At 34.9% G+C, this 56,964-nt stretch overlaps 2 protein-coding genes across 5 annotated transcripts; both read left to right on the top strand.

Annotated features, from left to right (window-relative positions):
• The first annotated feature begins 5,614 nt into the window (after positions 1 to 5,614).
• LOC145609196 (uncharacterized) lies at positions 5,615 to 10,127 on the top strand. The gene is made up of 5 exons (XM_081664742.1): positions 5,615 to 6,179; positions 7,024 to 7,089; positions 9,358 to 9,511; positions 9,608 to 9,782; positions 9,897 to 10,127. The coding sequence occupies exons 1-5, from the start codon at positions 5,698 to 5,700 to the stop codon at positions 10,013 to 10,015; spliced, it is 996 nt and encodes a 331-aa protein (XP_081520868.1). The 5' UTR covers positions 5,615 to 5,697; the 3' UTR covers positions 10,016 to 10,127.
• A 9,072-nt stretch (positions 10,128 to 19,199) lies between these two features.
• Positions 19,200 to 38,776, top strand: LOC145608245 (protein ALWAYS EARLY 3-like). 4 transcript variants are annotated; one of them, XM_081663855.1, is made up of 21 exons: positions 19,200 to 19,511; positions 19,833 to 20,060; positions 20,169 to 20,300; positions 20,580 to 20,678; positions 20,830 to 20,892; positions 22,246 to 22,323; positions 23,162 to 23,342; positions 23,692 to 23,957; positions 24,047 to 24,416; positions 25,068 to 25,145; positions 25,420 to 25,664; positions 25,794 to 25,850; positions 28,701 to 29,009; positions 29,097 to 29,275; positions 31,092 to 31,374; positions 32,687 to 32,908; positions 33,077 to 33,235; positions 34,196 to 34,324; positions 34,523 to 34,741; positions 36,206 to 36,490; positions 38,454 to 38,776. In XM_081663855.1, exons 3-21 carry the CDS (start codon positions 20,196 to 20,198, stop codon positions 38,616 to 38,618), a joined length of 3,492 nt encoding a protein of 1,163 aa, XP_081519981.1. In that variant the 5' UTR covers positions 19,200 to 19,511; positions 19,833 to 20,060; positions 20,169 to 20,195; the 3' UTR covers positions 38,619 to 38,776. The 4 variants fall into 4 exon arrangements, with proteins under 4 accessions (XP_081519981.1, XP_081519982.1, XP_081519983.1 ...); XM_081663856.1 differs by lacking the exon at positions 19,833 to 20,060 and having other exon boundaries at positions 20,185 to 20,300; XM_081663857.1 differs by lacking the exon at positions 19,833 to 20,060 and having other exon boundaries at positions 25,797 to 25,850.
• The last annotated feature ends 18,188 nt before the right edge of the window (positions 38,777 to 56,964 follow it).

Raw genomic sequence — 56,964 nt, 5'->3', positions numbered from 1 at the left:
AGGATAAGTTGAATGAGACTAGGGATTGGGTTGCTAAGATGAAGGCAAGGGGAATTGCAGAACAGGTAGTTGCTGGTACTGGTCAGAAGGTTGAGACCACTCCAACTGTTCAGACTACTGTTTCTGCTGCCGCTGGATAGACATCTAGTGCTACTACAGGTCAAGGTTCTACTGTTAAGGGATCAGTTGCAAAGCAGTCTGAGGAAGATGAAGAGATTGACCTCAAGGAATCCACCAATTCTTCTGTAGATGGGAGTCACGATGAGGATGGAGGTGATGGTGATGAACCTGAAGATGATGATGCAGAAGACAAAGAATCTGACCCAGATGCTTCAGAGGACGAGATGGAGGATGAAGAGGATGATGATGAGTGATGATCTGTTCTAGCTTCTGTTCTCCTCCCCCTTTCTATTGAACTGCTTTTGGTTATCTGTTTTCCATGCCATTTTACAAGACATTAATTGTTGATGTAATTTGGTTCTTGTTTAACTCTGCTGAACTATTGCTCTGCCTGTTTATTTTGTTTTGGGATTGTGAAATGTGAAACTAATAGGCTTATGTAGATTATGGTATGAATTGGTAGTTGATGCTACCTTTTGGTTGAAAACGATATCTTGTGCATGTTCTTAATTCTTTGAATGCTTTTTAATGATGCCAAAAGGGGGAAAACACTTAGAAGTTTTAGAAGCCTTTGTCTAGCTTAGTTTGAGTCAGTTTAGTATAATTGTAGTTGAGTCACATCTAGATGATTCTCTTAAAGAATAAGATTCTAGATCGTTTGTTTTATTGTTTTCATAAGAAATAACCAAGTTAGTTGGTTGTTTCACTTAGAGTCGAATAAATCAAAAAATTTGAAAATTTGAAAAAGACAAAAAATAGTCCCATTGAGATAGAGTTGTTTTTGCATATAACTTGTTGTTTGCAGGAACTTCTCACAGGGTTTGTCATCATCAAAAAGGGGGAATTTTTTGAGTCCCTTGGTGTTTTGAGTGATGACAAACAATTGCAAGAACAGGTACACTGGTCTGATGAATACAGCTGGTCTGAACAGCTGAGATACTGTTCTTGGTTACTTGAAAGATAGTGACATGTATTCTAACAAGTTATATTGTGCAAATTGCTATATGTGTTTGGCATACAGAAGTTCCAACTATTGAAGCTGAAAGTCTTTCGAGGAAGACTCGAGAAGATGAAGCTCATAATGAAGATCAAGGAAGCTTCGAGAAGTTGAAGAACAATGAAGATTAGTTCTAGGATTAGAATAAGTCTTCTTGTTGTAAAGTGCATAAATGTGTTTGATGAGTTCTTGTATTATTGGTTGAAGGCATTGGGCTTTAAACTTTCTCTCTTAGAGTTGAAAGCAACTAAACCAGTTGGTTGGTTGACTTTGACCCTACCAGTTGGGAGAACAGTTGTACTGTTCTCACAACGCGGATCATCTTTCGAGCAAGAAAAGATTTTTGGAAAGTTTTCTTAAAACGATTTTATGGAAACTTCAAGATGATCTGGTGAGAATATATGTTTGGATATATGGTAATTACTTGAGATGCAATTAAAGTAACAAAAGATATTATATCATCTTGTATGGAATAATATCTTATGAGACTTTCCTAAAATATAGGGAATATATATATCTTTATTTATCTCCTATATTCTAAGGTTGCAACATAAGTAATTACTAGGCCTTTGGCTATAAATATCCATGCATATAGACTCACGAAAAATACTTCTCTCCACGTTCTTAAAAGGTTTATTTTTGAGAGAAAGAAAGAAAGAGAAAAGCCTCAAGCCTAAGATCAAGCAAGCATAATTCATACACACGAGTGCACAAAGAAATTGAGCGATCAAATACTCTTGTAAACTCATAAAGTGAGTAATTGAGAGAAAAGTGAGTTGTGTTGAATCATCAACGAAGGGTTTGGTGATTGGGTAGCTTTTGATAGTTCATTAGCGAGTACTTGTGAGTTCAAGTGCAAAATTAGCACACTTGGGTTGAGTGTGGGGTGACATTGTGTGTATGAGTTCACATACTTTGTGAGTGAGGGTTGCTTTGATTATTTCAGAGTAGATTTGATAAACTTAACTAGGGTAGGATCGAGGACGTAGCCCAGAGTTGGGTGAACCTCGTTAAATTTGGTGTGCCTTTATTATTCTTGCTCGATATTGTTCTACGTACTGTTCATCACTTATTCCGCTGCGAGACCAGTCTAACTGTTTATCACGATTTAAGCAAAACTAATTAATGGGCCATCAAACAAAACTGATTAACAAAAGAAGAAATCACTAAAATTTTGTTCAAATTGTGCCAAAAGTTGGTTATTTTGAAATAGGATTTGGATCAATAACAAAAACTAACCTGATACACATTCTCATTGAGAGGTTGTCCGTTGCGTCTCCGCTTCCTCTGAGTAACCTTATCGCATTTCGGATTTCTGGTATTTGAGGACCCTTCACCATGATCAAAAGTAACATCAGGGATTGCAGCGCAGAAGGATTAACATCCACCATCAACCGCAAACTAAACAATGCACCGAAGATAAGCCACCTTTAAAACAAGGCGAATACATCATTTCCACACCGATGGCCCCAAAAAACCAAGGTCACAGGAGACTAAATCATACGTAGATTAAAAACAAATACAATACTTCAATGTGAGATAGGAAAACAGTTTGTCCAACAACCTCAGTGTAAGTACAAATCAATCAAAAAATGATAAAGGGGATTAATTCCAAAAGAGGGGGGGAAACCCTAATTTTGAAGATTTCAAAAATGGTTAATTCAGAAATTAAGCATCTACTATGAGGATAACAATGAGAGTGCAACAAGGAACGAATTCGATTACCAGGAAACAATTACTAGATGACCGCACATCAAAGCCCGCCTGCCGAAATACGCCTGAACGACGAACTTAACTACCAAGCAATCTTCCGAAGGAAAAATAGTTTGAGCGGTCGAAATAGGATATAGAAATTCAAACCTCATTTTTAGACCACGGTTAACCGTACTACAGTCACAAAACTAAACCAAACATAAAAATAACGCGGTTAAACTATTGATAAAATGGGGTCAACAATCACACAGATGTCATTTTACGAAAATAGCCCGGGATAACCCCACTTTGGTTCCTCTCTGATATGAACCAACAATTTCCCAAGGAAACGAAGGCAGGAAAAAAAAAGTGACTCCCTTGCTTTCCCATCTGACCTCTGTCTGCCCTCTCTCTGACTCTCTCTATCTATCTGCTATTCTGCTGCTCTGCTCGAGTGCTCCCGTGCTTCGACGTCGGACCTGAACCACCTCGTTGTGTCGAGGCCTCTCTCCCAGGAGTCCCAGCCGACTGTCGACGTGTCCCTCGCTGCGAGCTTGCGACGCTGCTAGAAACCGACTACGATTTGTGAGTTTTTTTTGTTTTTTTTATCAAATTAAATCCTAAATCAAGTTAAATATATAATTGTTGTATACTTGTATTTTTTAATTGTATATGTTAATTTGTGTAATTGTACTATATTATTTAACTTCTTTTTTTTTACGAGAAAATAAATATTATTACGAAGTATCGTTAATTACGTCAGTAAGTGCTACCTCGGGCACTTCTTCAATCCAAACTCTAAAGCTATCAGTACTACGACTACTATTGGCTATCCTGTGGGCAGCTTTGTTTCCATTTTCGCCTTACAAAAGAGAAAGAAAAATAAGAACAAATGGATCCCAGGTGCTTAATATCCCTAACTAAAGTGCCAAACTTGCTTTGATCATTGCAACCCTTTTTCAATGCATTGTAAAGACTAATGCAATCTGTCTCGGCAATCAATCTTCTAATACCAGCCTCCCACGAAACAGAGATTAACTCTCTCATTGCTACAACTTCAGCCACTTCAACCTCCATTCTTGCCTCGACACATTTACTCATTGCAAGTAGGACGTAACCATTGTTGTCCCGTACAATACCACCTAACCAGTTCTCCCATCTTCGAATACAACCGCATCGCTATTGGCCTTGAAAACACCTAAATCAGGAGGCAACCACCTTGAAACATCAGAGCTTTCTTGCTGAAATGAAGTTTGAGATATGTCATTTGCGTTGCGGCATTCTTCAGTTATTCTCAACGATTTCACTAGATTAAAGACAATTGAGGTTTCTGTTTGTTAAAATACCAGTTGTTCCTTTTGATCCATATTTGCCATGCCAAGTTCCAGAAGATGTTCCACCAATCTTGTTGAGTGTAGCGTTTGGCTAAAATCTCCAAACAATCTTGCATTTTGAGCTGATTAAACTCCTTGATATCGACCCGCCCGCAAAGGAGATGTCTTCCATAATAACTCAGGCTCTCCGCATTGAAACATAAGATGCTCAATATTTTCTTGATTTACGCCACAAATAGAGCATATGTTATCGATCTGCATTCCCTTATTTTCTAATGCTATCCCTGTTGGCAGAGCCTTATGTATCATTTTCCAGCCAAACAGTTTGATTTTTGGTGGAAGCGGATGGCCTGTTGCTGTGAATTTGATGTTGTTAATGCATCCTTGTTTCTTTCTCCCAGTGCAATGTAATATGCACTTCTGATAGAGAAAATTCCATTCTTGCTAGGGGGACCAAGTCCACGAGTCTGGGCAGGGAAATTGAGGAATAATTTCTTCCTTGATTGCTTGGACTTCCATTGGATTAAAGAGCTCATTTAGTAATTCTGAATTCCAATTTTGGTCCTGAAATAAATCTCGAACAAGAGTTGGTTTATGTCCCAGATTATCCTCTGAATTATACCTTGAGAAAACTTATTTAACTTCAATTGAATAAACCCTAAATCCCTAATATTTCCTTTGGTTTGAATTGATTTAAATTGTTGAATTGTTGATCTATTTCTTGATGAATTGTTGATTTATAATTTGTGTAATTGAATTGTTTAAATATATCTTGTTTATCATGAATCATGATATAGGTAATGCACTATCATATTTATTAGGGGTGAGCAAAAATTCCGGGTACCCGTAATTGGAATTGGAACCGGTTAGGAATTATCGGGTCCGGAACTGAAATTGGACCCGGTGGTTCCAATTCCGGGTAGTAAATTAAGGACCCGGTTATAACCAATTTCAATTCCAATTCTCAAGTTTTTGGAACCGGAACCGGTTGGGTACCCGGTTACCCAATATATTATAAACTAAATAAATTTTAAATAATTAAAATATGTTGAATGCATATAATTTGTAAAATAAAAAAGTATTGTTAATACCTAACATAAATACAAATAGCTTAATGCATTCATAAATATAAGTATTAAACGCTAAAAATGAACCTAATTAAAATAAGAATTGTAATTTGTATTATATTTTAACAATTACATACATAAGTGGGTACCCAGAACCGGAACCGGTACCCGGTGGTTTCAATTCCAATTCCTAAACTTTAGGACCCCGGTTAAACCAATTCCAATTCCGGTTCCGAATTTTAGGACCCGGTTCCAACCAATCCCAAGTCCGGGTCCTAAAATTTTGACCGGGTACCCGGTTTGCTCACCCCTATTATTTATCATGATATGAATTACTATATCTTTTTTTTTTTCCTGAAAAAGTACTATATCTTTTCATGATACACCATCTGATTTAGTTTATCACGATTTAAGCAAAACTGATTAATGGGCCTTGCGTTTTTTGCTTTTAGTTCTGTCGTTTGGAGAAAAGTGTATATCACTCTATATGTACACGGTTGTAGCATTCAGAAATTCAATTGTAAAAAAAAAAGCAATGGACGGAGAAAGAGGAAGAGGAAGGGGGAGATGGAGATGGAGATGGAGGTGGAGGTGGAGGTCTAGGAGATGGGTGACACCTTGTCCAGATATTCAAGCAAACACATCCAGATCCGATAAATGCCCGAGCCCGAGCCCGAGCCCGAGCCCATCAACAAGGTTAAAGAAGCCGGTTCGAGTTCGAAATCAGACTCCGGCGGCGGCTAACTGGACTCCGGCTGAGAAGGAAGAGACTGTGAAGCGTGATTGGGTTGACCTCGAAACTCACGACGATCTTCTATTCCGTCACAATTTGTTCAATCTAGGGTTGATAACAAATCAGGCGGAGAACAACAATGTGGAAGGAGGCTCGGAAATTACCGGGCCTGGTCCGGGCCCGAATTTGGACCCCCATACCTCAGAAGAGCTGCGATGCCGAGTCAAAAATTGCAGGTTTAAATTTCTCCTCTCTATTTTTAATTTATTTTATAGTATAATTAATTTCCTCTGGTTCTTCATTCTTTGCTTAGTTTCATTATTAGCTTTCCGAATGTATATCTGTTTACTGTGCTTGTTCGGTTTTTATTTGATTCAATTTTGCCAATTTGCCTATTATACCAATTGAATGCACTTGCTGATTTGCTTTGCAATTTTTCTTTAATGCAAATTAGTAAAACCTAGTGTTGGTGGAGTACTGAATAACATAGGGATTACTCGAGGATTGGACGATATTAGTGATTTGCTCGGTAAAACTCTCTTGTTGGAGCTTGTTAGTGTTGAGGTTCAATCCAGTAAGACACTATACACTTAATTAGGGCACTTTGAGTTCTGTTGATGGTTTAAGATCTTCTCTCTTAAGCTATATTAATCGATTAATGGTTAATTAATTAAACACATAAGGGTTCATTACTTAAAATGACACAGTAGACATTAAAGTTTGAAAGTGTAACTTCCATCAGCATGGTCTTCTGAAAAATTGGTCTTAATGACATCCAACTCTGTTTATGTCTAATTAATTTCCTCAAGGACTTATTCTACCGAGCCCTCAAAATAAATACTGCAAACTTATTTTACTTGTGTTGTTGTGAAGTTGTAGACCCATGGACCTTTTTGAAGAAAGCTTGCTAGTCAATAGTAAGTTTTGTTAGGGTATCTTAGTTTTGGAGGTTTTGTTCAAGTGAATGTCCAATTGGAACAGATTTTTCTCATTTTTATTATTAGATGACATATTGTGTTTGAGGATTTAATCTATATTTGTTAATTTTATTTTAATGTTGCGGTCTTTCATATTTTGCAGGCCAAGGCCAAGTGTGGGTGCTGTCAATTTTAAGGAAACAAATCCGTCTTCTCATCCATTAAGCAAGTGTGTTTTCTTTATCTTCCCAAGTATTTTATATACAAGTAGAATAACTTGAGAACAAACCTGAACTATGACACAGGATTATTTAGTTTAGTAAACTCCGCGCTCATACTAGGATTTTCCTTTAATTTTTGATTTGGATTAGTCAGTACATTATAATATATCTTGATTTGCCTGCCAAATTTCTTCGCAGTCCAAATCAAATAAAACTATAAAAGGCAATAGTGAAGAGCAAAAATCAGAATTTCAAGACTTCCAACTTTCTTGGATAGCAATTTAAGAGGGAAAAAGAGGGAAGGAAAGAAGAGGGAAAGAGGAGGAAAGGGAGTAGACTAGCATGCATTTTCTCTCAAAATCTCACCAACAATAAAAATATTTGTTTTATCAAAGAATGTGGGAAAATATATCTTCTATTCCCTCCCCTTTCCTCCCTCCACTTGTTACCCAAATAAGGGAGGATAAAATCTTCTATCTCCCTCCCCTTTCTCTCCAAATCTTACCAACAATGAAAATATTTGTTTTATCAAAGACTGCCCCATTTCCCTCACCTTAGACAATTTATAAATTTGCTACTGCCACCCTGTGAGATTGCTACTTTGACTTCAACAAATGGATTAACACGGACTTCAAGAGAGAAAATGTTAAACATTGATTTTGAGAGTTGTTAAGGTAAAGAAGGAGGGAGAAATCACATGGGGTAAGTAAAGTAGGAGAGAGATATCACATGAGATAAGTAAAGTATGTCAGAGAAATAATCTTGTTTTAGGTTTTAAAGTTAGGGTCATTTTAGACCTTTCATGCACAATTTTATACCAAATATGGATAGTCAGGAAATTGTTGAAGTTATTTTGTTACACCCATATTTAGAAATGTTGAAGTTAAAGCGTTATGAAGGGAGTGCAAAATTAGAGAAACTCCTTTAGATGATTAGGTATGATGAATTGTTCATTTTAACTTTCAAAACTACTTACATGAAAGTAAAACATCAATTATGTTTAAGATTATAAGTACGATCTTTCAATGTGTGAGAGACTAAATTGTCAGCTTGTAATTATGTAATTATTAGTAACAATATTGCAGATTCGATCATGAGGAAGATGGGTTTCCATTCATTTTAATAATAATATTTGAAGTTACAAAGATAGAAATAGCTTAAGGCTATTACTCTTGAGGCTTAACCCTCCAATAACAACATACAATTTCTGGTTGCTTACTACTCCCCCTTCTCTTTGATTATATTCCCCAAAGATTTCCTAAATTACATTCCCATGCTTATAAAGTTGCTTCTGGACTTTCCTAATCTTGCTCCTGCAATTCTGAGTTGGTGACACCTTCTCCCAATGCTTTGTCTCCTTGCTCCTTGTCTTGTACATGTGAAGAAGTCACATGATAGGAGTTGACTTGTGGACTTTGTGGTTGCTTGGGTCTCCGTGAGTAGACCTTGATAGGTTGCTTAGCTGAGTCCATAACACAATGTCAAATACTTAGCCCATTTGCTTTATTGAAGTCAAAGTTCATCAGTTCTTACAAGCTCTTCACCAATATGCTTCTTAAAGTCGTGTAAGATTGAACATCAATTTACCCAAAAAAAAATGTTCATGATCTGTCTCCATCTAGGATACTTAGTCCATTCAGGAGTATCTTCATGGATTATTGCATGAAATAATATTTTGGACCTTGATTAAAGGTTCAAGGCTTTGATTGGTTGAATGATTCATTCATTGTTTCAACCCAAAATAATTTTAAAAGAAAATGGTTTTTCTGTTTCAAATGAAAATACAATGAGGAATTACTTTTCCTTTGTTTCCATTAAAGATTAGTTAGGGAAAGAAAGAGAAATGGATGAGGATGGTTAAAGTGGATAAAGAGGTATTTTAAGGAGATATGGTGGTAAATATGCATACCTTCGTTGAGAAAAGAAAAATATATTCATGAGCAACCATTTTCCACTTTGGAGAAAGTTATTATTCCTTCCTCTTCAAATCAAACAAAGGAAAATGAGGAAATCTTTTTCTAAAGAAATGTATGTTGTCCTAATAATTAGAGGCCTTAGATTAATATTAATACTATTATTACCATATTGGTGTTATTGAAAGGAAGAGCCACTTATTAGCAAATACCAAGTAACGTATGAACTTGCTATTTCACTAGTATTACCATATTGGTGAATCTGATCTTGAATACTAACTTATATTTCAACGACTTTGCTACTCCATTTCGATTGCTATAATTTTGAGGCTTCACTAATACCGTTGCATTTTCTTGAAACAGAATATCTGAACGCGAGCAGCAGCTGAAAAGATTTGTTCGTGATAATTTGAAACAGTTGCTATGTGACTTGAAGAATAAGCCGAAGCCGACCCTTGATACTGTGGTTAAAAATCGAATTCAGCGGACTTTGGAGTATTTCAAAAATGAGATGAAGGTTTTTGTTTCTTTTCTTGTTCCATTCTGTCTTTGATCTCCTCTATTAATTTCTTATATGGTAATGATTTCATTTTTTTGGCAATAAACATGCTAGGGTGGTGATTATGAATATGTGAGTTGTGATAAACTTATCCCCACAAGTCTCTTTGTGACTCATGCGAATTTTCGTGCGCGGCTCAAAGGTTCTGATTCTCCTCCAGAGCTCTTTTTTGCTGTGTTGGAAAACGGTTGTCCACATGAAGCTACCCATTGCTGTAAGCTCGATCATGGTATGTTTATCAATAGTTTAACTTTCCTTGTAATACTAAATTTGAGTGCTTCAATTGTCATGTGAATGCTATTCTGATTTTTCCTGGTTAATTTGTGCCCTGTTTTGTTTACAGATAGAGGTGGAACTTTTCAGCCAGGTGAAGTAGTTTGTCATTGTGAGCATGTGAAGTGTCTGGATTGTGATCGATGGTCTGGCTATGTCATTCGACCGGGGGAGGATGTAATTATGTGACGTCTCATATTAAGAAGATATTGAGTGTCGCACTGCTAGCTTATAATTTTTATGATGTGAATATATGACTATTTGAAGGATTCTATTTTGTATCGAGTAGTTATTGAACTGATGTGTTTTTTTTTTTTTTTTTTTTTTTTTTTTTTCTGTTTTACATTGGTTTAACTTAAAGCAATTAGTTAGAGTGCATCAAGATCAAGCCATGAAAGTGAAGTATAGTCAATAACACGAGGGCTTGATTGTATCCTCTGAATTATCAATGAAGATATCTGTCTGATACTTTCTTCATATTCTTAGCTCTCTTTCAAAGAGTCAAAGTAGCGTAGCATTTGGCATCTTGCCATACTAAGAGAAGTCTCTATCGTTGTTCATCAGATAACATACAATAAAACTATATTGTGGTTCTAGTAACGGATTAATTTGCTCATGATCTAGTTGTCTATAACTTGACCTTTGAACTCTTGGAGGTCTCCTTTAATACGCTGCTCATTTCACAAGAAGTTTGCAGCTAGCTGCTTAGGCATACTATCGAAACATTGAATGGCTGTCTCAGCATCATCGCCACAACTGAACCAGATAAAACTAGAAAAAGCATCTTTGGCCTCTACTTCCTTTAAAAGCGCTAGCAGTATTGTATTGTTGATCATGAGGTAAATTATGACTAAACCACAAGTCTTACTGTGAGTCATACAAATTCTCATGCTCAGTTCTCTTCTTTGCTGTACTTGAAAGTGGTAGACTACACAATGTTAATCATTGTTGTAAGCTGAATCAAGACACCGTTCAATCTGTAAACGTTTATCATCATTCTATCCCTTTTATTGAAATAGATCGTGTCAGCTGTTTATGGAATAGTATTTTGAATTTCAAATGTCTTTTTGTACAAATGGAAATGGAACTCTTAGCTAAGATGAAGTATATCTAAGTTGCGCTAAACGGTCCAACTTTGCCCTGGGGAAGTTGTATATGTAAGAGAAACCTTGCATCCTAAAGCAATCTACTCAGATCAAACACTCTTCCAAACAATTTAAGGGACATTGAACATATTCCACAGAACTGCTGCAGCTTCAAGCTGGGTAATGAGTATCTTTGCTATACTGATCAGAAGCAACTTATCTAGAGATTGAACACGAAACGACTGCCAAATCAACGTCAATAGTATAATCAAATGTTAGAAAATGCAGCGATGGGAAAACATTACGGATTTAGGTGGTGTTTGGTATGAGATAATTTGAGGGTGGAAACGGATTCATTTAAGCGTTACCCTTTTTCATGGTTTGGTATGACTGGATGGAAACAGATCATGTTTCCAAGAGGAAACGAAATCCTCCATTTTGTTTCCATTATGAAATGAGCGGAAACAATTCACGTTTCCTCACAAGCTCAAAAATCATCACGCATTCACGCTCTCTTGGGATTAATCAAATTTGGTTCATGTTAGCCGACCCCACTTTTGGGATTAAGGCTTTGATTGATTGATTGATTGATTGATTGATTGATTCACGCTCTCTCTCATAATATCACTGTATTTTATCTTTGTAATTTTTGTTCTGAAAAAACCCAGATCTTCACGTACGTGCATTCTTTCTTTTCCATTTTGATCTGTTTCAATGGAGGAAATTCCTGCTTCTTCATTATTTCGAGCTTTAATGGAAGAAATAGGGAAATTCCTTTTATTTTTCTTGATTAAAATTGCAGAAAATTGTTCAACTGTTTGGACAATTCTGATGAAATTAATAAATTTTTGAGAACTAATGTTAATGAATTTTTTTTAATTCTTATATTAATTACTCTCATTGGTATCTTTGATTTTTGCGGAATTTGGGAAGAAGTTGATTTAAGCAATAAAAGGTGGGTCTTTTTTATTCCCTATTTTTTATGGATGATAAATTTATGATGATGTTTTTGATGAATGATGATGATGCTTTCTGATGATGAAATGATAAAGAAAAAAAATCCAAAGCAATAAGCCAATAACTCGTTGTGTGCTCTGAACCTCTGGAAAAATGGTGACTAACTGACTATAGCCAGATTTTTTTTTCTCTCTCTCTTTTTTTTTCCTTTCATTTAAATAAAATATGTATAGATAAAGTTAGAAGTAAAAGAATTGTTTCATTTCGGTCATTCAAACAAAAAGAAAGCAAATTGGCTCTAATAATTTCCATTCCCTTGCAATACCAAACAAAAATTTAACGTAACACTTTTTATTACCTTTGCACTTGCTTATCAAAATCCTTTCCATTCCGTTTCCATTTTTCTTACCAAACGCCCCCTTAGTTGTTCTTCACATCTCAAAAGAACAATCAACTATGATAAGTTGGAGTTTGACACCAAAGAAAAGATCATTTCACAATGAAGTGCATCTGATGAACAACTCACTACCCCCACCAGACAATACACCTTAACGACGACAACAAGACAAACCAACTAACCAACCTAGAACCCCTCAAGCTGAGATTCCCAGCTTCCCCCATGTAGTTATAGAGTGTATGTCGGGATTAAAATCTTGGCCAAAACAAAGCATGGTGGTTTCACTATTAGAATGTTTTTACAGCACCAAAAAAGCTTGAGACAGCTTTAGCCTAAGCTATAAGTATCCAAAACCACATGGGAGGGGACTTGTAAAATTTTATAAGTTCAAAACATGATTCTTTTGGCTTGGCTTGGGGCTATGACATAACTAATGAGGTCAGGGTTAAGGCGACAGGAAGTTTCTGATTAATAACTTAAGGACAGACTGCTATGCACTCAAAGTATTCACTAGTGTTAATCTATTCCAATATTCCATGATATTAACACCCTCACATAGGTGACAGAAGTTATGGTACCCTTTCGAGGGAAAGGCTTCTACATCTCTTTCATCTCATAACAAATTAAAACAAAGTTACAAACAAACCAAGAACACCTTCTTCAAGCTGGGACTCCCTACTGTGCCCATAAAGCTATAGGTGTATGTTAAGATAGAACCCTTGACTAGAACAAAGAATAGTGGTTTCACTCTATCTACTTTTGATTGTACTAATAATCATTGTATACATATATTAGGACGTTTTTACAACATAAGAAAAGCTTTAGACAACTTCAACCCAACTATAACTAAACAGAACCATTTGTGAGACAAACATGGATCTTTTTACTTGGGGCGCGACATCAAGTTGTTGCTATATGCATAAAGATAGATGACTTCTATGCATTCAAAGTATTCAATTGAGTGTTAATTTATACAAACAAATATAGTATTGCAGTAGCCTACAACACCCTCTAGTCACAATAGTTAACTAATTGTGGACCTTTTCCAGCAAAGGCCATCTCAACCAGCTTCGTTATCCCCTTAATCACATAACCTCCTACAGGTCACCTATTCATCGTGCCAAATTAGAAACACAAACCACCAAATAAATCTCCAACAACATGGTAGGGTGTGAAGGGCTTCTTAAGCTACCAGAGAATAGGGAATGTGCCGATTGCAAAACCAATTAAATTTAATCAAATAAGCACAAGATATCAGAATGACAACAAAAATACTTCAGTACATAGCAATCCGATATTCAGCATCATCATTATCACCAGCCCATTAAAAACATCCCTATCATAACTACATAAAGCTCAGTCTAATAATGGCCTAGCTCCAACTTCGACAACACTGTCAGATTCTCATATGAACCTTGAATTATAAGACTATCCTAGAAGCCTATAATTTTAACAAACCGAGGAGTCAACAGATACAAATTGGAAGAGGAATTAGCAAATATATCTATTTAAAACCTGTGTGGCATGGTCAAGCTATGAAAAGATTTCAGTCTTAGTCGTTTCAGAGCAAGATATCATGGCATGGTCAAGCTATGAAAAGGTCCAAGTATACTTGTCAAACGACTTGGATGAGAGGTAATTGTTGGAAGACTCGTAAAAAGGTCCAAGTATACTTGTCACATTGCTAATCTTCTTAAGCTACCAAAGAATAGGGAATGTGCCGATTGCAAAACCGAGTAAATTTTTAAAAACATATGACCCTGTAGACACCCATTTGTGTCTCCCCAAAACCAAACCCAGTGATGAATACCTTTTGCGTCGAACCATAATCGAATGAGGTGAAAGTGTGAAAAGTCAAGTGTTGCGGTTAGTTTTTATTAAAATCCTTCTCTCTGTTTTCGAAAACATGCTCTATTTTATGAAAACGTCCAATTCAGTTTATTTTGGTCCATGATAAGGGTCCAATAATGGTGTAGTTGGATGGGGCTTGAAGAGACCTTTCCAACGATATATTATAAGCCCAATTCCGATGAATAATGAGGAAGTTATGGCCAAAATACTAAACTGGGCCCAAACCGGATTTTACCTACGACCCAATGATCATGAGGAGGGTCCAAAGGTTTAATCCTATTCCAAAACTAATTAGGATTGATTAGAATCTTCTATAAGTTTCTAAAATATCTTAATTATCCTTTTTTGAAAAGATAAGATCATAGAATTTGATTTGAATATAAACTTTCCTTTTTTAAAACTTTCCTAATTCTATTCGGATTTAAAGATGTTCAAAGATAGTCAGATATTATTTTCGTGCCTTATAATTTTTATCCAAATTTTATATGGTTGGATAGATCTTGAAATTATCTTTCCAATGATATAGTATAATATTATTTCCAAGCTATAACGAAAAAGATATTAAAGATATACGAAACTCTATCCAAAACTGACACCCTTTCACTATTTCGTCCATATCTTTTTATCTAAAAAAGATTTTAATTTGATTATAATTGCATTAGAAAGTAGACTTCAAGAGCTTTCCAACGACATATTATATGAATTATTTGGACTTCTAGATCAAAAGATATGAGTAAAACAAAATCCGCAAAAAACTGTCTTGTCGCGAAACGACAGGCTTGTCGCCTCGCGACAGACTCTGTCGCCTGGCGACAAGATAAATCTTTGGCGACAAGGTCGGTTTGATTAGCGACAGAGTGGAGTTTTATTCTTTATCAAATTCTATGATTTTCCGGACTTTTTCCTTATAAATAGGGTCCGAACCTCTGTTTTTATTCATCAACTTTCATCATTCATCAATCAATTCTCTCTATCAACTCTCATTAAGAATTACTTAACTCTTATTCTCTCTATCCCTCTTTTTCTAAACTACCTTTTTACAAATACAATATTCCGCATTCACAAGATCTTGAATCTCTTGACCAAGTTCGAAGTTGCCTTCGCCCTAGACGTGCAAGGTTTGATATTTTCTGAGGGTTTGGTCCAAAACTAGTCAAAACTTTGTTTAATTTGATTTTAATTTAATTCTTTAATTGTTGTTTTTGATTTTCATTGAAGTTTACTAACTTGTGTATTTTGTTATTAGAAAGAGGTACGAGGCTTCAAAGTAAGTAGATTAGCTTACTCCCTATTTATTTCACAATGTAGAAATCATGCTTATAGTGTTTATAATTCCTAGTATCATGTTAGGATGTTTAATATTCCTAGTATCATGTTAGGATGTTATTTTATGCTTTCTAGTGTCATGTTTATGATGCCTTTACTCTTTCTAATATCATGTTAGTACCATGTTAGGTTTAAAGCTTTGATCTTTATTGCTTAGTGACATGCTAGGATTTGTTATTAATCTTGTTAGTATCATGCCTAGGATCTTGCTATTATTATTAAGCTTTATTATGCCTTATCATGCTATTATCATCATTGTCATTATTTGTTTATTGTCATGTTGCTTGATTTATATTATTGTTATTGCTTGATTACACCTTTTATGATTGTTAAAGGGAATTTGTACTTGAAATCACGCTTAATAAGATAATTAATAATTTTGTTTAGGCTAATGTGATTTTAACTCAAGTGATCGCCAATAATAGATTTATTTGTGCATTAATATTCAACCAACATAGATAAACAGGGTAGGTTTAATATGATGTTTGTATGTTATTCGAAAAGCGCGCATGAATACGAGGAGAACAAAGCAGAGGCCTATTTTATAGGGCGGGTCCTTTCTTTTGAAGATTGGATTCGTACCCTCATCCCCGGACCCTGTTTGGTTCAAGACCTTATGGAGTAGTTGATGGTCCTTTCGGATTGTCTTTTGGGTTTACAAGTTCCTAAAACTTGTTGGCGACTCTTTTTGCTCTTTGTCTTTCCCTTTGGAACGCCACCGTACTTTAGTGTATGATCACAGTGGGGTTCAAGTTTGGGGTTATCATAATGCTTGAAATATTCCCTACAGACCCCTCTCTCATTTCCCCTACTCACATCAGACCACTTATTCATATTTTTATGTATCTTTGTGAATTCATTTCGCAACTCTTGCATGCCAAATTGCCAATAACATCTCATCACCCCTTGCCCCACACACACACACACACACAACTTAACAAACAAACAAACACAAACACAAACACACTCATCACAGGAAAATACAACACAATATATTACTAAGGGAACTTGAGCAGCAGTACACCTTGAGAAATTTCAGTGGGATATATAACAGTCACATCGATTCTCAGCTCTACAGAACATATATGATACTTGCACAAATGTACCATATATCAATATCCTTGACACATATCTCGATAGCCATGTCAAATTAGTCTAAACCATTCTAAACATCCAGAATGAATGCCTTAAGAGTAAGACTACTACTAGATTGCAACATTAGGAATAGCCACATACTGAAGAGTAGACCAGTGAACAAACAGTAAACCTGTCTTCTTCAGGGTCTTGAATGGAGAAACAGTTTCAATGTACTCAAGAAAAGGATGTAACTCACCTCCCTCTAATCGAGTTACCATAGCGCCCATTATCGAAACAAGATGCTTAACAATTTCCTTTTTGCCATCCTCCCAAACCATCACTGGTTGATCGTCGTAGATATAAACACTATTCTCATCGGGTCGATAGTTTGTGGAAACATAGAATCCGCCAACAATAGGTCCTTTATCAGCATCCTTCTTCCTCCCTATCACAACATCAGCCATTTTCAAAATCACCGGAAGCTTCTCCTCATCATTCATATCTCGCATATCGACGAAAAATGTCTGGCGTAAAACCACAAACAAAACACCAAATCGATCCTTGTCGCTCTCAGAAAACGATTCCTTTACATCAAAGACTCCATTTTTATCATCACACAGCTTATCAATTATAAGAGCAGGATCTCTTAGCTCAGAATAGCGCCTAAAAAGTGCTTCGACGTCAATGGAATACGATGCCCTCTCCTTGTAAAATTCAACCGATTCTTGCAACCACTTCCACCACGACCTCACCTCAACAACGGCTGCTAACGAATGGTGAGCGCAACTGTGAACGGAAATCTCATTTTGATCTCGAACAATTGGTTGAATTATACAACCTTCCACTTGTTTCCCAAACCAACTGAATAGGACTTCCTCAACCATTTCTTCTTCTGCCTCTTCCTCCTTTCTTATCTTGTTTACTACATCTTCAGTTTCCTCCCCCTTTTCAATCGTTGCACCCTCTTGCTCATCCTCTTCCGCCATGTTTGAGTTTCTCACTTTCTCGCTCTCTTTTCTTTCGCTGAGCACTGAGCAAGTAGTGTAGTAGACCTGGTAGACGTGGAAGTGTCCAATTTGTGTTTTAAACCCCTAACAATTGTGGTGGGCATGGGCCCATAAGCAGCGAACGTATTTCTACTTGTACAATAATATATAACTGTACAACCAAGGAGTATTTTTAAACTTATTTTTACTAACATCTTACTAAAAAAACATGTGGAAAGCTAAACGTTGCCCTCAAATATCTAACTAACGCCCGCAAAATAAACTAAAATTACAAATTTACCCTCTCAATTTACCCCCCTCTTCATACTACCCACCACCACCACCATCACCTCCTCCCCCTCTTTTAACCACCAACTCCTAACCTCCGGTTTCACGATTTACACAGCCGCAGTTATGACAAGTAAGGACAAAGGGAAGTCGGTCGCCGGCGGAGAAAAATGTGTGTTTTTTTTTTAATTTTTTGAATTCGCGGCAAACGCCTAAATTTTTCGCTCGTCCTACGCTAAAACGCCTAGTTTGTGCGATCAACCGTGTGGTTGTATGAAAAATCTGGGCGTTTGAGGTGAAACGCCTAGTTTTTTAGAATAGCCTAGGCTGAAACGCCTAGTTTTTTTGAATAGCCTAGGCTGAAACGAAAAAACTAGGCGTTTCAGCCTAGGCTATTCTTAAAAACTAGGCGTTTCCTTGGTTTCGAATTTTTTAAAAAAATTTATCGCGACGTACTGATTTCTTACGGTTCGATGACCCTTCAGCGAGCGTCTAATGTTATGTTTCTTGTATTTCGTCGTTGTCCATAAGATCTAATGAATTTGATTTTGCAAAATTTAAAAAATTTCTTTAAAAATGAAACTCACGGTGGAAGGGGTGGTTGTTCGATGAGCATTGGTGGCCGTTGACCACTAGAGAGAACGGTAAATGAGGTAAAATTAATTATTTTTATAATCCTTACTATAAGGATAAATACGTAATTTAATTTTATTTTGCGGGCGTTAGTTAGATATTCGAGGGCGATATTTAACAACCCTCGATTATGTGGGTGTCTTTTTTTCTTTTTTCTTTTTTTTTTGTTACTCTTTTGAGTAGAGCGCAACATATCTACTCCAATTAGGCAAACAAAAAACACACACATAAATGAGGAAGTACTAATGTAGGTTTGATATGTATTTGCAAATACATATCAAACCTTAAAATATTAAAAAGTATTGTAAAGCACATGGGGGTGAGAGAAAGGAGGAGAGAGATAGGCACGTGGGACCAGTTTTTAAATGTACCACTGAAAGTTTATACAATATCATTGAATGTGTAGTGATACTATTTCTACACGTAGTTAATACCACTGAATGAATATACAGTACCATTGAATGAATGTATAGTACCACTGAATGTTCGATGATACTATTTGACCATCTAGTGATACTATTAATCACCCAGTGGTACACTTAAATCCAGCACATGGGGGTGAGAAAAAGGAGGAGAGAGATGGATAAATTTCATGCGAAATGTCTCTTATGCCCCTTGATATGTATGTCCAGGTACCTATCAAACCTCCCTTTGGAAGGCCTCCACATAAATCATCCCCAAAATCCAATTAGCCCCTTCACCAAAATTTAAAAATTTAAAAATTTAAATACACTTGTTAATTTAAGCAAAACACACGAAAGTCACAGGTAACAGGGAGGAGGAGGAAGAAAAGACGGACAAATTAGAGAGGAAAAGAGAGAGAGATAAAGCACAAATTGGCTGGCCATTGTATTTAAGTTTTCGCGGTCATACCCTCATTTTTCACATCCTTTCTTCTTCTTCTTCTTCTTCTTCTTCTTCTTCATTTTCACACTCTCAAATTCTCTCTTCATCTTCCAATTTCTTCAATCTCTCTCAAATTCTTTGTTCATCTTCCAATTTTATTACCAGCTTCTACTGTTAATCTTCCTTTTGTTGATTGATCGTTTAATTTTTCTACTTGTTGCTGCGTTTTGATCGGTTAGGTAAGTTCATTTTCCTATTCAATTTTTGTTTTGCTTCGATTAGGGTTTTTAAAATGATCAAATTTCTGGTTTATTTGGATTACATTACCGAATATGCTTTAGTATTCTGCTTTGTTAGTTTGCATTTGTGGTTTATTCTTGGTTTTTTTTACCAATGTATTAAGCTGCTAATTGATTTAGTTTAATTTTCTGCTTTTATTTGAATCCTCAATTCTCCTCTTGCTTTGATTGTTATATTGCATGGATTTAGCTTTATTTCGAATTTGCTGTACTAATTTGAATTAGGGTCTGTTGAAAAAATCTCAAAAAAAATTTCTATAGGATATACCCTTTTCTTTGAAGATCGACAAGGTCTATGTCGAGTGTTGTGGAACTTAATTCGACGGCCGAAAATGAATTCAGTTTGAGGGATTGGCATTATCTCCTGTTTTGGGAAGTGGGAATTGTAGATTTGGCTTTGAGCAAAGGAATATATGTCAAATTGCGCTTCTGAGTTTGAATTTGATTAGCTTTGATCAGGCCCCGTATTGTAATCAACCGTTTTTCAGGGTTGGATATATGTCCTTTGCATGATTTATCCTTTTTCTCTTCTTTAAATATGTCTGCATGTATTTTTGTCTTAGTGTGGAAATGATTATTAGCTTTTTTATCTGTTAGATCTGGTAATTCGCAGCTATACAATCAATGGCTCCCACGAGGAAGTCGAGGAGTGTAAATAAGCGATTTTCTTATCCTAATGAGATTTCTCCTGCTAAAGATGGAGATACTGCTAACAAAAGTAACAAACGGGTAAGCTAATATTTCCTCTCCTATGCCTTTGAAAACCAAACTTTATCATATCAATTATAAATGCAACTATGTATTATGCTTGGTGTTTGATATCATAGAGACTGTACAGATTACAATTACAATTTTGTTTAAGGACAGGATTGTCTTTAAAAGGATGGTTATATTAGATGCATAGTTCACTACTCACTTCTTGTGACTCTCACTAGTTATACTTGCTGTTTTTATGTCTGTGTTTATTTGGAGCCACTTGGTTTTATATGTCGCTGTTGTATTGTTTAGAAGCGGAAGGTGTCTGATATGCTAGGGGCCCAGTGGAGCAAAGAAGAGCTTCAACGTTTTTATGAGGCATATCGCAAGTATGGAAAAGACTGGAAGAAGGTTAGCACAACATATATGGTTTTTTTTTTCCTTTTGTTATTATGTGTTTAATAGAAAGTGCAGTTAAAACCCGACATTATTATTGCTCCTCCATGAATGTGATGTTTCAAGATTTACTAGCTTTATTTATGGTCTGTTGACATTGGTGTAGGTGGCTGCAGCTGTACGTAACCGGTCTGTGGAAATGGTCGAGGCTTTATATACTATGAACAGGGTGAGAAATTGAGAATTGGTTTGGTTGCATAGCTTCATTTGTTATCATCCACATCCTAAGTTTGGATTTAAGTTACTGTGTACTCTTGTATATCACTTGTACGGAACATTTATTGTAATTTCGTAATCTAGAGTGTGTGTATGTATATCTTGATATGAATGCATTTAATATATACTTTTTTGAAAGTGCTCATGAAAAGTTGCTTGCATTATACCACATGGTGCTTTTGTTCAGCTTGAAAGTTTATCTAACATTTTATAAGTTTAAATAAAATTTGAGTTTGGGCGATGGCGATGCCACAGGTTAACATGGATATCAATTAGTTAATATATTTTCATGCATGATATTATGGTCGAATTCTTATAACTAAAACTATATACTTCCTCCGTTTTTTTTTGTTTTTAATTTTGCACTTGCACCGCTTGGCTTTTAAGGAAGTTTCGTAAATTTTGCACCATATTCATTTTAGGGAAACAATATCTATATTCACACTGCCAATACTTAATACACCCTTATTTTTCATCACTTGATTTTTTAGTTCAAGTATACAGTCATATGGGCATTTTTGTATTTTTACTTTTCTCTCTCATCCTTTCTTGTGCCCAACCCCTATGGTGCAATAGTAAAAGAACGGAGGAAGTATATGACATATCTCATTGGATTTTTAAAATGTCATTAGATGACATGAAATCAAATAACTTGACGCAACACTTAAACATTCTTAGGAACACTTTTACGTATAGTTACTAAAGTAGTATAGTACAGATTTACAAATATGGAATATGATATAAATCATTCATGCCTGCATTCATATTAATGTTCCACGCCTTAGATGAATTTGATCGTCAAGGTTACGTAAACGAATTGCTCAGATATGTTGTCATGATTAGCTCTCTCTCTTTTTTCTTTTTTTTTTTTAGATTTCATTTTTTGAAGCTTTATCCATAATACTCGATGTTGTCTTAGTTGTGGATTGAATTCACCAAGATATGGAAGATGCAAATTTGTCTTCTTCTGCAAGTGAATATCTCAATCAATATGTTCATTTATGAGTAGGCTTTCATGTTGTAGGTTATCTGTTTTGATGATTCATATCCGCACAGAGGTAGACTTTGCTACAATAAATATGTTGAAATTTTATTTTCCCTTGTCCTCCATATCAACATGTGTATCTGTATTTAAAAGTAGTTTTATTTGTGTAAGTGAAGCTGTAACTTGTGAACTTAAATGAGCAGTTAGTAATCCTTTGTATTTATTGCAATTCTTTTCTTGTATGTGCTGAATTGAAAGTAATTTGCTTTAATTCTATTTTCATTTTGCGACTGACTATATTCAATTTCTCTCTCTTTCTAGGCTTACTTGTCTCTTCCAGAGGGAACAGCTTCTGTTGTTGGATTAATAGCAATGATGACTGATCATTATTCTGTCTTGGTAAGAGACAAATGCTAGCTGACCAATACTAATGTATTTATATACTACCTCCGTTTCATATTAGTAGCAACTTTGGAATTTTTTTTTTCTCACAAATTATACCCCAAAGTTGCAACTAATATGAAACGGAGGTAGTATCTTTTATTATTACTGATTTTTTGTTACTTATCTTTGTATTCTTGATGTTTTATGGAGGTGGTAAATCTCTCTCTCTCTCTCTCTCCCTCTGCATGACGTTTTAGTTTGCATTAGTGTCAGTCACATGTAAAATTTGTAGTTATATATATATGTTATCTTATGTTTTTGTAACTAAGTTTTGAATGAAACAATCAATTTTGAAAGTGACCCTAAAGCACAAATTTATGCAGTTAAAGAATAGTTGAATGGTTGTTTTTGTTAATGTTCATTTGGAGGTTTTATAAACAAGATTGTTTTATCTGTTGCCATGTTGGTGGAAAGCAAATATATCTTAGTGATGTACGATTCATCTATAAAATCCTAGACATGTCAATTTGAAACATTGCTTGATAAGAAATGATAGAAGAGTAGAAATAAGGAGTTCAGATGAAGAATCTGTTCAATTAGAAGTTGCTTGAACAAAGGGTGTACTAAAATTGGCATCTACTGAAGATGAAAGGCATGCAAAATTTGTCAGCTGCAAAAGGTTCTATCATTGGCAATTCAGACTGATGATCTGGGGTGGTATGCTTTGCTGTCTTGATAGTTTGTCAAATCTTTGTTGTAATGAATCTATATATTAGGCTGTTTGCGCCCATATTGATAAAAATTACTTCGCTTTGATGCTCGAGGGCCTTAATATTTTGTTATGGTCTTTTAGGAGGGAAGTGATAGTGAACAAGAAAGCAATGATGGTGTTGGAATGCCCCGAAAATCTCATAAGCGTACCCGTGGCAAAGGTCATCCCAACACAGCTAGGAATTTTCCAGATGTATCACATTCTCAAGCGGTTGCTTCAAGTTATGGTTGTTTGTCATTGTTAAAGAAAAAACGCTCTGGTGGTAAGTTATATTTATAAAAAAATGTGCTTCAAGGATCCTTCTCTCTCTCTCTCTCTCTCTCTCTCTCTCTCTCTCTCTCTCTCTCTCTCTCCCAGCACTTGTAATATTGTTTTAAGCTCAGATGTAGTCACAATCTCAATTACTGTTGCTGAACTGCTTTTGCGGGCGATGCGAAGGGTTTGCAGCTGAAATACTGTCACATTGAAACTTAGCTTAATGTGGGCGCAATGCTGTGATGCATTCAATGTTTAATAGTTGCTTAGTGATTCAACGTAGGCTGTGATAAACATAATTTGTGAGAAATATGCTTAATGAGTAATATTTCTATGATTTTCTTGAGACATTTCAGGAAACCAACCTAGAGCAGTTGGAAAAAGGACGCCTCGCATTCCTGTGAGATATACATATGATAAAGATAGCATAGGAAGGTATATATCTCCAGCTCGGCAGGGGCTGAAGTCAAAATTAGATGCTGATGACGACGATGTTGCTCATGAAGTGGCGTTGACATTGGCTGAGGCATCCCACAGGGGTGGGTCTCCTCAGGTCTCGCAGACACCAAATAAAAGAAGGGAAACTGTTTCAAAATCACCTGGGGGTTTGGGTGAAGGAGTGGTAACATAATCTTGCTTGTACCACTGTACTATAGTCTATCAAAATATTACGAGTATTTGAGGATTTTATAAATTTTGTTTATTTTACAGTGTTCAGAGTCAGAAATGACCAGCGCCAAAAATGTTGGAAATGAAATGGATGATTTTGGGTGTGAAGGAAGTTTGGGAAGCACAGAAGGTGACAATAACTTTTCCAGGGAGAAACCTCAGTCTGGTGGCAGGAAAGGTTCTGGTAGACCTGCTCAACAAAAAGCAAAGAAGTCTTATGGAAAAAAAGTAGAAGCTGAAGATACTGGACATCATGGGGATGATATAAAGGAAGCCTGCAGTGGTACTGAAGGAGGACAAAGGTTTAGCAGTTTTGAATTAAAACTTGGACCCGAAGCAAGAGATACAACTTTTATTCGACTGTCAGGCCAGGCCTCTAAAAAGAGGAGTAAAAAGGTCCTATTTGGGGGAGGTATGTCTGGATTTTAACTTTATTTGCTGGCATATTGATCTTCTGCGTATGCTTCACTTGATTAACGAAGCCTATAAGTAAACTATATTCTTGAAGAAGATAAGTGACAACAACATCTTCCTGTTCTATTAGGGTTTTATTTTATTTTTTTTTTTGTTTTTTGTTTTTTCCACATTGTGAATAACAACTTTTATCTTAATACTCTGAAGTTGTCTTCTAGTATTATTGTATTAGTGTCATGGTTTTAATATTTTCTTGCCTTCATTAATTACGGTTGTTGAGAAGGAAGCTTTCTTTTTGTTATGAGGATGAGGCTGAGAGCGCGTTATTTTCACAGAACTGTTTTTTTTTTTTTTTTTTTTTTTTTTTTTTTTGTGTCATAGGATGTACAATGTCTATCATGTGTCCTTAATCTTCTGTATGGTGGCTTGAAGTCTGTTGAATTTTAATTGGTACCTTTTCAATAACTTTATATCTCCCCCCCCCCCCCCCTCTTCAATGGGTTTCTAGGTCCATGTCCTTTTGATTGCATGTCTGTTTTCTTGCCACCTTTTGCTTTTCTGAGTCTTGTAATTTGTATTCTATTGCGTTTGCAAAAAGGGGAGACAGGATAGAAGAAGATAAACCTTATTATTATATTTATTTGTGTAGATGAAGGTGTAGCCTTGGATGCCCTGCAAGCTTTAGCTGATTTGTCATTCATGATGCCATCTTCCACAGCAGAGGCAGGTATGGTGATCATGATATGAGATATTTCTTTTCCTTTTTATAAAAGAGAAGTTAAATTTGTTTCATGCTTTTTCAAAGACACATGCATAACCTCATAATTAATTTTTCAACAACTTCATCCATCATATTATTGGAGACTGATTGACTGAATATTAAATTGATCTTAATTGATTTCTCACATTTTATTTTGGTTTTTACTTGAGAATTTAGATGCCAGGCAATGCTCAGCAAATCATTGAGAAGTAATTAAATTTTGGTTTTTATGTATTCTCAGAATTAACTGTGCCACATAAGGAAGATAAAGAAAGTGATATTAACACATTCAGGCCACAGGACACAATGCCTACAAGTCAGAGGGTGAAGCCATCTAAGAAGGGAGATCAATCAATGCTGAACTCTCTAGTTTCTGAGTCCAAAAAATCTAAACTAGCAAAAGTTTCTGCCCTTGATTCAAGTCCTGTAGCTGAAATTAAAGATTTAGGCATGCGAAAAAGAAAACCTAAGTCTTCTGCATTTAAAGTAAGATCAGTTGATAGCTCCACTAAATGTTACAGTCTTTTTTTTTTTCCTTAATTAATTTGGTTGTAGCTCTAATTTGTTTCATAAATAGATGCATGATAATGATTTTCTTTGATGTCTTATTACTAGCAGAATGCTGCCTCAGAGGTTCAAATGGATGTGGGTGTGAATGCTGTTCAGGAAAAGGTGTTAACTTGTTTCTAGTATTCTTCTTGTAATGTGACTGAGCAATTTGATATCTAATTTTAAGTCTTACAAATTTTTGGAGAATATAAATAACATCTGATGATTGGGAAATGCTAGAGGTGCAACATGATAATATAAGAGTTCAACGTACTAATTTTCTGTTATCAGTCCTTGTTTTGCAACCTCCCATAAGAGATAAAGCAACACTTATCTGATTCCATCTCTTGTTTGCTAGCACTTTTTTATCAGACAGAGGTGTTATTTACATTTCTTTAGATTGTACATCCATGTAGACTACTTCATATGGCTCTTCTATTTTATCCTGAACAACTTCTGCATCCCTGATTTAACTTGTTTGGTTGACAGCTCCTGTTAATTGAGGTTTTTCTATTACATATAGTGTGAACGGATTTGTTCAGTTGGTCCACTTGCTGGTTTCTCGTAAATATTTTTACTGGGATTATTTTTGAATTCTTAGTTTAGTGCTATTCAATTGTTTGTTGTCTAGGAAGCTAGTTGTAGCAGTGGCGTATCCATGATTCTTATACACGGTATGCACAATAAGTCAATAACACACCTAAAAAACTGATATACGTATCTGGTAGATGAGCTATATTTTCTTTCTCAATTATTTATTAATTTTTGGAAATATGGAAAAGAATAATCCCACCTTTGCTCGGTCTTCTGAAAACAATCCCACCTTTGATTATTCCAGATATTTTCCCCACCTTTAACACTAATCTTCTCTTAACCAGCCTTTTGACCCATTACCTGTTTTACAGGTTAAATAATATAACTTTTTTTTTTTCCTCTCTACAATCCCCACCCCATTATGACTGCCACCCCCACCATTGCCAGTTTTTCCACTCTTACAAAAACCATTGGCGAACCACAAACAAACCCACTGCCTTCCCCGCTTCCTTGCCCCCAACACTACGTCACTACCTCCCCACCACCACCAAAACCACCATCCCTCCTTCAACCAATGCTAGCCTAAATTTGCGGTGACCCCACTTGCAACCGATCACCTCCTTTCAAGCAACAACATCCAGTGTTGCCCACTTGCTCATCAACCAAAAGATAAGACACATGCTCCAAATTTCCGCTATGAAGAAGATTGAAATGTGAAACCAGTTGCAAGCACAAAAAAAAAAATGTATTTATCAAGAAAAATAAAATTATGTAAAATTAAAAGGAAATGGAGGAGGAATTGTAAGAAGAAGAAGGGTTAAAGTTCGTAGTCACCACCATCATCGTCGTCCAACAACATCAATTAACTACAATTAAATTAATCCAAATTACCAATTAAATTCACAATAAACCCCTTAATTATTGATAACAAAAAATATATAATACCTAAGAAGTTGCTTTAATGGGAGAGACAAAGCTCACAGCTTGATGGAGAACTTAGAGTACACTTTAATGGAGAAACACGGAAGGTAAAGGAAAGGAAAGGGAAAGGGATTGGAGTAGGGCTGGTCAGGCCGGCGCCCGGTGGGGAAGGGGCAGGGTCGGCTTGGCTGGAGGGGGGTTATGGCTTTGTGGGGAGGCTAGCTCATGCGGATGAAGAGGAACGGGAAATGGAAGGGTGGGAATTTTTTTTCTTTAATTATCAAAACTACCAATTAGAAGGCGACACCTGTCAAGTCACCTTCTCTAACCAGTTGACAAGCTAAAAAAGGCGGTCATGGCTTGTTAAAAGAAGATTGGTTTTAAAGGTCGGATTATTTCTGGAATAATTAAAGGTGGGATTATTTTCGGAAGATCGAGCAAAAGTGGGATTGTTCTTTTCCATTTTTCCTTATTTTTTTGAAAAACAATTATTTAGTAGTTAATTTACGACAAAGATATTAGATTTTTTTGTATGAAGTATATTTTTGACATGATCTTGCAAAAAAATATATAAGATTAAATCACTATAACTATATTATTTATTTACTTAATTAATATCAAATATTCGAAAATTTCAATCTAAAGGTTTTAAGAATTTACAAGTATATTAAAAAAAAATAGAAAGAAAACAGCAATGAGCACTATTATTATTTATTATCCATTAATATGAGATGCTCCAACAACCCACTAGGTGCCAAGTGCCACAATGAAACAAAATTGATAATGTTAGTAAATATAGCAATTGCGCAAGTCAAACATGTCACTTTGTTCAATCTAAGTAGGTGATTCAACCGCCAAGTCGAAATAATGAACTATGCGATTTAAATTAATTCTCTATCTAGGCTATGCACATGCATACCCTCAATGCATGGTGTATCCACCCAAGGTTGTAGAAATTCTGATGATATCTTCTTCCTTGGCAATAAAATCATATTAGTTCTACATCTCTATAGAAACATTGAGGAAGTTAATAACCTGGTGCCAGTATAGATGTATGGCCTTAAAATGGCAAGCAAAGGAGGTTGAAAGAAAATTTGAAGCTAAAGTTGTTGTTGCAATCAACGAGATTAAGCTTTGATCATAAAAACTTATCGATATATTAGAAAAAAGTACTCCTATAGGCTCTTTTTAGAATTGTCTTGATCTGAAGTTTTAAATACTAAGTTTGTATAATTTTTTTATTGACATTGATGGTCAAAGATGTGCATTGAAATTTGTGAAAAAGCAATCTTTTGAAATAAAGCCTATAGAGGCAGCATTCTTATTTAATGGTACAGAGTATTACCACTACTGTTATTATTGCTATGATGTACCCTGTATTATATTATCAGGCATTTCAATATACTTTTACTTATTGTGCTTGTGCTTTATTACTTCTATTACCACTCTCCCTAGTTGTTAATTCTTGTTTTCTGTGAATAATTACTTATGCTGTTGTACTTGTGCTCTTGCTTATAGGTTCCAGATCAAGGTTTGAAGTCTGTTAACAAAATTCGACAATTTTCAAACAATGCTTCCCAACAGCAGCTTGGTCATTTGGTCAAAATTTCAGAACATTCATCTTCAAGTACTGATATAAGAAGAGACGGAGATGACTCAGCAGTGTCCTCTGTACAGGCTCCTGAAACTAGCAAGGTCAATGTGCCAACCAAATCTAGAAGCAAGCGTAAAGTGGACAAAGCGCAAATCCAAAGGTCGGATATCTTTGTTAATGAGCAATCTAACACATCTGGGCAGTCATACCATGATAAGACAGTTTACCTCAAGGTGTAGGAATCGACCTTAAAAATACTAGCAGATAGCATATGTTTTGGACTTTCATAGATGCTGACTTAGTCTGTTGTATGATTACAGGAAAGGCTTTGTAATTGCTTGTCTAGCCACCGTGTCAGGAGATGGTGTGTGTATGAGTGGTTTTACAGTGCAATTGACTACCCTTGGTTTGCTAAAAGTGAGTTTGTGGAGTATCTGTATCATGTGGGTTTGGGCCATGTACCTAGACTGACTCGTGTTGAATGGGGTGTCATTAGAAGGTATTTACTTCCCTCAACTTCCATCTCTAATTATTTTTATGTCTTCTTGGTAATCTTTGTTAATTCAGGGTTTAACAATGTGTAGCATTAATGTTGGAACATAGTTGCCACAAATAAACTTTATTTTCACATAAGTTAAAAGTTTGTACTATTGCATATGACAAATAAGAAATAGGAAAAAAATGTCAACTATTACATTATGTATAGCGGTTTTTTGGTTTGTTTTTTGCTGTTCATAATTTCTGCCTTTATGTACCATCATGGAAACTTAGTGTTTCATTTCCCAAAAGTCTTGGAAATTGAAATACATTTTGAAATGCCTTAGACTTTATAAGCAGTTACGAAGTGTGTTGAAATAGAAATCAAAGGGGGCAGCAGCTAAGAATTAGGAAGTTCTCTATATTCCATTTCCTTATTCACATTCATTGAATGTATTTTGACATCCACTAAAAACACAGATCTACAATTTGACACATATGTTGATGGGAAAATAGGTTGAAAAGCTGGTTTCATTGACCACGAATGAAAGGCAAACCCAATGGAAGTTCTTTTATAGATGATTGGAATCATTGGATTGCTAGTGGTTGTGGCTGGCTGAGAAGCATCAATGTCTGCCCATAACTTTTTAAGTAGAAAGTGTAGTAGAGAATGAAGGACATATGATTGAAATGGAGTATGGAACTAGTCATAAAAGAGCTTATCATTTCTACTTGGTGTACATATTTTGTTAACAGTGTTTAGGATGATAACTTGTTCTAGCGCTTTTTAGAGTACCTGTTCTTTTAGCATGAGTTGCAGACATTTAATATTTCTTTGGTGATGAAAACCTTTTTCTTTTTTACATCATTATGTTGTATTCTTTGTAAGTAAACCATTCGGGGATATAAAAGTATGCATGTGTTAGCTTTTTTGTGTTTTTATATTTATTCATATCTTATCTTTGTATAGCAAAAATCATTACAGGGCTTTGATTACCGTGAGAAAATGAGGATATAAATAAACTCATTTCTGGCTTGATGGTAGCTTTCTTTGAATAAAGTCTTATAAGGTAGTTATTATACTTTGTTAAATTAAATTATCCCCGTCTTAAAAATTCAGTCGTTTTGAAAAACGTTTCTAACAAATTCTTATAAGGATATTATAAAGGGTTATATGGGAATTTATATGCGCAAATAATAAATGTAAAAAGTGACTTTTTATTTTATTTTTTTTTTATTTTTTTATTTTTGTATAAATTTTGGGATTGAGGGAAAATTGAGGGTGTATTTATTAATTATCTTGAGATAATTTCCTAGCATAATATTAGGTGAAATGAAACATTTCTTATTGACGATTTCATGATTCTTCTTTCACATTTGATTGCTATGTTATTGCACTTTTTAAACATATCTTACATTGGGGTTTTAGAATACAATTTACACAGCTAGGTGTGTAATTGAAGTAGCACTTTGGTTGGCTATGGGGATAAATGGAGGGAAGGGAAGAGGGGGGGGGGGGGGGGGGGGACAAGTTCCCTTTGTTTGGATAAGAGATTGGGGTAAAGGAAGTGATCCATTTCCCCTTTCTTATTTGTATAAAACACCATTTCTTCTAAATTGGAGAAATTTGGAGGGAAAATGAAACTCTTCCTTTCATCTTTCACCGCCCTTTCCTTCTCTTTCCATTCCTTTTGTCCTGTCTTACTATCCAACCAAGTGTATTTCAATTGGAACTTGAGAAGCTTCCCCAAGTTTGCTTTAGATTGTTAAGCCTTTGATGCTTATTTTGCATGAAGTGCAAGAAGTTTGAAGTTCATTCTGTGTATTGTTTGATGCAGTTCACTGGGAAAACCACGAAGATTTTCACAACAATTTCTGAAGGAAGAAAAGGAGAAACTGAATTACTATCGTGAATCAGTTAGGAGCCACTATTCTGAATTGCGCATGGGAAAAAGAGAAGGACTTCCAACTGATTTAGCTCGTCCCTTAACAGTAGGTCAGCGTGTTATTGCCATTCATCCGCGGTCAAGAGAAGTTCATAATGGAAATGTGCTTACAGTTGATCATAATGTATGCCGGATTCAGTTTGACAGGCGTGAGCTAGGAGTTGAATTTGTTAAGGTACTTAAGTTTAATATATATATATATATATATATATATATATATATATATATATATATATATATTTTCAATCTACTTATGAATTGATGCCTGAATTCTCTTGTTTTTATGTTTTAGATGAGGAAGCAACCAACCCTAAGAACCTTCTTTCAAGGCCATAACTTAATATGTATAATATAATTAGGTGGTAGAAAAAAATAAAATAAATAAATTGTCCTATTGTTGCCCTGGCGGTCAGCTCTTGTTTTTTCTGGGTTACTTTTCTTACACATCAACAGTAATACACTATGAACATAGTTACCGTGTTACAATATTCTGGCTGGGTTGCTTTTCTTTAGCCCATCAAACTCTTCTCAATACTCAAAAGGATTCAGACCATCTCTTATAATCAGATCCTCAAAATCGTGAAACATTGCAGCCAGGCACTTAAATCAGCTCTTGGGAAGAGACGTACTAAGAGCTCTGAACAGAAAGCAGCTAAAAGCATGCTGAATCCAACTGATAGATGATTTATCCTAGCATACATGCACACAATAAGAGATCTAGAGATATACATACACATTTTAGTTATACAATATCTCTGTTTTGCAAGTTTATTAATTGTTTACATGGATGCAAACAAGCCGACTTGAGTTGAGTTTTAGGCGATTTCATCTAAAGGAAACTTGATAAGGATTATTCAAACTTTTTGATTGGCTATCCATGAATATTAAATTTTTTGTTTGAGTTTGGGTTGTTGAGTATCTTGCTTGAGTTTAGCTTGCATGCTCATTAGCATTTCAAGACTAAACGTAAATCATTAGATTTAATAATTTATGTTTTCATTATCTTTCTTGAATTAACATCTATTTATAGACCTTATTTGTTCTTTGAATTAATTCAAGTATTTGTCAAAATTCCCATTAAAAAGTTGTGGCCAATTTTTTAACCGTACATTGGATGATTTAAGTTTTATTGTGAAAAATTCGAATTCCTTTTGTAAGCTATACAATAATCTTAAGCTAAACTAAGGGCCTGTTTTCATTGACTGAACTCAGCTGAACTGAACTGAAATGAAATGAATATTTATAAGAGAAGGAAATTAGGAGCTGAACTGAACTGAATTGAACTTCAACGTATGAGAACAGGCCCTAAGCCTAAAACTAGTTATATTTGGACATGAACAAGATTACAAACTTTATTGAGTTTTTCACAAACATTGTCCAACATTAATTTCTAGTTTGTCTCATTATTATATGGGCATAAATATTGTGTTCGAGTTTTTTTTATCATACATATGAAATTTCCTATCATCTTACAAGTCTTTCCGCAGGATATTGACTGCATGCCGTTGAATCCGGTGGAAAATATGCCTACATCTCTTAAGCGACACGATGATGCTATTGATAAGTTCTATGAGGCATTGAAGCAGTTCAAAGCGAACGAGAGATCTGATGATAGGATTAAGGAAGAAATAATAAAATTAACACCAAGTCAAAAAATGGAAAATGCTGATGGCACCTCAAATACTAGTAATTTATCAAAACAGGCAAAGGTTGGTCCTTTCATTCTAGAAATTAGATCTATTTGTCATTGTTCAGTTTTGACATTCGATTCATAATGAAGAATCCTTGAGTGCCTTGTCTTGAATTGAGTTTTTTGTTTAGTATTTTCTTTTACAGCATATGTTTTATTTTTTGTAAGCTTCTCTTATCCCTGTCAGGATATTTTTGGAACTCCAAGTTCGCATGAAGTGACTGGTCAAACTGATGTTGTGAGCCCTCAACAAGTGCAGAATCAACAGTCTGCTCTATCCCATGTGCAAGCAAAGGAGGCTGATATCCGTGCTTTGGCAGAGCTATCCCGAGCTCTTGACAAAAAGGTTATACATCTAAGAGTTGATATTTTACTCTTTTATTTTTACTATTTCATTAGGTATCTATCTAGGTATTTAGGGACTTGTTTTTGGTGGATATACGGCAATTTTATGTCACATTTAATTAATTTCCATATTGGCATAGTGCTGGACTAATTAACGTATAACATTGGTGAGTAGATGATGTGTTTTGATGTCAACTTATATATGTCATCTTGAGGATCTTATTCATGGAAGAACATGTCTGGCACATCATGGATGGTACCAATTGAATCTTTTAGATTGCTTTGCAATACTCTTGTATACCTGTGCTTTAATAAGTTACGATGGCAGTAAGTATATGAAGAGGTTCTTATTCTTTGATTTTTTAAAAGAAATTCCTCTGACAATCGGTGTCGGTCTAACATTAGCGTCTTTTGCTTGGACTGTCTATTGTACTCTTATTCTCTGTACACCATAATAAAGATGTATTAATCAATTTGTGGATATTGTGCTGTCTTCATTTGGTAGCCCTTAGTATAAACTATGTTTGCGCTCATGCAGTAGCATGTGCTACTGATTGTGACTATCTATATAAAAAAAAGTAACTATGTTAAATGGACAGCTTTTTCCTGCAATTATTTGACTTCAGTTTGTCAATTCTCTGTGTTTTGATCGACATAGTTAACAGTGTGAGATAAATATAGATAATAAGCTTTCTAATCTGAAGTGTATAATTGCCATAATCCAATTCCCTTGGCAATATTGGTACTTGGATATTTTTATTCAAATGTAGGTTCTGAGTAAGACATATTTAAGTTTAGGTTTTAATCCTCTAAATCTAGTTGATTATATTGTTTTCTTTTTCTTTATTTCATTTGTTGATGAATTTTTGGGTGTTTATCTTATGATTGTATACTGTTAAAAATCCTGTATGATTCACTAAGTACAATAAACTTGATTTGCAATGCAATAATTTTCTTGCAGAATGCCTTGGTAACTGAACTAAAACGCATGAATGATGATGTTTATGAAGATCATTCTCTAAAAGATTTGGAGCCTTTCAAGAAGCAATATGCAGCTGTGCTGGTGCAGTTAAATGAAGTGTTAGATCAGGTATTTCTTTCTTTTTATTAGGTAGAGCGCTTTTGTGAGTTGTGACTGAGTCTTGTGCTTCAATTTTATATTATTTTGAGTAAGCTTATGTTTAATATTGTGCACCTTTAACAATAAAATATAGGAATTTTATAATGATTAAAATAATATCTCATTATTTATTATATGGGTATTTCTCATTGTTCTGTTTATGTGTAGGTTTCCTCAGCTTTGACATGCTTGAGACAAAGAAATACTTACCAAGGGAACTCTCTGGTTCCTTGGCAGAAGACGAAGGCAAATTTGGATGATCATGGTAGCGTTGTAAGTTCATTAAATGGCTTGCCATGTGATTCTCAAAGGACAGGCTCACATGTATGTGAAATAGTTGATACTTCAAGAATCAAAGCCCGAAAGATGGTAGATGCAGCACTTAAGGTAAAAATGGCCCGTTCTAATCTGATTCTCAAAATCCATTTTTTGTTCTTCTATGGTATACCTGTTGCTGTAAGGCGAGAAATTTTTCATGATGTTCCAAATTTTACTTTTTCTTTTTTCTCACAACTTTTTTTTAAAAAAATTGTATCCACCGATTATCTTGTTATGTTCTTTTGTTTTTCGAATTGTTCCTTATGACAATTCATGCTGAGTCCAAATTATTTTGAGACTAAGGCTATTTTGTTGTTGTTCCAAACTCCATCAATCCAACCCCTTTCTTTCTTCAAATTGTTGCTAGAGTTGCAAAACTATGGTATTTTGTCTTTGTGAGCTCTCTATTGTATTATACGCACCTATCTGTCCTCAGATTTGCTAAAATGTTCCTGTACTCTACTTTGTCCCACATTAATTTTGACACTAATCATAGCATAGTATTAGGTGATATGCTGTTTGATTATCAATTCTATTTTGTTAGAATTGTATATGTTACAGGAGATAGTGGGGTATCGGTTTGGGAAAGTAGATTTGATTGAAGATAATGGGGTTTATTAAAATGTCAGTGGTTGTGGGGCCCTAACTATTTAGTTGTAGAAAGAGTTATGTTTTTAGATAATTGTGGGGCCTTTTTTTGAAATAGAAATACTCCCTTCGTCCCCATTTAAAAGCCCCATTTCTCTTGGGCACATAAATTTAGAAGATAAATTTTAGTGGGGGATTGTTGATTAAAAATGAATAAAGAAAGAAGTATTGGGAATATTTTGTTGTTTTAAAGGGAAGAGAGAGAAGATATGGTGGGGTTTTTAAATAGGGATAAGCAGGTTCTTGGCTACATTGTAGTGTAGGTATAGTTACCTTCCTGTAGTTTGATTTATTTGAGTTGGTAGATATGAAGTAGGTTTGTGTCCTCCTTCCATTTCGAGATGTTACAGGTTTGCAATTTGCTTTAGAAGTGAGATTACTGGTGCCTTTGGTTGTTGATTTGTTTGGCAACATGAGTGAACTGAGAGGAAAGTAGTGACAGGGTTATTTGGAATGGCTTCCCTCTGGCTAGGTTTTGTGAATAGCTGCCCTTACCTTGTCTGATTTTCCATGGACTTGTTTTTGTCAGACATCCAGTGTTTTTACAGCATCATTCTTCCTTTAATTTCCTCCTTTTGTATAAATTTTTGTGTGAGATAGGTCCACTTACTTTTATCATGTAGATCACATTCGTCTAAATTTTGTTCACTGCTGATGTAAACAGAAGTTACAACAAGTATAAACAGAACTGTTTGTTATTTGTTTACCTTAGAAGCCCAGAGTTGCAGTGGAGATTGATGCAATGTGCATGTGATCAATTATTGGTGTCAAACGGCCCTATTGCAGGGTTCCTAAATACCTCCAACTCTTTGGCAGCTCCCCCCACTTGAACTGTGCACGTTTTTGCTGATTTCTGATTGTAGCCCTTTACCACATCTGTTTCAGGCTGTTTCATCACTTAATATAGCAGTGGATACCATTCAAAAGATTGAAGCAGTAGTAGACTTTGTCAATAATCAACCTATGGTTGACGATTCTGGCATGTCGGTACAGGCCTCTCAGCTCAGTGGAAGTTTATCTCGTCAGAATCAGCTAAGTTCATGCAGTTTAAACGTGGCGGGTTCTGAGCACGCACATGATTCCAGGTCAAATGGAGCAGTTGCTCCACATGAGGCACAGATTCCGTCAGAGCTCATTGCAAACTGTGTTGCCACACTGCTGATGATTCAAGTAAGTCTTAAGAGTTGTTTTTCCATTGGTTTCATTTGGCCCTATAATGTCATATACTTTCATTAAATCCATATGCATACCTGCTGAAAGTATGAGAGTAGTCCAGCTAATATAAAGCTATTTAGTTGACCAAATAAAACCAACAATCTCTTAGGTAACTGAGAACTTTTTATATATACTTGGGTGCACATAGAGGTAGGTGCCCTAAGGGTTATTTTTTGCTCGTCAAATCCGGAGAACAGTGAACATGGCTTGCTGATGATAGCCTGGAGAATGGTGGACATGGTAAGATTAGTCAATTGGAGGTGACTAGAAGTGCTAATAAGAGCTTGGTCCCCACCAAATTCCACAAAGTCTTCCCAAAATAGCTGAAAAACTTGGGATCACGATCTAACACAATGCTCTTTGGAATCATGGAGCTTTACCACTTCTCTAAAGAACAAGGTAGCAACATAAAAAACATCATTGGTTTTGTGACAAGGAATGATAGAGCCATCTTGCTAAAACGATTCACTACAACAAACACGAAATCATTTTGCCTTAAAGTACAAGGGAGAGCAATCACAAAATCCATACTAAGATCGTCCTATGGGTGGGTAGTAACGGGAAGAGGAGAGTAGAGTCCCTCGTGGATGACAAGCCCCAGAATGAATTATTACATTTTGCACATCACCAAATATTTTAGGCCAATAAAAATGTGAAGGATATCATACGTTTTGGCAACTCCAAAGTGCCCCTTGATGAGCTTCTTTCGCAAGTTACTTTCAATGAGAACATTTGGAAACGCAAAGATTGTTTCCCTTGAAAGGAATCATACTTGCATCATGAAAGATCCATTGATCCTATCCTCACACTTCTTTACCAACTCACCAAAATCCTCATAATCATCTTACAATTCTGTAAGTCAAACCCCAAAACTTCGCATCAAGAATTGTGATCGAACGTCACATTTGAGTTGAGAGTCAAGTAGGTGGGAAGTTTTGATGTTTTGAATAATAGTAAGTGGTAAAATTCAAAAAAAAAAAATAAAAATAAAAACTATAGGTGGTAATTATAAAATCCTAACTTTTATATATATCAGGGTAATTTAATATATTTTAGGGTAATTTTTGATCATTTTAGGACAAATTTACAGATTGGTGTACAATGTTTATGTACCATTGATTTTTTTAAATGTCTGTGGATGCTTAGTTGGTAAATGCTATGATGTTGTCCCCTTGAAGTCACGCCAGATCATGCAGCGTTGCTATGCTTTTAACTGAGCTGTTAAAACTGAGTTTGGTGGATCCTAAGAAACAACTATTGCTGGTTGTATGGGGACATGGTTAGGGGATATATGCTGCTAGTTATCAAGCAAATTTTCACTGCACATAGGGAATAAGCAATCCCAGCACATATATTTTTTTTTCTCCTGATTTGCGTAATATAAACTAAATCAGATATTAAATTGGGAAACAATTTGCCAATCCAGATTAGTTGGTCTGGAAATCTCTTTATTTTCCCCTCTCCTTGTGTAATTATACAGAGCATTCCTTACAATATCTGATAACAATAAGAGAGTAACGGATAGTTCAATTGGTTAGAGTTTCCCTCTAAGAACTTGGGATTGATTCTCACCCCTGCCGTTGTGGCTCTCTAAACACACACACACGCACAAAAAAAAAAAAAAAAAAAAAAAAAAAAAAAAAAAAAAATAGTAATAATAATAATAATAATAATTATGTTAACAATATAGAGTTGTTCCAATGATTTAGGATATTGTCTAGCCTTTACACCTATTCCAGCAAAATACGTTGAATTCTTTTTCATAACAAAAATAGTATGATCTTCATCTGCCTTTCTTAAATTAGTTCATGTCACTGTTAGTTGCATCTTTGCAGTGATACTTCTCTGCTTTTGTATATTTATGATTGCACAATTTAGATGTGAAACATTAGTTAAATATTTCAATTGTGAATTGCAGAAGTGTACTGAGCGTCAATTTCCGCCGGCTGAGGTTGCCCAAATTTTAGACCTGGCCGTCACAAGCTTACAGCCATGCTGTTCACAGAACATCCCAATATATGCAGAGATACAGAAATGTATGGGAATCATTCGGAGCCAGATACTTGCACTTGTTCCTACATAGAATAAATCTACTTCAAACTATGTATCTGGTGTAAATTTATAATCTGTAAATTTATAATCTTTGGGGTGATGGCTGCTGTCCAAGCCCTTTGAATGTTGTCAATTTATCGTAATTAAAGGTTGTATATGAATCATGAATTTATATTTGATAATAATCATCGTGGAAGTGCTGAATTGCAAATGAATATATATATATATATATATATATATATATATATATATATATATATATATATATATATATATATATATCCTTTCTAAGAATTTTAATTTTTTAACACTCCCTCCGTGTTTTTTTAAGTAATACACTTTGATCGTCACGTAGTTTTAGGCAATTCAATTGACTTAAATATAATAAGAGGTAAGTGGGGTAGCGGAGTATTAAAAAATTATTAAAGAAAGATAGTGGGGTTAATAGTTTATTGAAAAGTAATGAATGTGAGAGGAAAGATTTAATAAAAGGCAAATTTGTCAAAAAAAAAACCTTTTAAAAGCACCATTTTGCAAAAGAAAACCTTTTAAAAGCTTTATTGTAAAAAAAAACCCAAACACTCTTAATTTTTGTTGAAGACAACCTAGTATCTCTAATTTACCCAATTAACTACTAATTACTTCTAATTAACCTCTAATTCTCATTTTACTACATAATAATTAAATTAATTTATGAATAAAAACAATTAAAAAAAAAAGAACCACCACCCCCACCACCAGCCAACCACCTCTCCCTCTCCCTTTCCCCTTCCCTTGACAGTAGTTCCCTCCCCCAACTGAGCCGCCGCTTGCACCCCTACCGCCGTGTAGGAGTTTATAGGTACTATGCAGCGGAAATAAACATGAATCATATTCATACAGTACCTAATCCAAGGATCTAATGCATAACACATAAAGAACAAATAATTGTACCTTTGAAGCGTGATTCCACGTGCGATCGAGCAAGAACAAAGGGAGATAAAGAACCCCAAGCGTGATTCCTCTACTTAGTCCACGGGCACAAGTTAAGACCTCCACTAATGCTAGTTAGTTGCAATTGAAACCTTCAATTGACCTTCTACGGAGAAGAGCGACAAACTAACCAATAACCACCACAATAACCACCACGAACCACCACCTATGGGGCGGCCTTACATACGTGAGGGGAGAGGGAGAGCCGTGAGTTAGAGAGAGAATTAGGGTTTTGGGATTGGTTGCCTTGATGTCAAAATTCACTGTGTGTGAATTATGACTGCTTCCTACAAACCCTAGGCATGGATCTTATTTATAGATCTCATCTCTAAATAAGAGCCCATGTCAAAAGCCCAAAAGCTAATTCCAATCTAACCATGCTAGCGCAATCCAATTCATGATTAGTTAATTGCTCATGAGGCCCATTAATGGGCCTCTTACTTGCTTAACCCAATACCCTTGTGTGTGACCAATATAGGATCCATTCTAAAGGGCTTTAGACTATTTGACTAGTCCAAAGATCATCTTTCATAGTCTAGCAACAGAGGATGTCGCCACAATAGAATAAACTTATTATCTCCATAATAGTGATCCTTGATATATTTAGTAATTGCACTTATCGAAGACACAATTCCTTGAATCTCCCACTTGTCTGAGACAAGTGCGCAATATTCAAATTTTTAAGTCAATGTGTGTCGATTTGATAATATGATTGCATCTTATGTCATGATCATATTAATCTACAAATGTTTTCTTGAAATTTGAGTTAGAATTACAAAACAAATGATTACTATGTAATCCATTTGAGCACGGCCATGCATTTTCTGAATTCTCCCTCTTCAAGGGGCCAAGACACATTCCTAATTAAATAGGTAGACTCAATCCAATCTTATGGCAACCAAAGCTCCCACTCAAATTCTGAAATAACTAGGAAACACTCTTTATAATCTCCAGTTACGGGCAGACGTTTGAATGTACCACAGTTATATCATCAATTGAATGAGATCAATGTTCCACTCATGTCAAAGGAATCCACTAATATATCCGGAAGCTCTATACTTGAACTTCAAAGTAGGTCTATAGTTTGATCATGCATCATTCATGCATATCCATGTGATTGACCGAGCATCACTACGCTCCTATAGCCCATGAAACTGCGCTATCCAATCAATCTTAACATGCTAGTCCATTATTGGGAATCATTTATGTCCAGTTTAATGATTCCGAACTAGGAACTTAAATAATATATGAATTTAGTTCACCTGTGGGGTTTCATTCAAAAGGTCATCAACCTAGAGAGCCCATCAATTCATAATTATTTTGGACATTTTATTTAATCTTGAAACCACGATTAAATAAGATTGAAACTTTGTTTCAATTGATAAACATAATTATGCAAGCTAATGTATTTACTTTTGTAATATGCTTTCTCAAAACATACACAACTAAAATTACATAACTTGCTTCAATCCAAAAACCTTAGTATGACTCTCATACCTTGGTCATGGAAGGGGTTCAGTAAGTAGAGTTCATGAGACATTCTCATAAATATGAACTTTGCAATTTCTAAATCTTATAATCATTTTCATTTCCACACTAAGAATTTTCCTTCGCCCTTTCGCAAGGAACTTAGGAATTTCTAATTTGTATTCCAAACGTCACATTGGATTTCGATTGAAATCTATCATCACTTGTTCTTTAAAACACGTGAATCAAATATACGAGTATAGTCCATGGCATGCATGATGCATCCTTTGTGAATTGCATAAGGATCATCACTCAAAATCTTAATTTCACCAACCTTTCTCAAGGTATTGAATCATTAAGCAACGTGCCATGTCACATGGGATTGAAACTCTTTTCAATATAATGTTGAATCGTATAAGAATCTTATCAATATAAGCTTCTTAACCAAACTCAAACATCCTTCGAGACTTACATATATAGATCTTGAATCCCAAATGTACTCATCTTCTTCTTCAAGGTTTTCATACAAAATGCAATAGCCATCACTTGATCCTTCAATAATTGCTCTTTGGACTAGACCAAGAAGACTTCATAGCTCCCACTAAACATCTTGTACATACAAGACCTTTTCTTCATTTTACGAGAACATCAAACGATTTGATTAACTCACAAAATTAAGAACATTAACTCCCTGATGCTAACTTCAATCCATTATGGATCTTTTATGCATCCCTAGGATTATTGGATCTCCAAACTTTTGATTGTATCATATACAAGTCTTATTTCATGAACAATTTCAAGAAAGTGTTTTGAAATCCATCTACCAAATCTTATAAGGTAGAAATCACTAAAGTATCTTTAATAGATCTTTGCAACATGACTAATGTAAAGGTTTCATTGCAGTCATAGTCATAATATGAATTTGTTAAATCCTTTAACAAGTCTTTGCTTTAGTTAGAAAACATTTTTCTTTCTTTTCTGCTTTGCTTACAATGGGTTTCACCCAATTTAGGCAAATTATTCAAGTGTCATATGCTTGCTTACAGACTTAGAATCTATTTCAGATTTCATGGTTTTAAACCACTTAGAGTCATAACTTGTCTAATCATCTTTATTACTTGCATAATCATCATGTTCCAAAATAAATATTTTAGAATTCTTAGTCAATGTGAAATCATATTTCTCTGACTAAGTTGTACATATGCTAGTCATCCTTGTGGGTTTTATGCAACAATTGAAACTCATATAACAACTTTATTTAGCTTTCAATGAGAAACAACTTTATTTACACTTGGAATGTACTACCTGATGAGTCTAATTTATATATATTTTATTCCCCGTCCCATGGTCATATTTGTGCTTATTTGAGCTCTACAGAGCTATTTTTATTACTAATATACGTTTTCTAGTGTTTTTGTAGAGTTGGTATTATTTTGTAGGAATTTGCAGATTTATGACGATTCCTGAGCTTATTGAACCACTACAAAGATATTAGAGACGGAGCGTATTTTATGACCGTATATTTTAAGCCCAAGACCGAGTTAAAGGTATTTGGTTCGGTGATTAAGGGCTCGGTTTGATCGGAGTATTAATTTTGTTACAAGTCCAATAATTGAATATCAAGAAGGAGATTGGGCCAAGGAATTAATCAGCCCAATCATACAAGAGATTGTATGGTGTGAAGCAGACGGCCCTGAACAAATAGCCCAGCTCGCTGCTATGCCCCGTGTTGCTGACTTGGGCTTTACTCCAGCCTTTATTATAGTCGGTTTGCGAATTCTCAATATTCTCACGCTTGAGTGGGATTAAAAGTCAAACTCCTTTTTCCTTTTCCTATAAAAGGAGGAGTAGTTACGTAGGTTAGTTAGGCAAGTTTATTAGTTTAGTTTTAAGTTTGTTAATTTCTTATTTTTTTTACTTTTACCATAAGTTTTCTTTAGTTTGAGTTTAAGTGGGATTTCATAGTTTTATTCTTTAAAGTTGACTTTTGTTTCTTTTAGTTTTCATGTTTTACGCAGCTTTTTGATTAGCTTTCACAATATTAGCTTTATTTAGTTTTCTTAACTTTGCTTTTATTTTCTAGTTCTCTTTATTGTTATTAGTTTTAATATTATTATTTACTTTATTTTAATTCTTGTTTTTATATGTTTGTTTTAATTGCTTTGTTTAGTTTAGTATTAATTATGCACGAGTAGTTTAATTTCTAGGGTTGTGGGGATCCATGAATAATATGAAGGGGTAATTTATTACTGTTAATCGTCAATGCTTGATATTAATATCCTATTGATTGATTTAATTCTCTGCAACTAGATTAGCGCTGGTTTAATTGTATGAGTTACGCAATATTGATTCGAGATTCGAGAGATGAGAATTAATTTTAAGGCCTAGTTTCAATAGGCAATTTAATTTATAAATGGTTAATTCGAGATTCGAGAGATGAGATTTAATACCAGTAAATTAACTTTGTGATTGTAATACGTAGCGAAAGCCCTTTATGATCTGGTTAATTGATGCATTGATGATTGATTTTCATGTTTTACCCTGAAATATTATTTATTGGTGAACCTATGCCCTAGGCCTTTTAATATTTGTTTTCTCCCTACTTTATTTTCCTTACTCATATTCTTCGTAGTATAGTCTTTAATTACAACAACATTGGTTACCCTGATAATTTAGATTATAATAATTAATTAGAAATAGAAAGACTAGTTTCCCTGTGGATTCGACCCTACTTCCCTATCTACTTTAGTTAGAGGACTTAGGTAATTACTTTTGATTAGGTGACTACGACTTTAGCCTGTCAAAATTTGGCGTCGTTGCCGGGAAAACGGTTTTATTTTTATTTCTGATTATTTTTGTAGTCTAGATTATTATTTTTATTTTTATTTTTTTTTCTCGTCTCAGAGAACGCAAGTTCTTTGAGATAGTTTCTCATATTTGTTTGTTTAGTACAGATCAGGAATCAAGCATGAATCCACCGCCACCACCTCCACCTCGCAAGCTTAGCGATTATTCGCAGCCGTCCCTGACGGATTTTCCACATCTATCTCCTACACCAAATCTCGAGGGAGTACAATTCGAGATCAAACCCCAGTTTATTACTATGATTGAAAGAAAGCAATTTAGCGGAGCTAAGGGTGAAGACCCAAATCTTTGTATTGCAGATTTCTGTCAATATTGCAACACCATTAGGCAAGCTGGGGTCACACAAGACCAAATCAGGGAGATTCTTTTTCCTTTTTCTTTGTGTGGTAAAGCTAAATTATGGTATAATGGATTGAATAGAACTGCACTTGGTATTACTGACTGGGATACTCTTGTTTTGAATTTTTATAATAAATATTACCCTGTAGAGAGGACAACTTTGTTAAGGAGTTCAATCCTAAATTTTTCCCAAGAAGCGGATGAATCTTTATATGAAGCTTGGGAAAGATTTAAGGATTTGCAGAGAGAATGCCCCCCAATAAACTAGAACAGTGGCAGATAATCCAAGCTTTCTACAATGGGCTTGGATATAATTCAAGAATGATTTTGGACTCTGCAGCTAACAGAAGATTTATGAATTTAGATGTGAATATATCGAGCAATGTTGTCGAAGAGATGGCTATTCATAATTCCCAATATGGGAATCCCAGAGGATTTGCAAATAAGGGAAAACATCAAGTCGATTCTATATCCTTTTTGCAAGCACAATTGACTTCTATTAGCCAGAAATTAGACAATATTAATAATTCTAATTCATCTCTCATTGCTAATGTTTCTGCTATTGGTACTAACCCTGTAATATTTTGTGAAAATTGTGGTCTTGTAGGTCATTGGGCGCAGAATTGTAGGAGTTCACTTGAGAAGGTTAATGCTTTTCAGGCATATAAGCAAATAAGTCCATACTCCAACACCTACAATGCAGGGTTGAAAAATAACCAAAATATGTCGTACAATAGTACGAATGTGCCTAACCCCCCACCACAGGTACAACAACCACAGCAGAGGTACTACCAACCTCCACATCAGAGACCACAACAGGTAGTTACTTCTCCATTTGATTCTGACCTATCAGAAATCAAAACAATGTTAGGCACTATGCAGAAGCAAATGCAGAGTAGAGTTGCACAAATTGACTCATTGATAGCACATAATAAAATGATAGATACTCAAATTGCGCAACTTTCCGCTACTCTGCAAACTCGCCAGCAGGAAGCCCTACCATCACAGCCAGTACAACCTACAGAATATGCGAATGCAATTACCCTGAGGAGTGGTTCACACTATGATGGGCCTCCTATGCCCAAAGATGATGAACCTGTTATAACAAAATTGCTAATCCTGATTCTGTTATACCAAATGATGTTGTTACTAGCCCTGCAGGGCTACAGGAAAGTACTAATATTTCTGATAATTCTTTGCAGGGTAAACCCCAGGATAAGAGTGGAGATGTGCAGGGTCCAGCTATTAAACTTCCATTTCCTAATAGACATTTAAAGAGTAAGTTGGATAAGCAATTTGGTAAATTTCTGGAGATTGTGAAAAATTTGCAGGTAGCAGTTCCTTTTACAGAATTAATTACTCAAGTTCCTGCATATTCTAAATTTATGAAAGAAATTTTAACTAGAAAAAGGTCTATTAGTGAGGTAGAGACAGTTGCTTTTACTGTAGAATGTAGTGCTATTTTACAGAATAAATCTCCACCTAAACTAAAAGATCCGGGTAGTTTTTCTATTCCATGTCATATTGGTAATCTGATGATTGATAAAGCTTTATGTGATTTGGGTGCTAGTGTAAGTGTAATGCCATTATCTGTGAGCTCTAAATTAAATATGGGTAAATTAAAATCTACTAATATTACTCTGCAAATGGCCGACCGTTCTGTTAAATACCCTTAAGGTATTCTAGAGGATGTTCCTGTTAGAGTAGGTAAATTTTATATACCTGTTGATTTTGTTGTTCTTGATATGGAGGAAGATTTGCAAATTCCGATTATTTTGGGTAGACCATTCCTTCATACTGCAGGGGCAATAATAGATGTAAAAAGTGGTAAACTTACATTATGTGTAGGGGATGATAATATTACTTTTAATCTGAATAATGTCCCTAAAAGCCCCATGTTAGAGGAAAAGTGCTATAGTGTTGATGTGGTTGATGTAAATAATTTTTCTAATAAGCCCCAAACTCTCGTTAGAGATCCCTTGGAGGCGGTATTTTGTGTTGCATCTTCCGCAGGAAAAACTAATACTTGGAAAGATGATGTGGATGCTATAGAAAGAGCTCTAAATTGTGTAGGACTTGGGTTTGAGGATGAACAATTGGAGAAAGAGAAGCAAGTTGTAGAGTTTGAGGCCGTAGTGAAAGTCCCACCCGATCGGGTGGCATTTGCTCAAACAAGGAAAAATATGAAGAAAACTAAGGCCAAGAAGAATTCTCGTGCAGCAAGTCGTAAAACACGATGTGGTCGGACTCTAGAGGCGGGCCCGGTCGGGCCACGCTCGCCCGGTCGGGAGCGAGACCGCGGCAGCAAAACTAGCCAACTTCAAACAGCCATAACTTTTGCGTTTCTTAACGAAATTTTGCGTGTGACCTATCATTGGAAAGCTCTTCAAGTCTACTTTCCAATGAAATTAGAATCACGTCATTATCATTTGTATAAAAAAAGTTATGAGCAAAATAGTGGACCTGACTTGTTTTTGCCTCTTCTCTTACTAACACTTTGTTTCTATTTTGTCCAAAATTGTACCAAGGTGATGCATTGCAATGTTTGGGATGGTGGTGGAGACAAGTTTGATGATGAAGGGTAGTCACTTGGATTACAAGCTTCCCTTTAAGCCAATGAGGACATTGTCTAATTTAGCTTGGGGGGGATTTCTTGTATATTTAGGTACTCTTTCTTTCCCTTTTCTTTTTATTTTTCTTTGGTGTGCTTAGTTTAGTTTTTAATGCTTTTTTAGTATAGATTTATTGCTTTCTATTATAGTTTTACTGCTTTCTTTATGAGAAAAATACAAAAAAATTGAAAAATTAAAAAAAATACAAAAATACGTTCCAATAAATATTGAATCATACTTCTCTGTGCCCCTTGATGAAATTTTCGAAACTTGTTTTGTTTCTTGGTATTTGATGATGAATATTGTGGATTATTTGATCGTGATTTGATATTTGATTGCCTTGGAACCTTAAAATGCGTCAATTTTGTCCAACTACTTGTGAATATAGTGCTTGACTAGTTGATTTGGTTAGGAATGTGTGTTAGTTCCTGGTATGTCAATGAATTTGAGTATTGGTTTGCAACTATGAGTAGTGTTTCATGACTCAATATTATGCACATGTGGAGGACGAAGGCATTTGTTCTTTAGGTAGCCTTCAGATTTATTTAGATACATTTGTTCCCTTCTTGCTACCCATGTTGTTGCTTGTGCCCTTTTATTGTTTTTAGCCACATTACAAGCCATGTTTGCCCCATTGGTTACTAGTCCCAAGCTTGGCTTGGGGGAGCTATTAGTGAGTGAGGTGAGGGAGTTTGTAGTGTGCTTATTATTTGCACAACTTGGGCGGTTTTAAGAAGTTATTTGTTCTTGATCGTATTTTATTTTTGATGAGTTTAAAAGTTGAATTTTCTTGAAAAAAATAAAGTATGATGATATGAAAAAAAAGGAAGAAGTTCAAGGAAAAAAAAAAAGAAAGTGAACTTCTAAGAAAAAAAAAGAGCAAAAAGAAAAAAACGGTTTGATTTCAAATCGTCTAAGTGAAGGTTTATCAAAAGAAAAGAAAGAAAAAAATTGAGTTTCATTGTAAATATTTGAGTTTGATGTTCAAAGTTTTTTTATTCACTCTAGTTTATATTATCATATTTTTGGGAGTGAAATTTTGTAAGTATTGGGTTTGGTTTTTATGATTGGAGTATATTTGGTGGATTTGTGTTGGAGTTAGTTTTGTTGGAGATGTGTATGATCATTATATTTGGTCATGGGTTTATTAGGATATGGTAGGGCTGGCAAACAGGTCGGGTCGGGTCGGGTTCAGGTCGACCTGTTTACATAAACAGGTCAGGACCCCCCAACCTGAACCCGACCTGTTTACTTAAACAGGTCGAAAAATTCAACCTGAACCCGACCTGTGTTTAAACGGGTTGACCCGAATCCGACCTGACTTGACCTGATTTTTTTTTTTAAATAAAAATAAAAATAAATGACCTTATAATCTGTTTAACATGTATATTTTGTTAATTAACTCTTTTAACAACATAAAATGCAAATGTCCGTGAAAAAAAAAACATAAAATGCAAACATAATTCAATAGACAGTTCAAAATCAAAATAAGTGTTGTACAGTTCATTCAACAACACAACAATAAAATTAAATATGATTGATTGGCTGGGTATTGTTAAATACATAATTAAGCAGTAATATTTTAAAAGAGTGCTGCTGCATAGTTGAGTAACTTCATCATCTCATTCGGAATCCGCAAGTTCAGGAGAAATAGGGGTGTCAGTCGTCATCTGTTGATTAAGAATAAATTAAATAAATAATTAAGCAAACTAGATCTACCAAAATACAAATGCTAAATGCACAGAGAAACGCCACATGCAAAGAGAAATCACAAAAATGCAAAAATTAATAAGTAAAGAGAATGAAATTAATAAGTAAATTACCTTGAGAATGTTGAAATAATGAAGATTCACGATTTCAATCAACAATTTTAATGGAAAAGAATTGAAAACATGAGAGAGGAGAGAGAAAGAGAAGGAGTAAAGAGTAATGAAAATGAAAGAGTGAAGAATGAAAGAGTGAAAGACTGAAAGTGGCGTGAGGTAAGAAAGTTTTTAGGGTTTTTCATTTTATCATTAGATAAATTGGGCTTGGCCCATATTTAAAAATTAACAGGTTGTAAATATAGGGTGGTAAACAGGTTTAGGCGGGTTGGGTTCGGGTTGACCCGACCTGAAACTGACCCAATTAACTAAACGGGTTTAGGCGGGTTGGTTTCAGGTTGAGATTTCCAACCTGAACCCGACCTGTTTAACTTCAGGTTGGGTTCGGGTTGACCCAATTACATAAACGGGTTGAAAATCTTCTTCAAAACCCGTTTATTTCGGGTTGGGTTCGGGTCGGGTTATCGGGTCGGGTCAGCTTTTGCCAGCCCTAGGATATGGCTCCCTTTTAGCATAGCTTTTCTCTCACATATTCCCAAATTTATCCTACCCTTTCACCCTAGCCTTACATTACAAGCTTAAAAGACCTTTTGACCTTGTGCATAGAGTTGTGTGGATGTGAAAGTGTTGTTTATCAATGCAAGTTATGACTTGACATATTCCGAGTCGACTATTAGGTTGAGTGTATGTCTTTTTAAACACATGAGTGTGTGAGTTTGGGAGGGCATTGTTCACATAAAGGGGTTGGGATGGAGAGCGATCGAGTACATCTTTTACTCGCCACATAAATGAGAGTTGAGTGTGTGAGCACTAGTCTTGAATTCTATATGCTCTTGTGGTTTGCTCTATTTGACAATTGTTAGGGAAGCTTGGTAATTGGATAGATTTGATTGGTTGACTTTGATACATATTTGTCGTATTTACCTTGAATCATATTTATTGAGTTTAATAGTATTTGGGGTAAAGTATTGATTTATTTATTCATTGCTTTGCTTAGGGACAAGCAAAGGTTTGGCTTGGGGGAGTTTGATGAGTCTAATTTATATATATTTTATTCCCCGTCCCATGGTCATATTTGTGCTTATTTGAGCTCTACGGAGCTATTTTTATTACTAATATACGTTTTCTAGTGTTTTTGTAGAGTTGGTATTATTTTGTAGGAATTTGCAGATTTATGACGATTCCTGAGCTTATTGAACCACTACAAAGATATTAGAGACGGAGCGTATTTTATGACCGTATATTTTAAGCCCAAGACCGAGTTAAAGGTATTTGGTTCGGTGATTAAGGGCTCGGTTTGATCGGAGTATTAATTTTGTTACAAGTCCAATAATTGAATATCAAGAAGGAGATTGGGCCAAGGAATTAATCAGCCCAATCATACAAGAGATTGTATGGTGTGAAGCAGACGGCCCTGAACAAATAGCCCAGCTCGCTGCTATGCCCCGTGTTGCTGACTTGGGCTTTACTCCAGCCTTTATTATTGTCGGTTTGCGAATTCTCAATATTCTCACGCTTGAGTGGGATTAAAAGTCAAACTCCTTTTTCCTTTTCCTATAAAAGGAGGAGTAGTTACGTAGGTTAGTTAGGCAAGTTTATTAGTTTAGTTTTAAGTTTGTTAATTTCTTATTTTTTTTACTTTTACCATAAGTTTTCTTTAGTTTGAGTTTAAGTGGGATTTCATAGTTTTATTCTTTAAAGTTGACTTTTGTTTCTTTTAGTTTTCATGTTTTACGCAGCTTTTTGATTAGCTTTCACAATATTAGCTTTATTTAGTTTTCTTAACTTTGCTTTTATTTTCTAGTTCTCTTTATTGTTATTAGTTTTAATATTATTATTTACTTTATTTTAATTCTTGTTTTTATATGTTTGTTTTAATTGCTTTGTTTAGTTTAGTATTAATTATGCACGAGTAGTTTAATTTCTAGGGTTGTGGGGATCCATGAATAATATGAAGGGGTAATTTATTACTGTTAATCGTTAATGCTTGATATTAATATCCTATTGATTGATTTAATTCTCTGCAACTAGATTAGCTCTGGTTTAATTGTATGAGTTACGCAATATTGATTCGAGATTCGAGAGATGAGAATTAATATTAAGGCCTAGTTTCAATAGGCAATTTAATTTATAAATGGTTAATTCGAGATTCGAGAGATGAGATTTAATACCGGTAAATTATCTTTGTGATTGTAATACGTAGCGAAAGCCCTTTATGATCTGGTTAATTGATGCATTGATGATTGATTTTCATGTTTTACCCTGAAATATTATTTATTGGTGAACCTATGCCCTATGCCTTTTAATATTTGTTTTCTCCCTACTTTATTTTCCTTACTCATATTCTTCGTAGTATAGTCTTTAATTACAACAACATTGGTTACCCTGATAATTTAGATTATAATAATTAATTAGAAATAGAAAGACTAGTTTTCCTGTGGATTCGACCCTACTTCCCTATCTACTTTAGTTAGAGGACTTAGGTAATTACTTTTGATTAGGTGACTACGACTTTAGCCTATCACTACCTTCGACACATGGTTATTAATCCCATTACACTTAATGAGACCACGCATTGTCATTTGTAACATGAGGTGAATCATGCTCATATTGTTGCTTTTATTTGATAACTTCTCAAATTTCTTCGAGATTTTTGAAATCCTTTTCTTGAACTCTTTCAAGGCTCTCGTACTTTTCGAGATTCTTATACTCCCACTTGCCTTTTGAGGAGGCATATTTAGCATAGGGTGAACCAACCATGGTTTGAACAACGTTTGTTTGTTGCTTTTCCCGAACTCTTTCGAGATTTATACTACTCCCTCTTGACCTTTCGGAACAATTTCCATAAGGGCACCTACTTGAGCAACAAACATTTTGTGCTAAGTATGGTTTGTGTTGTAGTACCCCGTGCTCTATATAGGAATCGAACGTGCATCAAACGGTTTAATACATGTTTTATTCCTTGCTTTGTAGAAAGACTTTATAAGAACTTTTCTTAACCATATCACATATGAAGCCTTTGCTACATTTAATTTGACGTATGTAGTTTGTTTAGTTTTGTAGCTTATCTTTAAAAGTATATCCCTTGAACAATGGTTGGAAGATAGGTAATTTACATCCATTATCAAAATATATCTCATATAGATTGATAGCTTCCTTCATAAACACTTCACAAGGTTTGCTTTTGGAGTTTGTTGTAAAACGACTTTATAACTCTTGGATGTTTATCAATGTGTTGGCTTAAATTCTCATTATTACGATCATATCGCAATATTTCGAATGTGTTGCCAAGTACATGTCTTGACTTAAATTTTCACAATTACTATCATATTGTAATATAATCATTTTTTTTTTTTTTTTTTTTTTTTTTTTTTTTTTTTTTTTTTGTCAAGTTGATACTGAACTTCATACTGAACATTTTGAACTTTTCAAAATCTTCACTCTTATGCTTCAACTAAGCACAAGTGATCATATCACAAATGAAGTTTCATTGTTTGTCTCTAGCCTTTTAACCTTTGGTTTTCTTACATCGATATGTATTCGACCTTGAGTTCTCATCATCATTTCTCTAAATGGTGACTTAGTCAAAATTTCAAATTAGAATGATGATTACATATATCAATGGATTCATAATTCAATGATATTGAAAGTCCATCCCTTTGGATCTTCCGCATGCAATTTTCATTTTTATTCGAATTAATTGACATATTAGAGATAACTTTTTATATATATATATAGAAATGGTTTAATTATTTCTATCATATAGAATTTTTAAACCTATTTAGCGATTCAAAACACATTATGATTCAATAAAGCATAAAATAACATTTATTCCACGTTTTTGAATCTTCGATGTTTAGTCATTACTAACATTGAATGGTGTTTGATAATGGCAAGAATGAATAAAATTTATTTAATTCTAGCCAATTATTAGTGGTGAAATACTGGTTCTACTTGTAAAGTTGCAACTTTTGCTTCCAAACTTGTAGATTCTACTTGTGAAGTAGCAACATTTGCTTCTAAACTTGTAGATTTATTTCTCCTTTATCCATAACTTCTTCCTTTAGTCCAATCACATTGTGCAATGAGTGATCTAAACAAGACATCATATGTCCAAGAAGTAGCAATATGCTAAATCAATTTCTATAATATAATTCTTAAATTGGAACATTTCCATTCTTTTACCTTCCAACTACATGAGGTAGTGTCTAATCAATTGGAATTGGTCCATTTAATTTGAAACATTTGTTGTTCATAACAACTTTTAGCATGTAAGTAGTTCTAGGTTTGAGAAGTAGCAACTTGTTTGCAATTCTTAGCCTATAACATCTTAATGCAATCCTCATATATTCCTAAACCTTTCCTGTTTGAGCCACTTAGAACATTTCTCTTAGGTTCAAAATGATACCTTGCTCAACTACTTTAAGCATTTTTCATGATTTTGCTAAGTCTATTCTATCATTATTTATATTTGAGTTTAATCAAGTATTAAACTCTATACAAAGTAGATGAAGAATACTGTCATTTGATCAACTTTTGATCATAGATATTTCCAATCACTTTCTCATATTCAATCATATTGAAGATAAGAGATTTTATTGGACTTGTACACTTGTCTTTTGAGGGATAGTACCTCTCATCTCATTATATCCTTTGAAACATTTTTCAAAATGAAGATGTGTTGGTATTTTACTCAAACATTTTGAATAAAACCAACCTTAGACATGTGACATGACTTTCTAAAACTTGCCTTTTAGAACAATCTTAGCAAAATTGGAATATAGGTTTATGGATTATCTTTTAAACTTTTTGAGAACGTTTCTCAACTTATAAGTAATAATAAACGCAAAATTTAATGTTTAATAAAATTATATATAATAATAAAATTAGAACGACTTGTTACTTATAAGTAAACGCAAAATTGAATTATGTTTAATAAAATTTACAGGTGCATAAGCGATTATTAAATTGGTAACTTTAAAACATTTATTCAATGTTAATTGATCTCAATTGAATTTAAATGATTCCAAGATCCTTTATTTGTGCAATAATTAACCAGACTGAGGCTCTGCAATCAACAATTACATTTTCAAGGTGAGTAAACTCTTTACTGATTACAACTCTTGTAATTCTTGGTTGAATAATTAACCATCGCATGTTTAATTATTACTCTTAGCTTCAAGGTTCTAAATACTTTAGGTAACCTTGTTGAATTTAACCAATTAAAAGTGTAGATATGCGGTCCTACCACCACTTCACCAAGATATATTATGATGCTCTGTTGAGGGCCGACCCATCATAAACGATCAAGGTTTTCGTCGGGTTTTTAATTGGAAAATCTGCATCAATATTACTGGGAACTAGATTTATTATGTTGTGATTAAATAGTGAACTCTAGCGCATCATCACAAAACATCAATAAAATCTAATATGCATAAAATATTGAATGTATAAATAAGACATAGCATGGCCCCTAATCCTAAGAAAACTAACAAAGTAAAAAGCTCCCACTTGAATCATCATGGATCTCATCCACCTTGCTCCTTTGGGCCTTCACTTTATGGGCTTCTTGGATTAACTACAACCTGTAATTCTACTATATTCTATCTACTACTTAAATAAAATAAAATAAAATTACAAAATACTTTATCGGTTCGTAGACCGTACTAAGATTACAAAAATACATCACGATGCGCAGATCGTATTTAGCAATCTACTGGGCCATACTAGTCATTATATAGCAATAAACAACATCATATATTATAAAATTGCCACATAATAAATCACTCATCATGCTTTCCTAAACTACAACATTGAATGTTCACAATTAAGGAAACATGACATCTAAATATCTCATATTTTAATTAATGCAATTAGATAATATCATATATTATTCATGATCATCAATAAAATATCATATTTTCTAAATTAGTCATGAGATAGAATCAAATCTTATTTTAATCTTAAAAGATAAATCATATTTATCCTCAAAAATTATCCTAACAAATTAGAAAATTCTGTCCTAATTACAAGCCAATCACAAAATTTTAAATCAATTATATCCAAAAATAATTATGGGATAATCACATTATTTAAATCAATTATTATCCTTTTGGAATATGCTCAGAATATCCTAACAAATCTTATTCATAATTAACCACTTTAATTTAGGATAATTACCAATTTAACAACTTAAATATGGATAATATCAAATATAACAACATTTGAATATTTGATTTTATCCTAAAATAAAAGATCTTATTTTCAAAATATTTTAACTAATCCAAACTAAAACTGATTTTATCCCAAAATAATTTTGTAATTATCTTGAAATATTTTCAAAACAGATTTTTTTTTTTTTTTGAAAAACCGTGCACCAGCCGCCGTGGTGTGGCCAGCCTAAGCCGGCCACGGTGGCCGTACACCTTGCGGTGTACGCTGCCGAAGCAGCGGTGCAGCAGCAGCGGCAGCAGTGCCCCGCAGCCCTTGCACGGTGCTGCTGTCGTTGCCTTGCTGATCCGACGTCCTGCCCTACCCACCTCCCTCCGAACCACCTGCGCGGCATCCGCCGTGGCTGCGCAACCCAGTCGCGGCTGCCGCGCATAAAATTCCTTTTTTTTTTGATGATTTAAATTAAAACAAAACATTTTTGTTAAAATTAAATTAACTTAATGTGGTCCTTTTAATTTCAAAATTAAATCATATTCAATTTCAAAATTAGGGTTCTTCATGAATTTTAATCCCCAATTCAATTTAACTCTTAAATTAAATAATTTGATCATGAAAAATTCATAATTAATCATTAAAACAAATAGATTAAAATCATGAAGCATGAAACAATAGAAATTATTCAAAACCAAAACACACAATCAAAATTTTAGGGTTTAGGGTTTCGAAATTTTCGAATCTAGGGTTAGGGTTTTCGATATTTCGAGCATAATAGGGCAAAAAAACGGATCTCTTCATGGCTATTTTGAGCATTATTAAATCACATTTAATCAATTCCAAGAGTTAAATCACATTTTATATAATAATTGACCCATAATTAAATTATTCTCCCTCCTAATTGAATTAAAATTGTGGACTATCAAAGAATTATAGTCAATATGCGTAAATGCAATAGGCTAACTGATACTGCTGTAGGAGTTTATAGGTACTACGCAGCGGAAATAAACATGAATCATATTCATACAGTACCTAATCCAAGGATCTAATGCATAACACATAAATAACAAATAATTGTACCTTTGAAGCGTGATTCCACGTACGATCGAGCAAGAACAAAGGGAGATAAAGAACCCCAAGCGTGATTCTTCTACTTAGTCCACGGGCACAAGTTAAGACCTCCACTAATGCTAGTTAGTTGCAATTGAAACCTTCAATTGACCTTCTACGGAGAAGAGCGACAAACTAACCAATAACCACCACGATAACCACCACGAACCACCACCTATGGGGCGGCCTTACATACGTGAGGGGAGAGGGAGAGCTGTGAAATTGAGAGAGAATTAGGTTTTGGGATTGGTTGCCTTGATGTCAAAATTCACTGTGTGTGAATTATGACTGCTTCCTACAAACCCTAGGCATGGATCTTATTTATAGATCTCATCTTTAAATAAGAGCCCATGTCAAAAGCCCAAAACCTAATTCCAATCTAACCATGCTAGCCCAATCCAATTTATGATTAGTCAATTGCTCATGAGGCCCATTAATGGGCCTCTTACTTGCTTAACCCAATACCCTTGTGTGTGACCAATATAGGATCCATTCTAAAGGGATTTGGACTATTTGACTAGTCCAAAGATCATCTCTCATAGTCTAGCAACAGAGGATGACGCCCCAATAGAATGAACTTATTATCTCCATAATAGTGATCCTTGATATATCTAGTAATTGCACTTATTGAAGACACAATTCCTTCACGCCGGTGACCCACCTCCCTTTCCCCCTTACAAGCACCCTCCTTTCTGCTTCATCTTCTTCATCAATTTCCTCCAAAAATTCCTAATTTATCTTTCTTTCTCCTAGCTCAATCATGGCTAGCAATGGCTTCTCCCTTTCAACTTCCCTAAATTATCTCACAAAACCCCTAATTTATCAATTGAAGACTTCAATTTCACCTTGAATTTCTCTCTCCTCCTTCACTGCCATGTCCGCCACGCTTATTGTACTCGACCTGCAATTGAAGAGAATTTGTGGTCGGATCGAGTTGATGTTTCTGGGGCGTGGGTGTTTCGTGGTGGGTTGGTGATGGGAGTAAGGTGGAATTCTTGGTGGTGGTTGACGATGGGAGTAGGCT

The sequence above is a fragment of the Chenopodium album genome, chromosome 23, assembly GCF_948465745.1.
Source record: "Chenopodium album chromosome 23, dcCheAlbu1.1, whole genome shotgun sequence".
Taxonomy (NCBI): domain Eukaryota; kingdom Viridiplantae; phylum Streptophyta; class Magnoliopsida; order Caryophyllales; family Amaranthaceae; genus Chenopodium; species Chenopodium album.
This window is presented reverse-complemented; position numbering and strand designations above follow the sequence as displayed.

Coding starts and splice junctions, on each gene's coding strand:
- LOC145608245 (XM_081663856.1), top strand. CDS start 20,196: ATGGCTCCCACGAGGAAGTCGAGGAGTGTAAATAAGCGATTTTCTTAT. Junction 25,665..25,793: donor CTAAGTCTTCTGCATTTAAA/GTAAGATCAGTT, acceptor TCTTATTACTAG/CAGAATGCTGCCTCAGAGGT. Junction 36,491..38,453: donor CCACACTGCTGATGATTCAA/GTAAGTCTTAAG, acceptor TGTGAATTGCAG/AAGTGTACTGAGCGTCAATT.
- LOC145609196 (XM_081664742.1), top strand. CDS start 5,698: ATGTACACGGTTGTAGCATTCAGAAATTCAATTGTAAAAAAAAAAGCA. Junction 6,180..7,023: donor TGCCGAGTCAAAAATTGCAG/GTTTAAATTTCT, acceptor CATATTTTGCAG/GCCAAGGCCAAGTGTGGGTG. Junction 9,512..9,607: donor ATTTCAAAAATGAGATGAAG/GTTTTTGTTTCT, acceptor TAAACATGCTAG/GGTGGTGATTATGAATATGT.